At 40.8% G+C, this 72,089-nt stretch overlaps 1 pseudogene; it reads right to left on the reverse strand.

The window, feature by feature from the left end:
• Positions 1 to 44,459: 44,459 nt before the first annotated feature.
• LOC148114379 (uncharacterized) lies at positions 44,460 to 45,592 on the reverse strand (annotated as a pseudogene).
• Positions 45,593 to 72,089: the final 26,497 nt, after the last annotated feature.

The raw sequence follows: 72,089 nt of genomic DNA on the forward strand, positions 1-72,089 counted from the left end.
TAAGATCCTTCCAGAACCAGACAAACAGACAGGTACTAGTCAATCAACATGACATTGTGGTAGTTGACAAGGGCCAGAAGACAGAAACGGTGATAGGTAGAGCAGTGCCAAGAAACAGTAACATCAGGAAGAAAGAGCATAAGAAGTTGGAGATGTACCATAGTCTAAAGGAAGAACTGGAAAGGATGTAGAAAGTAAAGACCAAACTGGTTCTAGTAGTGGTAGGAACACTTGGGGCCATTTTGAAGCTGGGAGACTGTCTCCAACGGATCTCAGGAACAACTTCAGGGTTCTGTCTAGAAGAATGCAACACTAGGAACAGCTAAGGTACTGTGCAGAGTCCTCACACTTCCAGGCCTCTGGTAGAGAATCTGAGACTGAAGGAGATACAGATACCCATAAGGGTGAGAAGCAGGGGTGAAATCCAGCAGGTTCTAACAGGTTCTGGAGAACCGGTAGTGGAAATTTTGAGTAGTTCAGAGAACCGGCAAATACCACCTCTGGCTGGTCCCAGAGTGGGGAGGGAATGAAGATTTTGCAATATCCTTCCCCTGAAGTGGGGTGGAAATGGAGACTTTGCAATATTCTTCCCCTGCCATGTCCACCAAGCCATGCCCACCAAGCCACTCCACACCCATCAAGCCACACCCACAGAACCGGTAGTAAAAAAAAAATGGATTTCACTACTGGTGAGAAGGGTGTGTGTGTGTGTGTGTGTGTGAGAGAGAGAGAGACAGAGAAAGAGAGTGAGAGAGAGAGTATAGACTATTATCTGTATTTTTTATTAGGATTATTTTTTTAAGATGAAGGGCAACCATATACATTTGCTGAATAAATAAATAACTTGTTGGTATTTAGGGACTCCTGGAACTCCAGCAACATACTCCATTGTGTCCTCCAGGGTTCTGTTTTCTTTTTCTTATAAAATTCCAGTTGGCTTCTGAGACTCACCTTAGGTAGAGGTTGAGCAACTATCACACTGTTCATTTTTGCTTGACTGCTTTCTTATCTTTAGGTTAAAGGAGGACAATAGCCCATAGGTCAACTATGACCTTTGGTTACATGAAATGCAGCTGTCATATTCCACAACACCTCACTTATATTTCCTGTGACATAGCTAGAATTCTGATTTCTTGTGAAATATAGTACATCTAGTAAATGGCGCGCAATCGGAAACTATCCAATCATAGCTTATTATGTTGTGTGAACCCAGCTTGTGTAGTCCGTTTATGGGTCAATGTGTTGTATGAACCCAGAAAATTAGATTCATTGGAAGAAGCATGGTCATGAGAACTGTGCTTAAGTTTGTCAGAAACACTGTCAATCTTGACAGATTGCCGTCTTGTAGTGGTGTGTCACATGAATTACCCAATTTAATTTGCCAAAGTGGAGACGTCTTATTTTGCCAAGGTTTTCAAAGCTTACAGACATTATTCATAACAGAACATGCTTGCAAAATTATTGAGAAATATTATTCATTCATTTATTAGATTCTTCTACTGATGCAAACATTGTGACACAATCTTAGGGAGTTACCTTCCAGCGTTCATTAATTTTTTTAAACAAGATCATCCCTCTACCACTTAACTAGCCCACCTTGACCGATCTCAGAAAATCTAAGCAAGGTCAGGATAGATGAGCAACTTGATGGGCCTGGAAATCCCAGACTAAAAGCTAGAATGGAAAGTAATAAATAAATAAATAAACCCGAAAAAGCAATTGCCAAGAAAATGTATGCACTGTAATAATATAAAGTCACTGAAACTGGCTACACCTTTAAAAGGACCATATTCACATGTGGAGAACAAGGTGTGGTACACAGAATAATAAACCCAAACAGAAGAAGTCATCCATGTAGCATCATTTAGGGAATCACAAATGTGACAATGGCAACCTTCAATCATGTCACATCCCAATGTCTTTCAGGGGGCAGTCCCACTTTCTTGACAGCTGCAACTGAAGTGCCCCCCCCCTACAGTTATCATTTGTTTGTATTTCCCTTGGATTTCTATATCAGCCACTTATTTTATTTTCCTTGGTCAAGAAATAAAATGGTCTCTTTTGATGGAATGGAACAACTCACGGCAGCCAGCTTGGCATGGCCAGTTCAGTGCTACCCGCTTGATACTGCCAACTCACAGATGCCAACTCCATATGGCCAACTCGCCGTGGGGGAAACTCACCATGGGCAGCTAGAAGGAGAGCTAGGTGGATGGGCAGAGTGATTGGGATGGGCTGCGGGGAGACTCTTTCTATTTTCTACTGGGCTTGGAGTCTGGTGTGGCAGCAGTGGTAGAGGTGTGTGAAAATGTGAAGAACCAATGCCCACCTCCCCACCGCTCATCCTGACTGCTGCTGCCACCATCCCCAGCCTCTTCTGCTAGTGTGATGACCGCAGTGGTGGAGGATGTGAAAATGGCCATCCCCCGGCCACCACTGCCTCTCTGCCGCCTCCCCTGATGCACTCTGCCCACCTGCTCATTTGGCCACCCAACTTTCTCTCTGGCCATGTGCATTGATTTGTCCCTGCAGTAAGTTGGCCATGTGGAATTGTCCTATGGTCCAACCTGGTGGCTATTAGTTGGCAGAGGCCATTTGGTGGTGGACAACCGGCAAAAGTGAGCTGGTCACACCGAGTTGACTGCAGTAAGTTGTCCTAGCTAGAGTCTTCTTTTGAGGGTTTGGAGAAATGCCAGGTAGCTGTGATGAGTGAGCCTATAAAACGACAGAACCCAATTCGACACAACCACTTCCAAATTTTATTTCAGGACACAGGGCTTGATGGCAACTTTCTAGTTAACTAAATTTGTAAAAAGTGAGAGAGTGGAATATGTTTTGGGATTTCAAGAGGAGAAATTAAAACATCTACTGAAGTAAGTAACACAAGCAGGAAAAGAGAGAGGGAGTGAGAGAAAGAGAATGCCCCATTCAGTTTATTATGGCTTTAGGAGCCTGATACTTAGTGCCACCTGAACAACATCAAAGTTATTTTAGATATAGAAAGAGACAGTTTAATGTCATTGTCTTGTACTGAGCATCTACTATCTCTGGGACGCAAAAATCCAGACAAACACAAAAGGCTCCTATGTGTATGGTCAACTTGACCTACAACTATCCAAAGCAAAAAATGAAGAGAACCTAAAGAAACCCAACAAGGTAAAACATCCAAGTCTTTGATCAAGGACACTGAAGTTGCGGGGAATGGAAACAAGAAAAATGAAGATACAGTTGTATACCTTCAGAATCAGGGGTGGTATTCACTTACCTTCACTACTGGTTCCCAAATGTGAACATATGTGCCACCTCCGTGCATGTGCAGGACCTTCTGTGCATGCACAGGACCTTCTGCACATGCGCAGGATCTTCTGGGCATTCACTGAGTGTCAAAAATGGGATGTGATGATGTCCAGGTGGGTGGGCAGAACTTTCCACAGCCGGTTTGCCTGAACCGGATAGAACTGGCTGAATACCTCCACTGCTTCAGAATCCTTTCTCCACTTCCCTTCATATTTCACATTTATTTACCTGAATTGCAAGCAGTTCAACAAATACAAAGAAAAAGTGCAATACAAAGAATAAACCACGACTATACTTCTATTTCATTCACATAAAACCCCAACTCCCTCATAGCTCTTTACCGTTCAGTCTGGCAACTCACAGCCTTGTTAATTAGGTCAATGACTGCCATTTGGGAAAATGCAAAATTCATTTCCCACTCCTAGGTTACATCTCATGATGTTTGCACCCGAAGAACTCCATTCTATCAATGGCGTTGTTTTTATTAGTCAGGCAGATACAAGTGGCTGTGGTATAGCCTTTAACAGTAAACTTTATTGTTTCAGCCACTCTTTAACTTTATCTTCTTCTTTTCTTTCCAGTTGGGTAGCTTGGTGGGATTTTGACTTAACTCTACAATTAACTGGCTTTCTCAGTTTCAGTAATACAGTTACCCAGGAGAAGATATTTTGATTCTCAGTTGCCCCAGTAGTTTTGGCTTTCAAATTTCCTTCCCTCCTTCCCTCCCTCCCTCCCTTCCTTCCTTCCCTCCCTCCCTCCCTCCTTCCCTCCCTCCCTCCTTCCTCCCTCCCTCCCTCCCTGCCATAAACTTGAGTGCATTATTTTAAGAATCATTAATAATTTTTCCCTTTTCACATATTAAAATTTAAAAGGCAAACACAGAAGACTTTTGGCGAGCTCCTAAAAGCTCTTGGACTCTAAGCATCGCACCTCAGCATTCCAAGCAAGAATTGGTAGAGCAGAAATATGCTCCCACTTTCCCATATGCTTGGGTGAGTCATGACATTATTTATCTTTGGCATATATTTGACTTCTTAATCTACATCTGTGCCAGTATTGGATGTGAGCTTTGTGGTTTCCATTGTGTGGATGGTGGCTGAGCAGCTTTATTATACTTATTGTCTGGCTTTATGGTGATATATTGGGTGATTCATACAGTAAATTCACTGTTAGACAGAGCAAGTCTAGAAAGGAAGCCTGTTTGTTATTCTTCTATCTCCTGCTCATCTTACCTGTGTGGTTTACAGCTTGGAAATCAAAATGTTTTTAGAAATGCTCCTTGATAGGACATTAAATTTTATCTATCCCCTGCCCAGAGGTGGTATTCAGCTGGTTTGGACCGGTTCAGGTAAATCGGTAGCTGTGACCTGCCCACCAACCCAGGGTAATGCCGTTCTATTTAGGCATGTTTTCTAGGCTGGGTGCACGCATGGAAGGCATGCATGCAAGTAAAGGCCAGGCACATGCACAGAAGATGCACATGCACATGAAACACATGCACGCATGCGGTGAACACTGGTAAGAATATGTGAAACCCACTGCTGCTCCTTCCTCAAAAGGAATTTTAGAGAATCTCTCTCTCTCTCTCTCTCTCTCTCTTTTTCTCCCTCCCTCCCTCTCTCACCCCCCCTCACAGAAGGATAATGTCTACCCATGTTTTTATTTTGCAAACAAAACCCAATATTATTCATTTATATCAAGTCCTAATCTCTAACGAGAACATTTCTTGCTGTTACTGCCATCCTTTGTGGTTGTAAAGAATATATTCCTATGCTATCGTTATTGTTAATCTACCACAGAAGCCATGAATCCAGTTTTGACTCCTTAATATTACTTCTTCAATTTCTAATCCAAGTAGTTAAAAATAATCATAATCTCATTACATAGTTTAGGCCTCACTTTGTCTCTGTTCCTATTTCACATTTGTAAATGATTCTCTTGATTACCACTGTTATTACTGTTGCTAATAGCAGGACTGATACAGAAAGGCTAATCTTACTATGTAGGCTTAAGTACCTCTTTCACTTGCATGTCAATGACTATTACTAGATAATTATGGTTGTTACTGATCATATTATTATAAATTTAGGTTCAATAAGGCCAAATCTTACTTTTTTTTTTAGAGAGGGTGGAAGGGGAAGTTTATTTTTCTAGAATAGGCCTCTGCACATACCAAATGAAAACTGATTGCTCAATGGATCTCATATACTTCCACATAGCAATAGCACTTAGACTTATATGCCACTTTACAGTGCTTTATAGCCCTCTCTAAATGGTTTACAGAGTCAGCATAATTGCTCCCAACAATTTGGGTCCTCATTTTACCCATCTCGGAAGGATGGAAGGTTGAGTCAACTTTGAGTCGGTGAGATTCGAACTGACAAATTGCAGGCAGCCAGGAGTCAGCAGAAGTAGCCTGTAGTGATGCACTCTAACCACAGCGCTACTACAGCTCTGTCCACATGTTAGATATAATCAGCCATCATCTTGGTTAAGTCTACTGGTTCTAAACTGAAGCTTAATATATAATCCTGATTCTTTGTGCATGCCAACTGCAGGGAATCACTAGAAAGCAGCAAAGAGTTTTCTGGTTTTCCATGCTGCCATTTAGTGGTTACATGGAAATTTACAATCCAGATTTGTCAGCCCCAATCAGTATAGTTAGTCCTCAATTTATGACTACGGCTTAACGATAGTTTAAAATTTGAATAGATCTACCTTGGTGAACACTTATGAACTGGATTCAAAGTTCACCTCCCCTGAAGTCCCATGACCAAGCTTCAGACACTTATTTATTATTTATTTATTTATTAGTCCAATTTATATGCCGCCCTTCTCCGTAGACTCAGGGCGGCTTACAATGCATTATAGCAATAGCCTGCATACTTTTTTGTATATACCTGCTTATTAGAGCTTCCCCCCCCAAAGTGGTGTTGTTCTATACAAAGTTGGCTTATTGCCCCCACAATCCGGGTTCTCAATTTACCTACCTTGAAAGGATGGAAGGCTGAGTCAACCTTGAGCCTGGTGAGATTCGAACTTGCACTAATTGCAGGCAGCTGGCAGCTAAGTGCTAGCACTTAACAGCACTTTAGTCCGCTGCACCACCGAGGCTCTTAGTGACCAGGCCACACATAGGACCATTTGCAGGAATGTCCCCTGGACATTTTGCAACATTTTTTTTGCTGAAAACTGGCATTTACTTTCAGTTTTTGTCAAAACCAGATTCACAACAAACCATTGTTTAATGGTTTCCTAATAACTTTGGTGTTCCCTTAATGACTACCACAAAAAGTTCATAAAAACCAATATTTTACGATCATCATGAGTTACATCCATGATGGGAGGGCTCCATTACAGCTGTAACATGACAACTACTTGTATGCATATTAGCTGTTGTCTTTCATAAAATACACTTTCATAGGAATTCAGAATAATGGAATAACAGAGTTGAAAGGGACTTTGGCTGCCTTCTAGTCCAACCCCTTCCTCAAGCAGGAGATGCTATTCCATTCCAGACAAACGGCTGTCCATTCTCTTCTTAAAAAGTTCCAGTGTTGGAGCATCCACAACTTCTTAAGGCAAGCTGTTCCACTGGGTAATTGTTTTAACTGTCAGGAATTTTCTCCTTAGTTCTAGGTTGGTTCTCTCCCTGATTAATTCCCATCCACTGCTTTGGAGAATAGATTTACCCCTTCTTCGTTTTGAAAGCCCTTCAGATATTGGAAGATTGCTATCATGTCCCCCTAGCCTTTATTTTCAATAAACTAGATGTACCCAATTCCTGCAATCGTTCTTCATGCATTTTATCCTCCATCCACTATTTATCTTCTTTTGCTCTTCCCTCTTTCTAGAGCAGGGGTCAGCAACCTGTGGCTCTGGAGCCGCATGTGGCTCTTTCATTCCTCTGCTGTGACTCCCTGTCACTCAAAATATGTGTCACAACCGCCAATGTGCGACAACCGCCAGCACATGATTTATTGAGTTTTTCAACCTCCGGTAGGCCAACCATGGATAAATCTAAGAAAAGTTTCATAAGAAAATAGAACGTTTAATTCAACTACATATGCTAGTTTTGTGGCCGCTCAAGAAATAGTCAAGCACGGGAAGGGTTTTGTGGCTCCTGGTGTTTTCTTTTCTGTGGGAAACAGGTCCAAATGGCTCTTTGAGTGTTTAAGGTTGCAGACCCCTGTTCTAGAGTCTAAGCATATTTTTCAATATGAACAGGAGTTTATGAAAATTAATTAATTTTGAGATCCAAGCCAGTCTATGCTTCCAATGGAAGCAGGCCATTCTGAGTTCACAAAGTGACACTATTATCCTGAATTTCTGGCATACTTCTATTCTCTTCTTCAAAGAAAGCAATATTAGGAACCTTTTGGCTAAACCTTGTGCTTGTCATTTTACTGTCTGCTTGCATCTCTGTCCTGTGTCTGTGATTTCTCCTTCAACATTGCCCTTCTTGCAACAGACTATAGGATCTTCCCCCACCCGTACACATCTACACACTTTTTTCCCATCATGCTAACTGTCCTTTGCTTGCCCTAAAGATATTTGTTAGAGGAGAAGGAGATGGAAATGTATTCCTCAAAGCTGCCCTTGCTTCCTTTTCTCAATGAAGAGCAAATAAGGTTAACGCTTCACTCTTTTGTTTTAATGAATGCCTTTTATTCTCCTTGAGCTTGGCAAAGAAATACCAGTTTATGTTAGGATCACAGGGCCAAATTACAATAGACATAAAATCTGAGGATTTTAAATAACTGTCAGACACTCAGTCTTAATTGAAGGGAAGTAAGGGGATAGGGAGAAATTAGACCAGGGGAAAACATTCAACAAATTAGTAGACCAGAACTCTGCCTTATTTCAGTGTTTGAAAACTTAGGCCTCCCAGATGTTGCTGGACTTAGCATATTTTCTCATTGGTAATGCTGGCTTGAATGGGTTGGAATTAGTGGCCCAGCCTCCAGTTGTTCCTCCATGTTTATTTGACCCAACTTTAATAACATTTTTTGGGTTATCACCTCTTTCCAAAAAAGTTTCAGGTAACAGCAATTTTGAGCTAATAGCTATCAAAGTTACTGAGCAAAACTGTCTCAGCAGATGTATGCAAGCAGTCCAAAGAGCCATCAATTAGGGTTGCTTTGATTTAGATGTCTTCACCATACAGAGAGCTGAGCTTGATGGCCTCAGAAAACTACTCTAATTCAATAATCACATTATTTTTACTCTAACTATAATCACATTATGTAAGCCAATTCCAGATGCCTAGACAGAATCTATACTTATACAATGTGTGAGTCCCAACATATTGGTAAAATAAATAGAAGGCACTTCCTGGGTCAAAGCATACATCTGCTTTTGGTTGTTAAGGTCAAGTGTGGAACTAAGGAAAGGTAGCCCCAAAACTTTTGCAATAAGCATAAAATAAAAATTTTGTTTGTGCTTCAAGAAATCTCTAATCTCCACAATCAGATTTACCATTTTTTTTTCAAGTTTGAATGGAAGATTATGGAGTTCATGCCTATTTTAATTGAATTAGAATCAGCCAGATTTCTATTTACTTTGCATCAGTTTCACTTCTTGCTTTTTCAATGGCAATTTGAATTGCTCAGGGGAGGAGGTATTCGTTATATCAAACTAAAATATTCAGAATTTTTGCAAAATTGTTCAGTTAATTTTAAAATTATTACATTTTCATTTCACACCCAAAGCTAAAATGCTTAAGTCTAAGATGAATGAATGAATGAATGAATGAATGAATGAATGAATGAGTTGTGCTTCAATCTACTCTTCAACAGAAAAGATTCCCAAAGTGGCCCATAACTGATCAATTAAAGCAAGTCAAATCCTCACCTCCAGATATGCAAAGTAAAAGTTATGACACACCAGTAAAAGAGAAGAAGAGAAAACTAAGGTGGATTTCATCAGTTAAGTAACAATTGTTGCAAAGTTCAAGTAAAAATACTGCAGGATGGAAAGTAACAGATGGAACTCTGTCCAGTTGATGGTACTATCTGGCTTCCTATCTCTAGGAAGGCCAGTGAATCAATAAATATTAAACATTAAGTTTTGTAAGTGTTCCTTACAAATGTTCTAAAGAAAACTCCCGACATCCCCAGTCACAAGAATCCTGGCCATATTTACTGACCACAAAGGAAACTTCAATACTCAATTCAATTCAATTCAAATCTTTATTGTCAGTGCACAACATATGTACAATGAGATTGGTTGAGCTCCCTCAGTGCACCCCCCCCCAACACAATACAACTCACAGTGAAGACAGAAAATCCCTAACTCAATAAATCATATTAACAAAACACCCAGTCCTATTGCACCAGTGTGAACATGTTACACATTGTGCCGGCCCTGCAGTCCATTATACTATGTAGTTATGATGTTATTTCTCATTCAGGAGTCTGACAGCCCATGGATAAAAACTGTTCTTCAGCCTGGTACAAATGTAATGTGAAGAGTATGCCATAGGGAGGAATATTCTAGATCAAAGACTTCAATTCCCAGAAATTCCCATGTTGGCATCTTAAAGCTCTTGAGTTTGAGAAACAGTGATCTAGATCAGGGGTCCCTACCCCTGGGCTGCAGCCAATTACCAGGCCATGGCCTATTTGGAAATTGGGCCACGCAAGTGGCAAGCTGGAATGCACACACACACAAGTGGAGCTGCATGTGGCATACTGCTCATGAAGCCCGGTTTCCCTCTCCCCCCATCAGCTGGGCCATCAAACCACAAAGTTTGGGGACTGCTGATCTAGATAGGCCATTTTTAAAATGTGTTTCTTTATTTGCAACCATCGGAGATGGGATATTTTCTGATGCTTTTGGAGAGACAGCATTGCTTTGCAATGTCTCGCTTTCTAACACTCATCACTCCCCAGGCCCGCATGCTAGTTTGCCATTCCAAAAATCACCATGGTGACTGAGCTGGGAGCAGCGTTGTTCCATTGACAGTCAACATTTAGAGAGCATCAAGGGAACAGTGGTGGATGAGGGGGAACTGTAGGCAGAGAGCAGCACTGCCTACGATAACAGTGGAATCTTTGCCAGCTTTTGAAGCACCATTAAAGCTTTAGTCTAAATGTAGAAATAAAGATTAGAATTTAGATTCATGGACACCTCAGGGTGGCAGCTACCTACCTCTCAGTTTTCTGGTGCAAAATGGAAAATGGCTTCACTATTTATTATGCAGTCAAAATACACAAGCATTTCTTAATATTACAAGAAGATGAAATGAAAGAACTATTGCATTTTATAGTTGAAGATAGCAACCTAGCATTTTAGGATGTGAGACATTGCCATATCTATTTTTCCTTTTTTAAAAGAAGCTGAAGTATTGTCACCCTTAAAAACTATGTCAGAAAGAAAAAGAAAGAATAATCAGAGTAATATTTCTATGTCCATTTAGGTTCAGTTTACATTTTCAAACAAAGTAACATTATTTTTCCTACTGATTAATACATTAATATTCTTTTTCCTACTAGTATTTTTCATACTAATCCTTGTCTTCAGCATCAAGGCGTGACTGGGCTAATATTTATTCAGAAAGGTGTAAAAATGACATGCTTTGGTAATCAGGCACAAACTGAGTAACTTGAACCTATGGGCAAACTTTCTGAAAGTCAAATCTTGATTTATTGTTACAAGAAATAAATATAGTATGAGCTCTTGAAAATCAGATGTTTTTGACTTCTGCTGAAGATCCTGTTTCAGTCCATTTGAGAGCTGGTTAGAGCCGTCTGGGCAAGGATGAGCAACCCATGCTTGAATATAATCAGCCGAAGAGGTTGTAGGTGGAAAAAATGCCTTTAAAAGCCTCTGACAATCCCAGCTGAGTTGCCTGATCGTCAGAGGCTTTTAAAAGCATTTTTTTTCTTGCAACCTCTTAAGGTTGTAGAAACAATGCTTTTAAAAGTAAAAAAAAAAAAAAGTTGGCCATATCCACCCTGTCACATTACCCCCCCCCCCAAGCCATGCCCACAGAACCGGTAGTAAGAAATTTTACATTTCACCACTGCCTTTAAGTGTAGATTGTGTCATACAATGGAGACAACATTGGTCACTATTTTTACCTATGTGCAGGCCATTTCTAAGAAATAGATAATAGTAGACTCAAAAATGTATCTAGATAAATGGAAAGGATGGAATAGATATCTGAGTGTCAAAGATATTTTTAGTTTCTGAAACTATGCAGATTTTGGCCTACTTAGCATTTAGGTAGGAAATCTTCAGGAAATACCAGAAATATAGGCAAGGCTAGAAGCTTGTAAAAAAAATAATCACAGATTAATAACAGAAAAACAAAGTTGGAAGTAACATTAGAGGGCTTCTAGTCCAACTCCCTGCTCAAGCAGGAGACCTTTTACCATTTCAGACAAATGGTGGTCCAATCTCTTTTTAAAAACCTCCAGTGATGGAGCACCCATAACTTCTGGAGGCAAGTTATTCCACTGATTAATTGTTCTGTCAGGAAATTTCCAAGTTGCTTCTCTCCTTAATTGGTTTCCATCCATTGTTTCTTGTCCTGCCTTAAGGTACTTTGGAGAATAGGTTGACCCCCTTCATCTTTGTGGCAGCCCCTTAGATATTGGAATACTGCTATCATGTCTCCCCTAGTCCTTCTTTTCATTGAACTAGACATATCCAATTTCTGCAACAGTTCTTCCTGTGTTTTAGCCTCTTTTTAATATTGTGGCGACCAAAACCGGATGCAATATTCCAAGTGTGATTTTACAATACTAATGTATTGTCAAATAACAGTGACAATAAGATAATTTGCAATCACTTTTCAATTTCAATTGTCATGAAATCTGCATGGATATGTTCATGAAATCTGGAATAAAGATGAACTTGGTGGATGCGTGGATAGATGGATGGACAGATGATACTGTAGCTATACTGTAGCAATAATCTAGTGTTGCTTCCTGGGTATTCTTCCTGGCTCATTCATATAGAGATAAGTCTTTCTGAATGACAATATATGGTTCACAATGGGTTGCTAAGGTACCACAATTATTAACCAATTGTCAATCATAAGACAGCATATATCTCGAGGGTTCATGCAACTGACACTGTTGTGATGCAAACATCATTCATTGTGATATAATGTGCAAAAATGAAGGCATGGACCATGTTATGCAATGGCACAATGGTGCTTTATTCATTTCGATTAAAGTCACCGATCCTATGGAGTCTCCTGGCATGTTTTAAATCTATAGCAAGCATAGTCCAGATACTACAGCTTTGCCTACTTCTATAACTAATTGTTTTTAGAATATAATTGTTTTGCTGAAATCCAGAGGTCAATTTACTTTAAGGAAACCAGAAACCTCTGAAAGTTTAGAGAATGCCACAAAGAAGAGTGGGTCAGCTTATTTCTCAAAGCACCAGAAAAGATAAGAAACAATGGATGGAAACTACTCAAGGAGAGAAGCAACCTGGAATTAAGGAGAAACTTCCTAACAGTGAGGATAATTAACCAATGGAAGTTGCCTTTGGAAGTTGTGGATGCTACATCACTGGAGGTTTTTAAGAAAAGACTGGATAGCCATCTGTCTGAAATAGCATAGGGTCTCCTGCTTGAGCAGGGGGTTGGACCAGAAGACCTCCCAGATCCCTTCCAACTCTATTCTGATTGATTGATTAAAGTTAGTAGAGCTATTTTCTGGAGGTAACTCTCAGCAAGTATTAGTAGGTTGTGAAAGGTCTCCTTCCTTCTTTTCCATCCCAATCATGATTACGTGAGGTACTAATACCATTCTATAAATCTTTAGTAAGTCCACACTTAGAATACTGCATCCAGTTTTGGTTACTACACTATAAAAAAGATGTTGAGACGCTAGAAAAAGTTCAGAGAAGAGCAACCAAGATAATTAGGGGACTGGAGGCTAAAACATGAAGAACAGTTACAGGAACTGGGCATGGCTAGTCTAGTGAAGAGAAAGACCAGGGGGACATGATAGCACCTGAAGGCCAGAAAGGAATAATGGATGGAAACTAATCAAGGAGAGATTCAACCTAGAAATAAGGAGAAATTTTCTGACAGTGAGAACAATGAACCAATGGAACAGTTTGCCTTCAGAAGTTGTGGAAGCTTCATCACTGGAAGCTTTCAAGAAGAGACTAGACTGCCATCTGTCAGAAATTATGAAGGGTCTCCTGCTTGGGTGGATGTAGGACTAGATGACCTACAAGCAGTGGTGAGATTCAGGTGGTTCATTGCAGCATCCCCACAGTCACAAGAGGCCAGGCGAGGTGAAGTGCCCCTTGATGTGAGTGATGTCAAGTTGGCCACCCCCACCCAGTCATATGACCACCTAGCCACACCAATTCAACCAGTCATTAGGGCAGAGAACCAGTTGCTAAATTATTTGAATCCCACCATTGCCTACAAGGTCCCTTCCAACTCGGTTATTCTGTTCCATCTTTTTACCTACGGTTGAGGGCTGAGGTTGGCGGGAAGAGAAATATGAGGTATTATCTTAAGGTTAACCTTTCCCGGAAGATAAATGAATTGGTTAAGTCTACAGATAAATGTACAACATTCCAGTATACAGTAGATATGACAGGATTAATGATGAATAGAAATTTGCTTTTACCTTCTGACATAATTAAAATGTTCAGCACATTAAAGTGTTATGTCAGACGCACTACATATTTTCATTTCAAACTTCAGATTCATTCTCTGTGGCAATTTTTCTTGCTACTCTAGGAACGGGATGTATCTTCTAGAAAGCACTTAAAGAGAAATCTAATAAAAACATGGCATTTGTTTTGAGATCATTGTGTATATATGTTTTTACCCTTTGGGGCAGCTTTATCTTCCCCTTGAAGATAAAAGAAAGCATCGGGCCTTGGAGGATCAAAAGGGAATATGAAAATAAATTTCATGATACTACACAACCAGCTGTGTTTTCTGAAAAAAAAATGTTATCAGTTTCAGATATTCTAGTGTTGCTCTTAATAGTACAATCATCCTGAACCTTCTGCAGACTAAACAATTGGCTGGACCTTGAAGAAAACCTATTCTAGGGAGATAAAATTAGCACCTGACAGACACTGGGAATTACCAACTGTAATGTCATAGTCTTGGGATGTTGATTTCCATATTGAACAAAATGGAGAATGGCATATAATATTTCCCATTTTGTAGTAAAATATTTAGTTCACATAAGATGTAAATTAATACATTGGGTGTTTAAGTTAACATACAATTCTTTCATAAACCATACTTGGCATGAATGTTGTGTATGATGTGAGTTCACTCTTTATCTGCATTCCAACAACTGAAGCTGTCACAGTAATGAAGAAACAACTGCTACAAGACAGCACATTAGTTGAGAGAACCAGTGGTGGGTTGCCTCTGGTTTACACCTGTTCTATAGAACCGGTAGTAAAACAGGCAGAAGGCTCTGCCCACCAACCCCAAAGTCATCAGAACACTTCTGTGCATGCGCAGAAGAACACGCGGCCCCGTTGTGAACCAGTAGTAAAGGTAAGTAGAACCCACCCCTGGAGAGAACCAACGTCAGCCCAGACCACATAGGTGTCATGCTGGACCTTTGCCTAACCACTACCTATTTTAAATAAAATGATGGTTTCTACAGATAAAAACACCACTGTTCCATGGGTTTACCTGTGTCCTCCATTGGGGCCAATCTGTCATGCCCCCATCGGAGTCTGAATATGAGACGGAAGATGAACAGCTGACAGAGAATGGGAGAGTGGCTCTGTTGGCTGTGGAGGAAATTGGGAAAGGGTAAAGTCAGGCTGGGCAGAGCAGGGGAGAGGTAGAACAAGGGAGAGAGGGTTCAGATGAAGACCAAGGCCCCTTCCTTGTCCTAGGGTACGCAGGGAAGAACGCAGAAGAGAGCAGAAGAGAGCAACGTGGGTTGCATGGCTTATGAGGAAGGAAAGGGCCCCGATTCCCTTCACAAGACACACATGGGGATGGAGTTTAAAGGAGAGGCAGTTGGGAGGGGCGTTTGTCAGGAACAAATGCTGAATTCATCTAGTGTTGAGAGTGGGCCCTGCATTCCTGGAATTCCTCCTGACTGTTTGAATTATTTATTTTTATTTTTTATTTTATTTTAAATTTGTATACCTCCCTTCTCCCTGAGGACTCAGGGCGGTGAACAGCCAAGTAAAAACATCAAGTACAAATATTAAAATACAGTTAATATATATATATATATAAATTTGGCCCCATTAATTAAAAACAATAAACAAAACACTTAAAAACACTTAAAAAATTAGGCCAGCCCGGCTTGCTGGAAAAGGAAGGTTTTAAGAGCACGGTGGAAGGCACTGAGGTCTTGGATTATAGTCGTGCTTCTGTGTGCTTATCTTGTCTTGCTGGAATTATTGTCATGAATTCTTAGCTTTTAGGAGTCATTATCTTGCCCTGCTGGAGTGATTGATTTGCAGTCATTCTGTTTACAGCATTTGGACTGGAATATCTGCAGACAGAAGCTGCTGCAGGTTTGTGGGAGAGCTTTTCTCCAGGCTGGAGAGTAAACGGGGCATTGTGGACAAAGTTGGTGCCAATAAAGGGACTCATATCGGTTCTTTGGCTGTGCTGCCTTTGTGCCATGCCCTGGGTCATCACACAATCTCTACATGGAATAGGTAGAAGCCAAAGTCCTAATCTCCTTCCCAGAAACCATGAAAGCTTCAGTTGTTGGAATGCAGGTGAAGAGTGAAATCACATCATAAGAAACCATGGTCCTAAACTCCTTCACAGGAATTCCACCTATTCATAAAGATATAGATATGTGGATGATACTTTGGTCAAAATTAAAACACAGGAAGTGGAAGCCTTCACCAAACACATCAACTATGTGTACAAATGCATTAAGTTCACATAGGAAGATGTTACCAAAAATAGTCTGACCTTCCTGGACTGTGCAATACAGATGAAGGAAGGCTGAAGGCTCAGCATTGAAGTTTACAGACAACTCACACACAAAGATCAGAATTTACATTTTGATTCTCACCATCCATTAGAACACAAAATGGGAGTGATCAGAACCACTAGGCTGAAGGTCTGCATACCAGCAAAGATAGGAAAGAAAAAGATGTCAGGGTTCCAAGTAACACCCCCAATGAAAGAAAACTCCGAGGCTTGAATTTCCTCACAGTTCCATTTTATTAGAGATGTTATATTGGCACATCTGGGAAAACCCGAATCTGAAAGTTTCCAGGTTTTCCCCACCCAAAGGAAAGTTCAAGTCCCTGCCCAACACCCACATGTCCATCACATGGTCCAATCAAAGCACCATCCCAATTGCAGATGCCTCCCTGTTCCAGCCTTCCAGGTGCAGGGCAAGATGTCCTTGACTCCTTGAGAAAGGAATGTTATTATGACTATATATCAGCCTGGCTCCACACTCCCCTTCCCAGTTTCCCATAGTAGTAAATGTGGCAGGCCTGAAGATCCAATGAAAAAGATGGCTTCTAGGCCTGACAAAAGAACCAAAAGACGTCAAGGAAGCCCTCAGAACCTGTGGCTATCCCAACTGGGCTTTCATCAAATAAAAATAAAAGTAGACCCAGCAGGAGCTCCTCCATAAAATAGACAAAGAAGAGAACAATAAATGAAGCAATGTTGTCAATGTTGCTAGGGTGGGTGAGCCATAGGTCATGCTGGATGTGTTCTCCCACCCAATTTACAAAATAATTATCCAGGAGATTGTTTTTGCAATCACCATAGAAAACACATGAACCACAAAAATTTACTAAATGCATGAATAAATGTAAACTAATTTTTTATGTAGTTTGCATGGAAGGTAACAGTCAGCATGGATCTATTGCATCAACTAAGCAAAGTAAAAGATGGATTATTATTATTATTATTGCATACTGCCAACTTCCTGTACAGGAAAAGTAGTTGTTTGCCTGCTTGAATTTTTGGCCTAGATGCAGAAAAGTGTCACTGTTTAATTTTGAATTAAACCTAAGTCAAGCATTAAAAAACCAACTTACAAATAGTCCTCCTGCCCCAGGTTCTACAAACTAGCATAGTCTGCCTTGTAATGGTCAGTGAAGCTTAACAGCTTTGAAATGTGCCAGAATACCCAAACACACATCCAAACTCAACAGACCAACCCAAACATTTCAACTGCAATAGATTTAAAATTTCTGCAACCCTGCAATTGCTTCAACCTGAGGCTCTGGCACACACCTTGACTGGAGATCTAGTGGCCGCCTGGGATAGGTCAGTCGCTGGAGCTCTGGATCGGGTCATGCCTTTGCGGCCTCTGACCCGGTGCCAATCTCACCTGGCTCCCTGGTTCACTGAGGAGCTGAGGGAGATGAAGCGCCGGAAAAGACACCTAGAGAACAGTTGGAGGGCCAGCCTTTCCGAATCCGACCGGACACTGGTAAGATCTCATATTAGGAATTACCTAGTGGCGATAAAAGGGCACCTACTATCTGGAACGAGCTCCCCCCGGAGATATGGAGGATTCCGGATCTACGCACCTTCCGCCGTGCTCTCAAGACCTTTTTATTTCACCAGGCTGGTCTGGCCTAACCTCTCCCATTCTCTTTTTAATGTAAATTTTAATGTAAATTTTAATTTGTTCTTAATCTGGGGTTTTAAATTTGTCTTGGGATAAATTGATTTAATTCGATTTTACTTCTGCTCTTAAATTTTTGTATTCTATGTGTTTTATCTTGTGCCTGTTCACCACCCTGAGTCCTTCAGGAGTAGGGCGGTATATAAATCAAATAAAGTGAAAAAAAAAATGAAATGAACCCTTAAATAGCCATCACAATCCTGCTCCTGCATCGACAACAGCAAAGCAAACTTCAGAATGGGTTTTTGAACCAGATAACTGTCTTGTTTTAGTTCCTCTCTTCCTCCCCATCCTTCACCAAGTCCGTTGATGGAGCTAAGCTTCGTGCTGTGCTTGAAACACCTGATACAGACATGTGTGGTATCAGGGAATTGTGCAGCAGGTATCCAAATGGAGTCAGAGATGCTGACATAAACTTGTGCATACGCACACACACTGTCTCCATCCACCCGTTCACCTATCTTTACTTTATGCTACATATTTGGTCCATGGAGTCACAGAAAGTAACAGATGACTTACTGACTGAACAATACACACACAGAGACACACACAGATGCACTGGTCAAAAGGGCCCAGCAGAGATTATACTACCTGAAACTTCTCAGGAAACAACAACTGAATGAAAAACTGCTGGTGGCCTTATACCGCTGCACCATAAAGAGTACTTTAACTTACTGCATCTGTGTATGGTTTGCCAATTGCACAGTGGAAGATAGGACAGCACTCCAGAGGGACAACGTCATTGCCCAGAGGATCATTGGTTGCCCTCTCCCCACTTTGGAAGAGCTTTATAGCTACCGCTGCCTTAAAAAAGTTCAAAATGTTCCTAAAGATCCATCTCATCCTGGACACACTTTTTTTAACTATTGCCATCTGGCAAACGGTACAGGGCAATAAAAACAAGGACAAATAGGCTGAAAAACAGCTTCTATCCTATGTTGAATTCTACTGTATAGTGCAATATTAATGCAGTATCAGGGGTTTTCAGTTCAATTGTGTAGAATGTGAAGGACGTGTGTTTGTGTTTTAATTTTTTATAGTTTTCTCATGTATGATGTACACTGAAGATGGCATTTAATTTTGTTATATGAGGTGCAATGACAATAAAGTAAACTTAAACACACAAAGACACACACAGACACACACAGACAGATACACACACACACATACACACATATATAAATAAACATGTGGGAAAACAGGGAAACTCCTCCTCCATACCCACAGCAACCAATCACAGGGCACTTTGCCTCAGGTAAGAGCCAGAACTCTTCAACCAATCAGATATAACGGTGTGTCTGGCTCATGGCACAACCCCGCAATCCCAGCTACTAAATTTAAATTTCTTAACATGTAGCTATAAATCTTTTCAATATTCTACACATCCCTTGCAGAGGTGGGTTTCAACAGGTTCTGACCAGTCCTGGAGAACCGGTAGCGGAAATTTTGAGTAGTTCGGAGAACCAGTAAATACCACCACTGACTGGCCCCGCCCCCATCTATTCTCTGCCTCCCGAGTCCCAGCTGATCAGGAGGGAATGGGGATTTTGAAGTAACCTTCCCCTGGAGTGGGTGGGAATGGAGATTTTACAGTATCTTTCCCCTGCCACGCCCACCAAGCCACACCCACCAAGCCATACCATGCCCACCAAGCCACACCTACAGAACCGGTAGTAAAATTATTGAAACCCACCACTGATTCCTTGGTGTATATATCATGTATATGATGTATATATTTTGAAAACCAATTCTTATTTTCCACCCTTAAGAAAATTAATCAATTTCTTTCAAGCAAATAAAAAGAACTGTTGCACTTGGATAAGAACTGATATTCACACCTCTTTATTTGAGAGCCATTCTGAGGAATATACTCTTAAAGTGGGATCTTTTGGAAATTTATTTTGAATTGTGTGAATTTGTAACAGGAAATATAGGCTTGAATTCTATAAACAATGAGCAGAAGGAAGCTCAACAAAGTGATTTCTCTTCCCATCCTTTCAACTTCCCTCGCTGTCCCTTTTCTCTCTGGACTTTCCCTTGAGAGTAGGTGGACAATCTGATACATGATAGACTATATTGAGAAGAGAAAATTGAACAGAAGCATCTCTCTCTCTCTCTTTTAATGAATGGAACAACTCATGCTGGGAATATTAAAAAACAGTAAAACAAGAATGAAACCAATACTCATAGCAGTGTAAATACTGTATCAGCAAGAAGAAACTAAATCAATAAAAACTTGAAATTTAACATCAACACAAACATTTTTAGGAGAAAATAACTGAAACTTGAGGTTGAACTGTGGTATCCTTAGTACTCTCTGAGTTTGGTGTTAGCTTGTTAAAGTTTCACCACCCTACTAGATAATATCATCAGTGTGAAGGACGGTGGGGTTTGCTCACTGTTTATGTACAGAAGCTTGTCTTGTTACTGTTGATGAGGATGTGGTTTGGTACTTTCTCAATTAAAACATTGGTTTTGACTTGATTATTTGCCTGGTGCTAATCCCCGCTTATCTGGGTATTGGCTGCTGGAAAGGATGTGTTCTGGCGTTTTAGGTTCTTTCATGGCTTATTTATGAATAGCAATAGCATTTAGGCTTATATACTGCTTCACAGTGCTTTCCAGTCCTCTCTAAGTGGTTTTACAGAGTCAGCATATTGCCTGCAACAATCTGGGTCCTCATTTTACTACCTTGGAAGGATGGAAGGCTGAGTCAACCTTGAACTGCTCAGAATCAAACTCCTGGAATGAGTAGTGAGTTAGCCCTTCAGTATTGCCTACCAACTACTGTGCCATCACAGCTCTTAAAGAAATTTATATGGCCATCCAACTCATTCATGCTTAACCAAGCAGCCTATAGAACTAAAACCTCAATATAATACCCAGCAATCCCCCCACCCCTCTGATGGCAATATTGAAACAACCTGCTGGAGAGAGATTGGCTGAGCCAAGGAAGGAGTCACACTAGGAATTACTTTGAAATCCCTATGCAGACAGAAACGCCCCTCCCAAATGCCATTGAACCTTATCTAGTCTTACTCAGGTACAAAGTGTCAGCCTGAGAAGATTCTTGTGTTTCGCAATAAAGCAGCTAGGATCTGGTTGTTCACATCTGACAAAACCATCTGATGGGCTCCCTATCAATATTTATTGTCTCTTTGGAATGGTGTGTAAATGTGGTTTATCTCTATGTGTCTATTGATGGCTGATTTGGCAGAATCCCAAGTTTTCTGGATTTCCCTTGGATTTTTGGTTTTGGCTTGGTCTAGAACAGAGGTCCCCAACTGCCAGTCCATGGCCCACTATTAGGCTATGGCCCATTGGGAAGTGGGTCAAAGAAGCAGTGGGGAAGCCAGTGAAGCTGCATTTGTGCAAGCAGCATGCACAAACACATATGAAACCATCCCAGCTCCCTCTCCGCCATCACTGCTGTCAGTCTGCAAAGCCAGAAAAGTTGGGGACCACTAGTCTAGGATATACATAGATTCCCATTTGAAACTGTGGTTGAGTCTGTCCATGTGTTATAAGATTAAGGAGTTTTCATTGTGTCTTTTGAACATTGAATAAGTGTTAAGAAACACTTTTGCCTAAAATGCCTAATTGGCTATTGCCTAATATCTGCTACAGTGGTGGGTTTCAAAAATTTTTATTACCAATTCTGTGGGTGTGGCTTGGTGGGTGTGGCATGGCTTGGTGGGCATGGCTTGGTGGGCATAGCGGGGGGAATGTAAAATCTCCATTCCCTCCCCAATCCAGGGGAAGGTTTCTGCAAAATTCCCATTTCCTCCCGACCAGCTTGGACTCGGGAGGCAGAGAATAGATGGGGGCAGGGCCAGTCAGAGGTGGTTTTTACTGGTTCTCCGAACTACTCAAAATTTCTGTTACCGGTTCTCCAGAGCTGGTCATAACATGCTGAAACCCACCTCTGATCTGCCAACTCTGAATGTGATGGAGCAGGAGGAGACGACTAGAAAATGTACTTAGGAAAAACAATGGATAGAGTACAGAATACATGTGTGGGTATAGTCTGTCTGTCTGTCTGTCTGTCTGTCTGTCTGTCTGTCTGTCTGTCTCCACCAATTCACCTATCTTTATTTTATGCTACATATTTGGTCCATGAGGTCACAAAGAGTAGACATGACAGTGACTGAACAACAACATATTTGGTAAATGTCTAACTGGCCACTTTAATTAAATTCTGTGTGACAATGCTATTTAAGATCTTTCCAAACCTGATTTTAAGATAGAAGAGAAAGGTTAGAAATAATATCACATTTTTATGGAATTCATTTATTACCTTTATGTTTCATTTAATTCATGGGAGCCCACAATCCATCTGGTGAAGGTTCCCCCCCCCCGACTTTGAATTATAACATAGCTTTATTGGGATTGCAATTATTTCAATTATTCTACCTAACCCAGGAGAATAAAATTTGGATTTCATAGGAAACTGGTTTCATGTATGTTTGGACTAGAGTATGTAAGACTCTCTGACAAATACATTGATTATAAATGAGGCGCCTTGGAATATATCATATTTGTTTTAAATCAGGAATTTGAAAAATTATATTGACAGTATGTGTTCCATAATGTTAATCTCATATTTGTTATAAGTGCATTTGATGTAAATGCATATTAAACCTTTTATGAGTGTTCTTTTAGAGCACTAACTAATCTGTCAATGTAGTATCATATGCAGGGCTGCCAACTCAGATCTTATACAGACTTTATGAACTGGGACAGCATTTTCTACATTAATATGGGTATATTGGGATCACAATTCTCAGAATCCCCCTTGCCCAACTCTGCCCTGTCTCTTTTAATTTGGGGGCTTCAATGTTCCAAATCCAAAACATATGGGAACATTTTTAAATAAGTAATAGTGAATCCCTAGACAAGAACATTAACAAATTTGAATTAAAAACCCCCCACCAAAACACATAATATTCCCCCTAGTTGAACACTGACAAATCTATTACAACAATAAAAATATTCTGTGTTTCAAGTTTTAGTTCTTTTTAATTCACATTTTTAAATGTTCTCCTCTAGTTTTATTTTGTCTTTGTTGATTTTGTATTTTAATATTTTGAATAAAATGAAAAATAAAAATAAAAAAATAACAGTGAATCCCTAGGTCAAGGTTTGATCTGGCTTGAGAGTTTCACTGATATCTTCCTTCCCTAAATCTCTTAGGTCTTTCTAAGTATGTCCTTTTTCAAGTTCTGAATCTGAACTGTTCTTAGAAGAAAATAAAGTTAGCATGGAACAATAACCAGGGGCTCACATTAGCCATCTCTTTCCATTCTCTGTGGTTTCTTTTCCAACTCTAATTGAGAGTTAACATTTAGCTTGTAAAAGCCAGCTGAAGGAAATGGCTCTTTCTAATCATGTTTGCTAGCTCTGTTTTTCCAGCTATCATGTTGTTATTTCAAATGCTTTTTCTATTGACATTACAATCAGCAAAGTAGCATACAAAAGGATAAATGGTTCAGGGGTATTGAAATTGTCATTTCATATCACCATGAAGGGTTCCTCTTAAGTCACAGCAGCTGCAGTTTAAAACAAACAGAAAACCAAATATTTGGATGCAGGGAAGAGAACAAAAATGAATGGAAAATAATATGGAAGCAATTTTAGTGCCCCGATGTAAAACCACTGTGGGCTCTCATCTTGAATGCTTACTGATGTCAACAAAACTCAAAAAGTCTTTTCAGGCAGAGGTTCAGTGGCATCTCTTCAGGATTAAGTAAAAAGAAAAGTCTTAAGAGAAAAAGCCAAGAACACTGGGGTTTAGGAGAAACAAATCAAGAAACATTTTTTTACTTAAGTTCACTGTGAATACGCAGCATCCTGAACTATCCATTTCTTTTTCACACAAGTATAAGTCCTTCACAGTGATGGGTTTCAATTTTTTTAAAAACCAGTTCTGTGGGTATGGCTTGGTGGGTGTGGCTTGGTGGGCGTGGCAGGGGAAGGATACTGTAAAATCTCCATTCCCACCCACTCCAGGGGAAGGTTACTTCAAAATCCCCATTCCCTCCTGATCAACTGGGACTCGGGAGGCAGAGAATAGATGGGGGCGGGGCCAGTCAGTGGTGGTATTTACTGGTTCTCTGAACTACTCAAAATTTCTGCTACTGGTTCTCCAGAACTGGTCAGTACCTGCTGAAACCCACTTCTGGTCCTTCCCCGGAAAATTAAATTTGGTGAATGAATGGCAGTAATCAGGATCGTTCCATCAGAATAGAAGCAACTTCTGTGTTGAGAAGATCTTCATTTTTATAATGATGTGTGCATTGGGTTCTATATTAGTTGTAGCAAGTTGTAGTTGTAGCCTCTCATAAAAACTAATATATAATCCATTGTACAAGGAAGATATATGAAATCTTGCATCATCAATATGTGGTTGAGGCAGTGTTGGGATTCAAATAATTTAACAATTGGTTCTCTGCCCTAATGACCAGATGGGTGGGCATGGCCATGGTGGGCATGACCAGGGGGTGTGACAGGCAGCACTCGGCCTCCTGCACCCCCCAGGAGTGAAAATAGGCCATGCCCCCCCCCCCAATGCCCTGATTTGGGCCTAGGAGGCTTCCTTGAAGCCTCCTCGGGCAAAAATGAGACATGGGGGGAACTCCTGGAAGGGGCAGGGCACGAAGGGATGGGGCAGCCAGCAATTTAATTACCAGTTCACCCAAACTGGCCTGAACCGGCTGAATCCCACCACTAGGTTGAGGACATGATTCTATTCTAATGAATGTACTTATATTTGTAATCATGTTTGTTATCCCTTATATGTTATATCTTCTGGTCCCCGGAACCTTCTGGCTGATCAGTCATTCTCTTTGTTGGCCTATTCAAAACAGTTGTAGATCACCATTTCTGTTGCTTCATGATGGATCTAATTTCTGAGCAAGGTTCTGAAGGGTGCTATCCTTGCGGGGCACCCATTTGAAACTGTTTTGTAAAGCAAATGTAGGCATAGAGTTCAGAAGTATTTCATGAGAAAAGTCTTGCACTCTTCTGTACACAATAGAATTCCTTATGCTACTAGGCTCGAAATTCTCGGTTTGGATAACTTAGAACTGCATCACTTGTGGTCAGACCTAGATATTGCATACAAAATTATACGTAGTAATGTTTTACCTGCAAATGACTTTTTCCTGTTTTAATCGCAATAATACGCGCATGAACAACCGCTTTAAACTTAATGTAAATCATTTTAAACTTGACTGCAAAAAATATGATTTCTGTAATAGAGTTGCCAAAGTCTGGAATGCCCTATCTGATCCAGTTGTCTCAGCTACAAATTTTCACAGTTTCAGTCACAAATTGACTTCCGTGGACCTTACTTCTTACTTAAGTAACTTCATACTGTAACTTTGTTGCTTGTATCTTTACGATTTATATTGATATTGTTTCCTGATTGCTTATTTGTACCCTATGACTATCATTAAGTGTTGTACCTTATGATTCTTGACAAATGTATCTTTTCTTTTATGTACACTGAGAGCATATGCACCAAGACAAATTCCTTGTGTGTCTGATCACACTTGGCCAATAAAGAATTCTATTCTATTCTATTCTATTCTATTCTATTCTATTCTATTCTATTCTATTCTATTCTATTCTATTCTATTCTATTCTATTCTATTCTATTCTATTCTATTCTATTGTCAGTAGAGGGAGGACATGCATAAGTGCACTAACATGCCTATCGTCCCTGTCATTGTATTTTTTTCTTTTATTATTGTTCTCGTTTTGTTTGACAAATTTCAATAAACAAACAAACAAACAAACAAACAAATGTACATGTAGCCTACCAGAATGATCAGATGAGGCATCAGAGTTATGTAATGTCAAGCAACTTTGCTATTTGCTTTGGTTACTGAAGGTGCTTCAAAGAGTGCTTTGCACAAATGTTTGTCATAGCAAAGTACCCTTCAAAGTTTTGTTACAGCCTGATCATATTTTATTACTGTTTTATTGCTATAGTAATTGAATATTTTAGTTTTTTGTATAATCAAGGCCACTCTCAGAAACTGCTGTTACAGGGCAGCTTTTTAATTAAAAGGAAGTATGCTACAGAAGGAGGGAGAGAGAGGATGAACAAGGCAACTGCAGAATTTGAAATCAGAAAACATTTTTTTTTTTTTTTGCTGGAGTTGATGAATAAGGCTGATAAAAGAATGCATGCAGACCATTAACTAAATCAGAATTGTAAAAAATTATGACAGGAAACTGAAGGAAGTAGAGCTGTTGTTTGTTTGTATATGTAATGACAATGTACTCAGATATGGTTCCTGATAGTATCTACAACATTTGACTTTACTAAAGTAAAATGGTCTTTATTTATTGTATAATAATTGACTATTGCCACAATCAATTCTGAGCAGTTTACTTAAAGATTTTTTCATATATGCAAACACACATACACACACACACAGAGAGAGAGAGAGAGAGAGAGAGAGAGAGAGAGAGAGAGAGAGAGAGAGAGAGAGAGAGAGAGAGAGAGAGAGAGAGATTGGAATATCTGAGGGCTAAGAGAGTTGATACATAAGTTTGGTCTTATTGAAATGCATGAGAACTACACAACCATCCTGGACCATTTGATAATGGAGGAACGTCTGAGTGAATTTTAATCATAATGCTTAGTTGAGACTTTTCCATATGAATGTTCTCTAGAGAAGGTGGGATTATTGCATGGCAATAATAAAGAAATACCAACATTTAGAATGTGCCTAGTAAAAAGTTTCCATATACTGACTGATTTACAGTAGCTTCCCTGAGCTTTTATCTTTGGACTTTAGCTTGTGTCCCCTCTACAGTACCACCATTTTCATGCCACCAAACCCTCAGAAAGACTTGCAAGTCATCTGAGTTTCTTCTCATGTCTTTAACATATTGAAAGAAAGAAAAAAGAACAAAGACTGTGACACAATAAGAGCCAAGACCATTCCAAGTCTACCACAAAATGGGAGAGGGAAGCAATCATTCCCACCACTCAAAATAAGGGCATTTACAAATTTGCCAATACCCACTTACTTTCCCTGCTTCATAAAGAGGTGGAGCTGTGAAGCCAACAGATCACCATTCCACTTGAAGGACCTTCTAAAACGGACAAAAGTGAGAATTTAGCATGAATCATCATTTCACTGCCATGGATTACTATACTTAAAAGTGCCAAGGAATTGTATAATTTCAAATCAATGAGTGAGGGGAATGGGTAGATTGGTTTCATTGTGATTTCCATTCTCTGCACCATGTTGTAAATGAACAATGTTGACATTATCGATCACAGCAATTTGTTCAAAGAAGGATTCATACTAATATATAGTCTTCATGTGGATGTGCTGATCCATCTTTGCTCCCTTCTGATGATTCCTTTGATTATTAAAGATACTATCTCTCCAGATTTATCATGCGGAATCTATTATGTTAGTTAGACAGATCAGTTTTCTTAATCTTCCAATTCATGACTCAGATCTAAAGATGTACAAAACACATTCTTGAACAGGTCAGAATAGCAATAGCAATAGCACTTAGACTTATATACCGCTTCACAGTGCTTTACAGTCCACTCTAAGCAGTTTTACAAAGTCAGCATATTGCCTCCAACAATTTGGCTACTCATTTTACCCACTGGGAAGGATGGATGAGTCAACCTTGAGCCTGGTGAGATTCGATCTGCCAAATTGCAGGCAGTCAGCAGAAGTAGCCTGCAATACTGCACTCTAACCACTGCGCCATCATGGCTCTTCAGGTAGTCCTTGACTTAACAACAGTTTGTTTAGTGACTGTTCAAAGTTACAACAGCACTGAAAGAGTAACTTATGGCTGTTTTCACCCTTAGAATCCCCATGGTCACATGATCATATTTATGACAGTTGCAGTGTCCTTGTGGTCATGTAATAACCTTTTGCTACTTTCTGTCAAGCAAATTCAATGGGGAAGACAAATTTACTTAATAATTTTAAAAATGGGACAAAACTCACCTAACAAATGTCTTAGCAACAGAAATCTTGGGCTCAATTGTGGCTATAAGTCAAGGACGACCTATAGAAAATGTCAAGGTCGCTTCCAACAATTACAGTTTATGATTCATATAAGCATATCCATTTGGACAATATAATATGTGTTGTAAAAAGAACATACATTCAAAATATTACTTAAAATGATTTATACAGATTTTTTCCCACATAAAATTATTTTTAAGGCAGAAAGTGAACAAAAATGGATTTTTGAATGAATACATATACACATTGGCCATTGAGAAAACAAAGGTCATATTGTCAATATCTTTTTATTATTGCTTTCCTCTTTTTGAGCTTTTAGAATTTCTGCTTTATCCTTCAATTTACTATTATAAAAACATGATAAAACTAGGCATGAAATTTTAGCACATCATAAAATGCTTATGGTGCCCAATTGCTTTATCTATTGTCTTCCTATTTTATGTATTCTTTTGTCATTTATTCATACCCCTTGATAAATATTCCTGGGAACTTTACTTATCAGTATTGGGTATCTGAACCATTAAACTTGATTTTTGTTGTTGCATTTGGTTCAGTTATTTTTCATCCTTAAAAGTCCATGTATCCATATTTTTTTTCTTGGAATGAAGTAGCTCTTTTGTAGAGGGGCTATTCTATTTATTCAGCAGCACTCTGCCAATTATCTTGGCAATAGTCTTAAGTTCCATAAGTTATGCATTTAATGCACTACTTTGTTCATCGAGTTTCTATTGCAGTTGACTGATGGATGTTCTGACTGTGCTGTTAAAAATCTGCAGTGCAGAACTATAAGATATTAATTGGACTTTCAAAAAAGATATCTTGAAACAGGATTACCCATACTGATGCATTTCTTTAAAGCAGTGTTTCTCAACCTTAGACATTTTAAGCTATATAGGTTTCAGCTATCTAAACTCATTCTGGGAATTGAAATCCACACATAAAGTACTGTGTTTTCCCAAAAATAAGACCCTGTCTTATATTTTTTTTTGAACCCTGAAATAAGTGCTTGGCCTTATTGCCATGTGCTCAAAAGCCCAATTAGGCTTATTATCAGGGGATGTCTTATTTTGGGAGAAACACAGTAGTCAAAGTTGAGAAACACTGGTCTAATTTATTGGGATGTCTATTGCCTGACATGATTAAAGTTGAGTTAAACTTGAGCACTGGTGGCACAGTGGTTAGAATGCAAAATTGAAGGCAAACTCTGTCCACAGCCTGAGGTTTGATTCTGACTGGCTCAAGGTTGACTCAGCCTTACAGTAGATCCTTCTGACATCAATGAAATGAGGACCCAGATTGTTGAGGGCAATATGCTGTCATTGTAAACTGCCCAGACAGTGCTGTTAATAGCACATGCTATTAAGCATGTGATAACATAATTTAAAATAATCTAGGAGCAGATGAGCTAAGATTGTGATTGAATACCTTCTCCCCTTAAAAGGGAAAGTTTCACTGTGAAGATTCTGTTTCTATATTGCTCTTTTTAATGTGGACTGTATTTTATATCCCTTGAGAAGTCCATAATGCAGGGAAAGATAAAAGAGAAGACAAGGGGATATGGCTTGCAGCAAGGTGGATGGAATCAATTCCAATGGATTCACTGTTGATCAGGTTAGAGACTGATCATCCTGGAGAAGGCCTATTTATATGACCACTAGGAGCCTACACTGACTTGATTGCATGTTATTAATCAGCTATATTTTTCCACTCACTTTCAAGGCAGGTAAAATTGTAAACAATTATACTAGGTATTTCCATTGAAAATGTGGACTGTGTAAAAATCAAATGCAGAATCCCTAGTATTGAAAGATTCTATGCAATGAGTTAGTCTAGTTTTGATCTGAGATGAATTTCTGGGAAATCCAAGGAGCCTGAACTTCTTCAGTCTCTTGATATATAATCTTATGGGATCATAACACTATGGATTTGTTTGATGATTGGATGCCTTTTGATGAGCACCCATTGAGGATGATATTAATGTATTCTGACTGGCCTGCCTGATCAGTTTCATCAGTTTCCTTGATCAATACAGGACATTCTTTAATTAAAGAAAACTGGATTCTCTCAATCCTGCAAGATCTTGCCCACCACAGAATATATCTATTGGAGTATATATATATCTCCCTTCTGGGTCATTCTAAATAAGTCTCAGTGCTGATCTCCGTCAGCCAAGAAAACCTTCCCTAGAAGTATTCTAATATATAGGTCCATTGTTCCTACAGATTGGTAAACTCACTTTGAACCTTCAAGGCTTGGCGTATGGGGGACAAATAAGCTGGTACTCTGCATAATGACTTGTCTCCTGGGGAAGAGAAGGACACTTTTCTCTTTTTCCTAGTTGGATGAAAAAGAATCAGTCCATGAAAGTTTATTTCACTCCAGTTGGTCTTTGCCCGAACTACTATACAAAGAGGAAGATTGCAAAGGAGGCAAGGAATAGTTCCTCAAAAAGCAAAAACACCCAATTCAATCTCTGATGCTTTTATACTATAGGTAGTATATTTCCTATAGGTAGTCCTCAACTTAGGGTCACAACTGAGCCCAAGATTTCTGTTGCTAAGACATTTGTTAAGTGAGTTTTGTCCCATTTTATTACCTTTCTTGCCATAGTTGTTAAGTGAATCACTGCAATTTTTTTAGAATAGAATAGAATAGAATAGAATAGAATAGAATAGAATAGAATAGAATAGAATAGAATAGAATAGAATAGAATAGAATAGAATAGAATAGAATAGAATAATTTATTGGCAAAGTGTGATTGGACACACAAAGAATTTGTCTTTGATGCATACGCTCTCAGTGTACATGAAGAAAAAATAAAATATATTCATCAAGAATCATAAGATACAACACTTATTGATAGTCATAGGCTACCAATAAGCAATCAAATCATATTAGGAAACAAACAGAAAAACATAAATCATAAAAATACAAGCAACGTGGTTATAGTCATGAGTGGGAAGAGATAGGTAATTGGAAGGGTGAGAAAAATAATAGTAATATGATCTTAGTAAATAGTTTGACAGTGTTGTGGGAATTATTTGTTTAGCAGAGTGATGGCATTCGGGAAAAAACTGTCCTTGTGTCTAGTTGTTCTGGTGTGTAGTGCCCTATAGCATCTTTTTGAGGGTAGAAGTTGAAACAATTTATGTCCAGGTTGTGAGGCAGTTGTTAAGTTAGTAACACAATTATTAAGTGTCTTTCCTATTGACTTTGCTTGACAGAAGAATAGACAGGTGGCAAAGCTGTTTGTCTGGAAGTACCATATAATCACTGTGATAGGGGAGATCAGAATTCAGAACTTGTTACTGTGGTGAAACTTACCCACTGGGTTTATATTGTACACTTAACCTGTGCAAAACATTGTTTAACCTTCCCTTCTTTCTTTCTTTCCTTCCCTTTCCTGTTCCTTTTCCTTAACATAGCATCCAACCAATTTGGTCAGTTTGTGATTCAACATATTGCCTGCGCCTAGAAAATGGGTTAATTCAATAATAATGTTAAGCATTTCATACACATTAATCCTTTGGCTTCCCTTGGGAAAGACACAGTCTTGCAGTTTTAAAGCATCCTTGAAGGGAAACCTTGGCTGATGTCATTCTGAGCTCTTTGGAAAGTGAGGGAAAAAAACCCCTGGCAACACTGAATAATTCATTGTGCTGAACCCAACACACATATTATGCCTTTGATGGCTGTCCCATCTGTGCCTGAATCTCAGGTCAAACTCCACAGACATTTTTTTTCTTATCACCCTAAATGCAGTGGCTGCAATTCTATAATCTATTTAATTGAGTTACTGAAAAACCTAGCAGGCCCCCATGTTCACGCTGAGCATTTAATATCTAGCATTCACAAAACATGTCAAGATTGCTTCATTCTAACTTTATTGGATTTGGTGACTCCCTAACATTTGTCTTTACTTTAGGTTAAGAGTCATGTAAGTGAAACCAAGAAATGGGTTAACCCAGTAACAAATGGAGTGCTTTGGATGAACCTGGTTATATAAATAATTGTAAAAAGTAAGCGGTGGCTCAGTGGCTAAGATGATGAGCTTGTCGATTGAAAGGTTGGCAGTTCAGCGGTTCATATCCCTAGTGCCGTGTAACAGGGTGAGCTCCTGTTACTTGTCCCAGCTTTTGCCAACCTAGCAGTTTTAATTTAAATTTAATTTAATATTTAAATTTATATACCGCCCTTCTCCCAAAGGACTCAGGGTGATGAACAACCATAGATAAAAAACATAGAATACAAAATTTAAAAACAATTAAAATATATATTAAGCAATTTGGCCTGACAGTTAAAATCCCCCATTTAAAATTCAAATTAAAATTACACCATTGGAGAGTTAGGCCGGCTTGATGAAATAAAAAAGTTTTGAGGGCCCGATGGAAAGTACGTAGATCCGGAATCGTCCGTATCTCCGGGGGGAGCTCATTCCAGAGGGCAGGTGCTCCCATAGAGAAAGCTCTCCCCCTGGGGGCTGCCAGTCGACATTGTTTGGCCGATGGCACCCAGAGGAGCCCCTCTCTGTGGGAGCATACTGGCTGGTGGGAGGCTCTCGGTGGCAGAAGGCGGTCTCGTAAGTATCCAGGTCCTAAGCCATGGAGTGCTCTAAAGGTGGTCACCAACACCTTGAATTGCACCCGGAGAACCACCAGGAGCCAGTGCAGCTCATGCAGGAGAGGTGTTACATGGAAGCGCCATGACGCTCCCATAATCACCTGTGTGGCCACATTCTGGACCAGTTGAAACCTCCGGGTGCTCTTCAAGGGGAGCCCCATGTAGAGAGCATTACAGTAGTCCAGGCAGGAAGTGACGAGAGCATGAGTGACTGTGCGCAAGGAGTCCCGATTCAGAAAGGGACGCAACTGATGAATCAGGTGAACCTGATAGAAAGCCCTCCTGGCCACGGCCATCATATGTTCTTCTAAAGACAGCCGTGTACCCAGGAGGGCACCCAAGTTGTGAGCCCTCTCCGTGGAGGCCAGTGACTCACCCCCAATAGTCAGAGATGGCACCAACTGACTATATCGGGACGCCGGGAGCCACAGCCACTCGGTTTTAGATGGGTTGACCTTGAGCCTGTTTCTCCCCATCCAGATTCATATGGCCTCCAGACACCAGGACATCATGTCAAAGGCATCATTGGGGTGGTCCGGGGTGGAGATGTACATCTGAGTGTCATCAGTGTACTGATGGCACTTCATCCCGAAACCATGGATGATCTCACCCAGTGGCTTCACATAAATGTTGAACAGAAGGGGCGAGAGGACCGACCCCTGCAGCACCCCAAATACAAGGCGCCTCGGGGTCGACCTCTGGCCCCCTGTCAACACAAACTGCGACAATCAGAGAGGAAGGGGAGAACCACCATAGCACAGTGCCCCCCACCCCTAACCCCTCCAACCGGCGCAGCATGATACCATGGTCGATGGTATCAAAAGCCGCTGAGACACGGTCCAAAGCTCCAGCGGCCACCCTATCCCAGGCGGCCATCAGGTCTTCAGCCGGGTCGTGAGTCAGAGCCTCAGGCAATGGCCCAAGCTCCGTCCGGAACCTATTAGGATCCATCAGGCACCTGGGGCAGAACCACCTGGTCGGTTCTGCCTCCCTGCAGTGGGGTGTAGCGGTTTGAAGGTCAAGTTGAAGGAGCGAATGATCTGATCATGACAAGGGTTTAATCACTATATCCCCTATATCTAGACCATTCAGCCACTGGCCAGAGATGAAAACCAAGTCCAGAGTGTGTCCCCCCATGTGAATAGGGCCATGAACTAACTGGGTCAGGTCCATGGCCGTCATGGAAGCCATGAACTCCCGAGCCGCCTCAGACGTTTCACCGATGGATGGCAGTTTGAAAGCACATAAAAAAAATGCAAGTAGAAAAATAGGGACCACCTTTGGTGGGAAGGTAACAGTGTTCTATGCACCTTTGGTGTTTAGTCATGCCAGCCATATGACCACGGAGACGTCTTTGGACAGCGCTGGCTCTTCGGCTTTGTAATGTAGATGAGCACCACCCCCTAGAGTTGAGAGGGGAACCCAACTCTATGTGCGAGGGGAACCTTTACCTTTACCTTTACTTAAGGAAGATAAGCTTAGTATTATATGCAGGAACCATAATCTATGAAAAAAAGCATAAAGCATTTTTTCAAACCCAGGGCAACAAGATAATGTTTAACAGCAGCTCAGGCAGACACTTCCCTAACTCATTAAACAAGGAGGAGGAAGAGGAGGAGGAGGAGGAGATTCAGTACAATCAGACTTCTAAGATTATGTTATAATAACCAATCTCAATAACAGTCATTTTAATCTCCCCTTAGGGTTGGTTTTCTCATCTTGTCCATCTAGTGAGATTGACAGGAACTTCAGGCTAGGTTCATTGCCACAATTAACCTAAAAATACCCAGCATTAATCACACGGTCACCTTCCTCTATGTGGTCACATTATTCAAGTCTGGGACAAGAAGTTTAATATCAGAATAAGTGTCTGCAATAGAGTGTGTAGCTATCAGCTCTGCAAGATAGTCCAGACAAGAAACACACCCAGGAATACTGGTTCTATCTTTCATTTAAGGTTAAATTAACAGAAACTTGCAAGTTTGAAAGTACATCTATACCCCTTCATTTTAATGTCCCAAGAAACTAAGGGGGGTTCTGGAACATTTGCCATGCCTCCATTCCTTCTGCAGGCTCAGCTGTCTCTTATCTGCCCATTGACTAATTTATGGCTCTTCCTCCTGTCTCCTAAAATATTCCCATGTACCATTATAACAGCCCAGCAGAATGCAACTGCTATACCATTTCTCTTGATGTTTTTTTTTTCTTACCCTCTACATGGAACTGGATTTGGCTGAAACGAAGGCTTCTTACAACCTAACCATGATGGCTCCACCTGATCAGCCTCCACAGTTTTCTCATTATTTTGTTCTTTTTTTTCTAAAGTTGGCAATAACAGCAGGATAGCCTTTATAACAAAAGAAAATATGGCTGTTTTCAATTAAAACCAGGATTGCTTCAAGTTTCTTCAATTGTCTATTGCAATATTTACTGCATCCCTGGACTGGCTGTTTCCTTGGGAGCATCAAAAATTTAATCAGCTATGTTGCAGGAATGCAGCCAGCATTTCTTAATAAAGTCAACTTGCACCCTGAGCTGCCAATCATCAAGATGAAGCTACTAAGGGATTAAATAATCAAGCCATGAGCAGCATTCAGAACTGGCTGATTACAGATATTCCTTAAGTTATGACTATAATGCAACCTGGTCCATTAAGGCTGTAAGTAGTGACTGTAATAGTTCACTTACATGACCAATCTGATTTTACATCCTCTTTTGCAGCAGTCATTAAGTGAATGCCATGGTCATAAGGTGACCAACGTGGTTGTTTATTGAACCAGGGGTGAAATGCTCCTGGTTCGGACTGGCTCGGGTGAGTAGGTAGCGATGGTGGCGGACAGTTCAGAGAACTGGTAGCAAAAATCCCTGCCCCTGCCCCCCATGCCCAGCTGAGTCGCGCGATCATCAGAGCCTTTTTTTTCTTTTAAATGGCTCTGACCAGCCAAGCTCTGACGATCCCAGCTGAGTTGCCTGCTAATCAGGCAACTCAGCTTGGATCGCCGGAGCCATGTAAAAGAAAAAAACTGTTTTTCTTTTAAATGGCTCTGACGGTAGCAAAAATCCCTCCCCCTCCCCCCCTCAGCTTGCTTACCTTAGTTGCTGGTCGCAACACCTTGCTGTAATCCCTGCAATCCATTGCATCAGCAAGCAATTGAATCTCCCTACCTGCAATCAAGCAGGCAGGGAGTTGTGGACTTCAACTTCCAGTATTCCTCAGCCAACAAAGCAAAGCTGGCTGAGGAATTCTGGGAGTTGAAGTCTACAAGTCTACAAGTCTTAAAGTTGCCAAGATTGGAGACCCCTGTTCTGTTGGGTAAGTTTTTTCCCCCCTTTGGGAGCTTTAAAAAAATAGTTAATTGGGTTTTTTTTTAAGTTGTTCTTTTTTTTAGACCTAGCCATTTAAAGTTTAGGAAGTTTTAAATTTAGCTGCTTTTATATAAAAATAAAAATAAATAAAAATAAAATAATATTTGTGCAGCTTTCTGAGATTTAGTGTGTTTCTGTAGTGTTTCACTCTACACAAACACACAAAATCTCACAAAGCTGTATGTGGAATTTTGTGTGTGTAAAGTGTGAAAGTTGGTTTTTTGGGCTTTTTGTGGCTGTGTGAGGTTCCTGCTTGTTGCAGGGGCCATTTTGGGTCTAGCACAGCTGCTTTTACATTGTGGGTGAGCCAGTTGTGTTGTGTTGTGTTTTGTAGGTTAAAAAAGGGCAAAGAAGTGACATTGACTTGGCGAAGCCCACCTGACCAACAAGCCACACCCTCCCAGTCACCTTACCACCAAGCCCCACCCACTAATTAAGCCACACCCACAGAACGGGTAGCAAAAAATTTTAGATTTCACCCTTGAATTGAACCAATAGTTTTGCTGAAAATTGGAGGTAAAAGCCAGTTTAGAATCATTAAAAAATGATGTGACTCCAGGATGCTACAAGTGGCCATATATGTGGTCTGGTTATAAGTGCCAAGTGTGTGGTTATGTGGCCAGGGGCGGGGGTCTCAGTTGTTGGAACTTTAAATTTGAGTTCAGGGAGGTTTGTTGTAACCTTAATTGATCACAAAGCAACAGGTCATAAGTCGAGGACTGCCTGCATAATTATTAATAAAGTATTAACAGAGTAACAGAGCTGGAAAGGACCTTGGAGGTCTTCTAGCCCAAACTCATAATCAGGCAGGAAACCCTATGCTATTTCAAAAAAGGGTTGTCCAATCTCTTCTTGAAAACCTCCAGTGTTGGGGGCATTCATAACTACTGGAGGCAAGTTGTTCCACTGATTAATTGTTCTAACTGTCAGGAAATTTCTCCTTAGTTCTAGGTTGCTTCTCTCCTTAATTAGTTTCCACCCATTGCTTCTTGTCCTGCCCTCAGGTGCTTTGGGGAATAGGTTGACCCCCTCTTCTTTGTGGCAGCCCCTGAGAGATTGGAACACTGCTTATCATGTCGTTGCTACCATGCCAATTAAATATGAGTTGTTCACTTCCTGACTTTAATTCCTTTCTCATGCTCCATGGATCCATTATCCATCCATGACAATCAAATCTGCAGTTTTCATCTTTTGAAAGCCTATTGCAATTAGGAAAACAGTATTTCAAAAGATGAGCAAGTCTTGACAGCATCCAAGTGCAGAGTAAAAGTGAGGAAAATATTGATAATCTTTCAGGCCTATCCAATGAAAACATGTGAAGAAAATCAAACGTTATTGCCATTTAATCAGAACCCTGTAGCCCAGCTCATCTACCAAAAGGTCAAACTAAGGGGAATGCATGTTTAATTGCTGTGATAAGGTTCCTTCTTTTTCCTCTTTAAGGGATGTATTGTATGAATTATATTTACTTTTCATCAACTATTCAAATTGAACAATCTTTTGATCTTCAAGCATAATGTAAGACCACAGAAAGTTGAGCCAAATCATTGCTCCATCTAGCTATGCTGTATTAATCTACTTGACAAAAATAAATCCATCTATAGTGCTTTCTAGTTAGAGTATTATTTCCATTGATAGGCATCCCAGTCCTGACCCCATTGAATTGGTGCAACCTGGAGAGTCAATCTTCTGCCTGATCATTCCTTCCCACCAATCAGTAACTCATTACTTCATGTTTTGACAAGATATGATCTGATTGCATTCAAACTTGCACATACATGCACAAAATCCATCAAGGCCTCAGATTATTTAATAGGACCTCCTTAAGAGAATCAATGGCACAAAAGTTTCCTATGCTGTGTGTTGAATATATATATAAAGATTGGGAAAAAATTGAGCTTTTGTGAATTCTCTCTCTCTCTCTCTCTCTCTCTCTCTCTCTGTGTGTGTGTCTCTCTCTCTGTGTGTTTGTTTGTTTCTGGTGTTTTTTGGTGTTGCTTGGCTGTTTATCATAGCATAGTTTTCTAAAAAAGACTGTGGAAGGAAATATCCATCTGGTTCAGTTCCAAGCCAGGAGAAAGACACTGGAAACAGGGAGGCTGATTGGAAAGATGGTTTAATGGTGAAACAAAACCACCAAGCACATGGTTCTGGGCAGCTGACCACGTGGAATTGAGATTGGGATTTTTTATACCTTCTCTTGGCCTTTGAACTGTTCCTGTGCAAGAACATTTATTCTATTGGCTGTTGTCAGATTCCTATGGGGTCATGTTTGTCTGAGCTCCCAGGCTTGGGTGAAGTTTGCTGGGTGATGCAAAGTCCTTAGGAAATTGTACAATGCAGTGAGCTCTGTGTCTTCTGCTAAATGATCCTATTACGTCTTGAAGGGCCATGTCTTAATCCCATCACCCCGAAACTGGAGGTCTTTTGACTTGTAGATAGGCTGGCTCAGTCTTTCTTAATGGGCACCAAATATCTGCTGGGGGCAAGGAACTGCTTTCTGTCTTTAAAAGATGTTTCTTCTTTTATCATCCAGGGAAATAAAATATTCTGGCTTTTTTAATATTTCTCAAAATATTTCATTCTTTTAGGAGGGGTTGCTAACTTGTACAAGACTTTTCCATCTAAGTAGAGGAAGATATAATGTGCATGATCCATAACTCAGGTAGGATTAGCATAATCTGCTAATAAGTATCCAGATGTGCATTGGATGCCAGCAAAAGGGTATGGAAAACTTTTTGCTGCCATGTTTTAATCATCTGATTATTTTTTATAAGTGAAGGCAAATATATGTGTCCCAGGATAATGTTGCAAGATCCAATCTGGATTGGTTACTGGGACCAGAGGTTTATTCTTTCAGACTCATACTGGTACTCATCCACAAGGAACTTCTCTCTACCAGAATATGTATTTTGAACTACTCTATGTGTTGTATTTATGTGGTGCCTTCCTATTGGTTGATTGGTGTGTTGATGGCTGATGGTTAACTGTTGTTTTCTTGTGCTGCCAAGTCCTCGGCTCCTAAATATGTGGCAACTAATGGTAAATCAGCACTCCTGTTGATTGACAAGGGGCCCTTTGATTGACAAGGCTTCAATCATTTCCCTGGCTATCTTTGTATCTGCACAGCCAACAATCTTAATAGCTGTGAATTTGGATGTATGTCTTTGTTCACCGCAATGTGAAGCTACCAATGAGTTTGGGTCTCCTTGCTAACTACTCACTTGTGTTCTTGCGATCTGGCAATTAGCTTCCTCCCCATCTGTCCTATACAGACACAGGGGCAATCTGTACAGGGGGTCCAGTAGATTTCATTAGAAGTATTTCCCACCTCCAAGCGATCTTTGTAATGCATGATTGTCCTTGACATTTTTCAGCCCACATATTGTAGTCCAGACAGGTCAGTTCAACCTCGGTCACATACGGAAAGAAGTTAATTGCAGAAAATTGCTCTGGTCTGAACAGCAAAGCTTAACTGAGAATTTGAGATGAAATGAGATCTTGAACTGGCTCTATTGCTGATTAAATCTCTTATGTATGTTTTTTTAAAAATGATTGTTTGACACATTTATTCTTTTTATTCTTTTCTGCTCTATGCCACTCACTTCTTGTGAGATGGACAACCATATAAATTTTATATATATAAATAAATAACTCCTTGATTTCGAGCTCAAGCAAAGCTGCAGAACATGCAAGACACAAAAACTAAAATGAAACACTGTGTGGCCTTGATGTCACACTGACTTGCAATTCTGACCCACGTCATAACTGTGGGTTGATGAAAAGCCACACAAAACGAGATGCAAAAGCCAGACAATTATGAAACATCTGTTACGAGCAGCCATAAAGAGACTGATTGAAAGGAATGCTTAGGAGAAAAATATCACCAAATATGACAATCACCAATTGACATTTTTGTTTTGTTTCTGTGTGTATTTTGTTTTGGACACAAGGAACAAAAAAGTCTCTCCTTCTATAGTAGCTGGCTGCGTTTTCATGTTAAGTCTAAGAAAGCAACTGTAAAAAGATCTGGAACTACCTCTAATAGCTGATTTTTTTCCAGATGAAGTATATGCATATATCAAGTGAAAACATGCAATGGTTGTTCTAGATTAGTATTTCTTAACCTTAACAACTTTAAGACATGTGGACTTCAGCTCCTAAATTCTCCTTGCTGCCTGGGAAATTCTTGGAGTTGAAGTGCACTCATCTTAAAATTGAGAAAATTGAGAAACACTGATCTAGATAAACTGAGCTAAATGCAGAAACCTATTTTCAGAAATGTGACTTTCAGATTAAAGATGTACAAACACAGATTCCCCCCCTCCCCGAAGCTCTGATTCAAAATTCTTCTCAAAGGAAGCTCCTAAAACCAAACTGTTTCTCCTTTTTTGAGAGCAGAATGGTCATGCATCTTTGCTTCAATTTATGCATGTAAACCTTTTTTTCCTGTTTGTTATTGCTTAAATAAGGCAGATTGCTCTCTAGTGAATAATAATAATAATAATAATAATAATAATAATAATAATAATAATAATAATAATAATAATAATATTTTTCTTTTCGACTATTGTTATGTCAGGTGTCTTGGTCCACAACACACCTGACATAACAATAGTTGAAAAGAAAAAAGTATGGTTCATTGACATTGCAATACCTAGTGATGCATGGATTGAAGATAAGCAGCAAGAAAAAATCACAAAGTACCGGGACTTACAAATTGAAGTTGAGCGACTGTGGAAAAAGAAATCGTGTGTTGTCCCGATTGTAATTGGAGCCCTTGGAGCAATACCCAAAGGGCTACCCTGCTATTTAGAAATTCTAAATTTGCCGGACTTGAACATTTTGACTCTACAAAAACCACCTTACTCGGAACAGCTTACATCCTCCGACGATACCTTAACAGTTCCTAGGTCCTTGGTTAGGACTCGAGCTGCTGAGCTATTAACCAGCCTCAAAGGCTGTGAATCTCACTAAAGATTAAATAATAATAATAATAATAATAATAATAATAATAATAATAATAATAAAATTATTATTAAATTTAATTTATTATTAAAGCAAGAAATTGCAGCTTTCTGCAATAACACCAGCAAAACTGAAAAAACTGTGCTACTTGGAACATCATACATCTTAAGAAGGTTCTTGGTTTATACCTAGGACTTTGGCAGCAACCCGTATCAACCATTAGCACCAGTCAATGGTATTTGTGATTTTTGAATGCTCAGTTGACTGAGCTTCATATTTAATGAATAAAGTATATAGTAATAATAATAACAACCTTTATTGTCATTGTACATATATACAACAAAATTGATTTAATCTTTACTGGTGCAATACATACCAAAATACAAAACAACATGAATAATATAGAAAATGGTCCTTATACAATAATTAGGGAGAAACCAGTCATATATTTCCATGTATGCATGGAGTGATTGAAGTTGTATTTAGGAGTCTGACAGCCCATGGATAAAAGCTGTTTTTAAACCTGTTTGTCTGGCTGGCTATACTTCTGTGTCTTCTGCCTGATGGTAAAAGTGAGAAAAGACACTGACCAGGATGTGAATCGTCCCTAAGTATCTTCTTTACTCTGCTGAAACAACGAGACCTGGTGATGAATCTGCTGTGCTGCATTTGCTGTGCGAAAGGCAAGATGTTGATGAAGAAAGTATCAACACACACTTTTGTTTCAGCTTGTCTGGGAAGTTCAATCATAATTTTGGAGAAGTTAGTTTCTTCAAAACCTTCACACTGTAGTTTCTGACTCTTAAAATATAGAATAGAATACAGAATAACAGAGTTGAGGGGGATCTTGGGAGTCTTCCAAGACCTTCTTGAACTTTGGGATTTTGATTCACAGTGTCTTCCTAGAATGGAAGAAGGTTCAGTTCTTGCTAATTCCATACAAAAATGAAGGAGATTTTTACATCAATCTTTATATTCAGGAAAAATGGAAGGGAGGGGGGACTCAAAATGGTTCACTACTCCCTTTTTGACATGCATCAAATAGCACCATCTTGAATTTTTAGACATACCAATGGGAAGCCTGCTTAGCCATGAAACTAACAACTCAGTTATTTATGGTAGACCAGCCTAATCCAGGATAAATATTACAAATTTGCAAACATTTATGACATCCATAGGATCTCTAAATGATACTATACCAATCACATGAACCAGACATTTCAAACAGAGTCACATATTGATTTGGCTAGCTTAAAAGATGCTATGAAAGTATGCTTGATTAAGTATGACATTAATGCCTTCTTTGAAAAACTACCAACAACTACAGTAACAGCTGTTACCACCATAAATCGGCCAGTGGCCTCTATCCTTTGGTTACTATTTTAGGGTTCATAACTAACTCTATGGGTATTTCTTGCTTTATCGTGCTGCTACCATAATAAATATAAGCTCCAAGCTTGGACATCACATGATATTATACTGAGTATTCTATTCCAACTTAATGGTGGCATCTGCTGGAGAAAGAAATATGCTGAGCCAATCTGATTTAGGCACATGGTAATGGAGAATTTCACTACTGAGATGGTATTTTGGACAACGTTGGTGATGATTTTGTAGTTTCCTCCCTGTTGTCTTCCAGCACAAAATCATTTGATTGCTCTCAGGAAACTTGTTGTGTTCTCTGAATTTCCAGTAAAACGAGGCAAGGAAACCATTACAGATGTCTATTACTATTAAAAAACAAAAACAAAAACCCTGGATGTGACTTCTAGTGCTGTTCCTTAATGATGCAGTTCACAGTTTTGGAGAGAAGCCATGCGTCCACATTCAATCCTCATGAAACATTAACAGAGAAAAATGTGCTACAAGCGATAGAACTATGCCAGTGTCTTTAGAGACTCATGAAAAGGGCTTGTGTTCTGATTAGGAAGGAAGTCTAAAGGAAAGTTAGACAATTATAGAACTGGGTAATTCAGGGTAGATGAAAAGGTCTTATTAGGTCATTAGCCTGATACAGAATTTTCTTCTGTTCATTTGTCCTTAATTGGTCGAATTTGGAACATTCCACATAAAAAGAACTCAATATGCTCTCAGAGAATATGATTGTCCAAGCCAATAAAATAATGACCAATTAAAGTTCATGATGGTTTTATTCTACAACTTTCCTACGTAGATTGATCCTGGGACTTTCTGCGGGGGGTTTCCTCTAAGGGATTTAATGTGTCATTTATACAAAAATCTTGCATTATCAACATGCTTCCTGTGATACCAATGTTGAAAGAGAGAGAAAGAGAGAGAGAGAGAGAGAGAGAGAGAGAGGGAGGGAGGGAGGGAGGGAGGGAGAAAGGGAGGGGGGAGGATTTTTACTTGCTCACTTGAACATTGTAGCTGAAACTCTTCTTCCACTTCAGAATTAGCTAATCTGTTGACTTTATTATTTCCTCTCTTGAATACTGAATAAACCTTCCTGTTCAGCTTTCTAGCTAATGACTCCCATTGTTTTCAGCAGCAACTGTTTTCCAGAACAATCCTGTAGATGAACATTTTATTTTACTTACCCCACTTATTCATACATTTTCACGTGTGTAGTCCATGGCATATTTAAAGCACAGGGATGTATGCTGTTTGACAAGAGGAAAAATTGATGGCCATGAAATGCTATATGCAAAATTAGTCCTAATACACAGTACCATCACGTTAGAATGAATCATTTTATCGTTCCCAGAGGTTATGTGTAATTGAACTGTAAACTATTCTGTGATTATTCCAATTGGCATTCAGCAACCCCTAAACTGAGTGGTTCCACTGCTACCAAGAACATGAAGGAAAACACCCTATAATTCACATCTAAGTACCACTGAGAAATCATATGATTATGTACTGAAGCAATTTCCAATTTCAGAAACTAATTTCTGAAAAAAAAAATATCTTGCTTTTTAATCAGGCCTTTCTTTTCTCACTTCCCTACTTCCTTGTTGCCTTTCTGTCTCACAAGGTGATGGAGAAAGGCAGATGGCACAGATTCTGAGCTCTGCTTAATTTTAACCAAAATAAACTTTGGAATTGTATGGCCCTCATGATATGGCCTTAATCATGGAACATAACCTATATACACCCTGCCTCCTATTCAACCATTTGAGTCCTTCTGAAACTGTAAATTTTAATTCAGCAGCAGGAGGGAAAATGAATACATGTGGAAAGACATCATATTATGCATATTCAGTTAATTGAGTCTGATTTTAATTTAGATTTGCTGACCCCACACACTTTTATGCACCATTATGTACAATGCTCAAAGGTCAAAGGTAGCTCCTCTGCTTTGTTATGCTTAATTATAGAGTGAAGGACCTTCTTAAAATCTCCTACTCTGGAAGAAGCTAGAAAGCTATCAAACTTTGTTGGCCTCTCAATCAAAAACATCCATAAAAATCTACTTTAGGGGACACTGGGAGCCAAATCTGAGATGGCAGTGGAAATTACTCAGAACCACAGGAAGAAGAAAGTTTTATTTGGTTTATTTTGCTTGTATTCAGAAATGCTGATTTTAGGCATGCATGTCTAGTCTGTTGTTGTTGTTGTTGTTATATACACAAAAATGACAGTATACACAGCAAACGAGATGACCATGCTGGATTTCGTATCCCAAATCACTAGTCGAACACTTCCCAAGTGTTTAGGACTGCGTGATGTATCGGCGGATTATGCGAGCAGATCCCAGCAAGGTGGCCTTCTGCAGCTGACCAATGGTGATCTTGTCAGCACCAATTGTTTTTAAGTGCTTGCCTAGGTCTTTAGGCACAGCACCCAGTGTGCCGAGTACCACTGGGACCACCTGCACTGGTTTATGCCAGAGTCTCTGCAGTTCTACTCTCAAGTCCTGATACCTGGTGACTTTTTCAAGTTGTTTCTCGTCGATTCTGCTGTCACCAGGTATGGCAATGTCGACGATCCACACTTTTTTCTTCTCCACAATTGTGATATCTGGGGTATTGTGTTCTAAAACTTTGTCAGTCTGTATTCAAAAGTCCCACAGCAGTTTTGCATGCTCATTTTCGACCACTTTTTCAGGCTTATGATCCCACCAGTTCTTTGCTACAGGCAGATGGTAGTTGTGACACAAGTTCCAGTGGACCATCTGAGCGACTGTGTTGTGATGTTGTTTGTAGTCAGTCTGAGCTATTGTCTTGCATCAGCTCAGTATGTGGTCAATGGTTTCATCTGCTTCTTTGCAGAGTCTGCATTTGGGGTCATCAGCAGATCTTTCTATTCTGGCTTTGATTACATTTGTTCTGATGGCTTGTTCTTGGGCTGCAAGAATCAGGCCTTCTGTCTCTTTCTTCAATGTTCCGTTAGTCAGCCATAACCAGGTCTTTTCCTTATCTACTTTTCCTTGGATCTTTTCAAGGAACTGTCCATGCAGTGCTTTATTACACCAGCTGTCAGCCCGAGTTTGCATCACTGTTTTCCTATATTGATTCTTGGTTTGCTGCACTTTGAGCAGCTTCCTCTTGTTGACCTCCATCAAAGCTGGTTCAACACTGTCTTTCACATAATCTCCCAGAGCATGCTTCTCTTCTTCAACTGTCTGCTTCACTTGCAGAAGTCCTCTGCCACCTGCTTTTCTGGGCAAATATAGCCTGTCAACATCACTACGCAGGTGCAATGCATAGTGTATGGTCATCAGTTTTCTTGTTTTCCTATCCAGGCTGTCCAGCTCTGTCTGTGTCCAGTTCATGATCCCAGCAGTATATCTGATGATGGGTATGGCCCAAGTATTTATAGCCTTGATGGTGTTACTGCCATTCAGTTTGCTTTTTAGAAGTTTCCTGACCCTTTGTGTGTATTCTTTGCTGATCACATTTTTCACTTGCCCATGTTTGATGTTGTCCAGCTGCAGTACGCCCAGGTATTTGTAGGCTTCGGGTTGCTGGCACTTGATGGTTTGTCCATTGGGCATTTCAATTCCATCACTGTCTACAATCTTCCCTTTCTTCAGTGCCACTGTGGTGCATTTGTTCAGGCTGAACTCCATGCTGATGTTAGTGCTGAAAATTTGAACTGTATTGGTCAGTGACTGGATCTCAATTTCTGATTTTCCATATAGCTTCAGGTCATCCATGTACAGCAGGTGAGAGATTTTCTGTGATTTTTTAGCAGTTTGATAACCCAGGTTAGTTTTCTGTTAAATTGTTGACAGGGGGTTCATGGCGATGATGAACAACAGAGGTGACAAAGAATCACCCTGGAAAATCCCTCTTTTGATATTGACCAGTCCCTAGCTTTCACTTCCAATAAACAGTTCTGTTTTCTAGGACTTCATCACATTTGCAATGAAAGTACCAATGCACTTGCATATTCCGATGACGTCCAGGCACTTGATGATCCAGCTGTGCGGTAGTGAATCAAATGCTTTCTTATAATCAATCCAAGTTGTATGCAGATTTGTTTTTCAGCTTTTGACAATGGTCAGATTAAAGGGGGTCTAGTCTACCCACTTCCTTACTTCCCCTGGGGGTTGAAATCTGAGATGATGGTAGGAGTTCCTAGAGAGACCTTTGTTGTTGTTGTTGTTGTTGTTGTTGTTGTCATTATTAGTATTATTATTATATGATGAGAGAGTTTGCCTCAGGCAGGAGACTCAGAACTTTGTGGAAGGGTAACAAATTATTATTTAAATATTGTTGTATTTTACAACTAGAGAGATGGAGGTTCTTCATAGGGCATATATAACCCCTTCAGGCAAGTGAACCAATGATATAATGGTGAGATATCTTTTCTATTTTTAGGATGATGTCATGATGTGTGAGATATTGTAGCTTCTCCAACTAAATCATCTTACAGTTGTGTGCCAGCAATACAATGCAATGGAGCTGAATTGGTCATTGACTCTTTTATTTACTGATTTATTTATTTGGTCCTTCCAGATGCCACAGCTTTTCTCCCCACTTCATACCTGTTGATTGATCGATTTTTATTTCTGAGAAAATAAATCTGTGTATAATAAATTAGTGTCACAATGGTCAGATTAAAGGGGGCCTAGTCTACCCACTTCCTTACTTCCCTTGGGGGTTGAAATCTGAGATGAAGGTAGGAGTTCCTAGAGAGACCTTGGTTTCACAAGACCTTTCTAGGCTATGAGTCAACTAATTCCATGGTAAATTCATGAAATATGAGAGGACTTAGTTGGTGATGGGAACTATTTTAACCCCAAACAAGGCCAGATTTGCTTAGGGCTACCAACATCTCCTCTGGGTTACTATAATGTCTGTGAGATAATCCTTGAGACACAGAGGAAGGAAAAGCCACAGTTAGGGCAATGGTTATATCAGAGACAGCTCAGAAGAAATGCGGGCATGGAAAGCAGCTCAGAAAGAAACCCCCCCTCCCTAAGTTAACTGGAAAGTAAAGGCAAATAGAGAGAAATGTACTTTCCCATTTACAAGATTCTGTGACAATAACTGTGCAATAGAGATAGTGTTAATACTCATGGTTTCTTCTCTGAACTACTTCAAACAGCTGATATTTACCTCAATGGGTCATTTGTATGAGTTGTTTGATGGACTTACTGTACTACCCTCCAACACAGTTTAGCTGGCAGCACACACTGGGCAATGTTATGGGATTTGCAGCCACAGATACCCTGCAAGCCAGTGCTGGGTTTCAAATTTTTTTACTACTGGTTCTGTGGGCATGGCTTGATGGGCATGGCAGGGGAAAGATACTGTAAAATCTCCATTCCCACCCCACTCTGGAGGAAGGATACTGTAAAATCTCCATTCCCTCCCAAATCCAGGGGAAGGATACTGCAAAATCCCCATTTCCTCCCGATCAGCTGGGACTTGGGAGGCAGAGAATAGATGGGGGCGGGGCCAGTCAGAATTTTTACTACTGGTTCTCCGAACTACTCAAAACGTCTGCTACCGGTTCTTCAGGACTGGTCAGAACCTGCTGAAACCCACCTCTGTTGCAAGCCTTTGGTCGGGCTGCTCACTTTTTACTTGAGCTTGCATAAACCTAAAGGTGAATGAATTCTAGATCTTCCATACCTCTTTAGACGTGATAACTAGGTATAAGCTCCAAAGCTGGGCATAGTGTTGCTTTTAAATGTTTTCCACTCAAATTTATGGGCAGAGAAGCTGCATGAACAATTCATTTGAATTCATGATAGGAAGGAGAAAATTTCTCAGCAGCAACAGAAATACGTTTTATTGATTAGTCATCTGACCACATCAAAAAGCTAAATAAACAGTACAAAGAAAACAGCAGGATATATTCATGATAAATTGCCACCCCTGTAGTCAACTTTAATCCGTTCAAGGTAGTCTACCCTCTTCAAAAATAGTCTTTGTTATAAAAATTGCTAAGGATATCCGTGGGCTGACAGACTCCTGAATGAGAAATAACATCATAACTATGTAGTGTGATGGGCTGCAGGGCCGGCACAATGTGTAACATGTTCACACTGGTGCAATAGGACTGGGTGTTTTGATAATATGATTTATTGGGTTAGGGATTTTCTGTCTTCACTGCAAGTTGTATTGTGTTGCGGGGGTGCACTGAGGGAGCTCAACCAATCTCATTGCACATATGTTGTGCACTGACAATAAAGATTTGATTTGAATTGAATTGAATATGCAGACTTGTTCCCTGCAAGAAATAACACTGTTTATGGTACCAGTTGACATTGCTTGCCCGACGGTACCCTGAGGAGACCCTCTCTGTGGGAGCGTATTGGCCGGTAGGAGATTATCGGTGGCAGAAGGTGGTCTCATAGATATCCAGGCCCTAAGCCTGGAGCGCTTTAAAGGTGAGAACCAAAACCTTGAAGCGCATCCGGAAGACCACCGGAAGCCAGTGCAGCTCGCGCAGGAGAGGTGTTACATGGGAGTGCCATGTCGCTCCCATAATCACCTGTGTGGCTGCATTCTGGACCAGTTGGAGCCTCCGGGTGCTCCTCAAGGGGAGCCCCATGTAGAGAGCATTACAGTAGTCCAGGCAGGAAGTAACGAGGGCATGAGTGATCATGCATAAGGAGTCCCAATCCAGAAAGGGGCGCAACTGGCATATCAGGTGAACCTGATAAAAAGCTCCCCTGGTCACGGCCGTCATACTCTTCTAAAGACAGCCGTGCATCCAGGAGGATGCCCAAGTTACGGGCCGTCTCCATGGGGGCCAATGACGCGCCCCCAATAGCCAGCGATGGCACCAGCTGGCTATATCGGGACACCGGCAACCACAGCCACTTGGTCTTGGAGGGGTTGAGTCGGAGCCTGTTCCTCCCCATCCAGACCCGCACGGCCTCCAGGCACCGGGACATCACTTCAAGGGCATCATTGGGGTGGTCTGGGGTGGAGATATACAGCTGAGTATCATCAGCGTACAGATGGCACTGCACCCCAAAACCATGGATGATCTCACCCAGCGGCTTCACATAAATGTTGAAACAGGAGAGGCGAGAATGAAGCACCCCACAAACAAGGTGCCTTGAGGTCGACCTCTGCCCTCCTGCCAACACAGACTGCGGCCGATCAGAGAGATAGGAGGAGAACCACCATAACACGGTGCCTCCACTCCCAACCCCTCCAGCTGGCGCAGCATGATACCATGGTCAATGGTATCAAAAGCCGCTGAGAGATCTAATAGGACCAGGACAGAGGAGCACCCCCTGTCCCGAGCCCTCCAGAGATCATCGACCAATGAGACCAATGCAGTTTTTGTGCTGTACCCAGGCCTGAAGCCGGACTGGAACAGATCTAGATAGACAGTTTCATTCAGGTACTGCGGGAGCTGTCACGCAACCACACTCTCAACAACCTTTGCCACAAAATGAAGGTCCAGAGAGGGCTTCTTGAGGAGGGGCCTCACCACCGCCTCTTTCAAGGTGGGGGACAGGAAACCCTCACTCAAAGAAGCGTTAATAATCCTCTGGAGCCAACCTCATGTAACCTCCTGGGTAGCTAGCACCAGCCAGGAGGGATACAGGTCCAATAAACATGTGGTTGCGTTCAACCTCCTCAGCAACTGTCCACGTTGTCGGGAGTCACAGGGTCAAACTCATCCCAGATAACATTCACTTCAGACATCCCGCCTGAACCCACCCAGTCAGAGTCCAAGCCTTCCCGAATTTGAGCAATTTTATTGTGCAGATAATGCGCAAAATCCTCAGCTCACTCTTGCAAGGGGTCTTCCCGTGCTCCCAGGTGGAGAAGGGAGCAGGTCACCCTAAGCAGGGCAGCTGGGCGGTTATCTGCTGACGCGATAAGAGCGGAAAAGTAGTTACACTTTGCCGCTTTTATTGCCACTAAGTAGGTCTTGATATAAGACCTCACTAGTGTTCGGTCGAATTCGGAACGACTAGCCCTCCAACTACTCTCTAGGCATCTTTTCTGGCACTTCATCTCCCTCAGCTCCTTGGAGAACCAAGGAGCTGGGCAGGTTCGGCGCCAGGTCAGAGGCTGCAAAGGCACGACCCGATCTAAAGCACCAGTGGCCGCCCTATCCCAGGCGGCTACCAGGTCTTCCGTCGAGTCGTGAGCCAGAGTCTCAGGAAATGGCCCAATCTCCATTTGGAACCTATCAGGATCCATCAGGAGCATGGGGTGGAACCATCTGGTCAGTTCTACCTCCCTGCGGTGAGGTGTAGCGGTCAGAAAGTCAAGCCTAAGGAGAGAATGGTCTGACCATGACAAGGGTTCGATGGCTAAATTCCCTGTATCTAGACCATTCAGCCATTGACCAGAGACAAAAACCAAGTCCAGAGTGTGTCCTCCTGTGTGAGTAGGGCCATGAATTAACTGGGTCAGGTCCATGGCTGTCATGGAAGCCATGAACTCCCGGGCCACCTCAGATGTTTCACCGATGGACGGTAGGTTGAAATCCCCCATGACCAAAAGCCTGGGGGTATCAACTGCCACCCTGGCTATAACATTGAGGAGCTCGGCAGGGCCGCTGCCACACAGCAGGGAGCCAGGTATGCAATCCGCAAGCCCACCTGCATCCCATGGCCCTGCTTCACAAGGAGAGACTAACATCCAGCTATCTGAGGTACAGTGGCCTCCCTAGGATCGAGACCTTTCTTTACAATAACAGCCATCCCCCACCCCTACCCTAGGCCCTCAGCTGATGGAATGCACGGAAACCCGGTGGGCACATCTCCATGAGGGGGACCCCCCCTCCTGGCCCAACCAGGTCTCTGTAATACCCGCCAGGTCCGCTCCCCCCTCCTGAATCAGCTCTCAAATGAAGGGGTCCATGGCTTGACCATGGACCTGGCATTGCACAACATCAGCCTAAGACCCGGGCTCTGAGACTCTGAACAACCCAGAGAATGAGAAGAGCATTGGGGGCCGGAGCACGCCACCGCTTGGAGACAGCGGATGCGTGCCCCCACAACACGATATGACCCCCTGCTCCCACCATATTTGCCCCTCCCACCCACAGTCCTGAGGGAATCGCCCTCCTCCCTACTAACGCTAACACCCTCCACTCCCCGCTCCGCACCTCCCAGAACATGACCCTGTGCCAGGCCTGGCCTCCCACCTAACAAAACACCCTCCCTCTCCTTCGCCAAACAACCCGCCCCCCAAAAAAACCCTTAAAAGATTGGCTAATGACAATTTTAAAAAAACCCTCAGCCCCCTCTTCGCCGCATGCCACCTCTCGGGGTCCCAGAATCCATCATCGAGGTAGGCCCTCGATAGAGTGGAGGGCCAATCCTGGAGAGGGGGGAGTCTTGCAGAATAAGAAGCTGAGCTGCCGAATACATCTTGTCACAAGAGGATAAAATGACCATGTCCCAAGGGTCCAGATGGAAAATAAAAGTCCAGGGGAGAGCAAATAAGATGGGAGCATCCAAAATCCAAGGTCCAAAGTCCACTGTCCCCTCACAACAGTCTCTTGCCAAGTCGACACAGTTCAAGGGGGATACAATTCAACCACCATCTCACAGTGATTGGTCGATAGTCAGTCCCCTCTGCTGGCGAAATGCAGATAATGAGCTAATACCATAACGAGCTCAGCCTGAGGGGCTCAAAACCAGAACCACCCTCTCACAGTGGTTGATCTGATGGTCTGTCCCCTCTGCTGGTGAGATGGAAGAAATACACCGGCTCCTATAGCATCCCAACATATTTGACACTCCTCCAAACGGCTAGGGGGAAGGGCTCAGATGGAAATGAGCCACATTTCAGCATTAGTAAGTCCATAAAGCGGCTAGCCAGTCTGAGATAGGCATAATACAGGGGGAAAAAGTGAAAAATAGGGGGGAGATAATCTCCAACCCCCAGCCCCCAAAATCCAAACAGAGACCTCCCCAATGTCCGTGAGGAACTGACCCATTGACTGGGCAGCCCTCACACAAGACCCAGCCAATCTCAGACGGTAGATAATCCTCTGCCACACTGACCCCATCGACCACATCAGTAGGGCCGGCAGCTGACGCTCTCCTCCCCGCCATCGTCAGATGGCCACCATTGCAGCTGCAGCCGAACCGCCGCTGCCGCTGCCGCTGCCACTGCCACTGCCAAACAAAAAAGATTCTGGCAGTGTCCCAGAGCCCACCAGGGAGTCCAGTAGTCCCCAAGGCACCCAGAGAAACCCCCCCCCCAGGCCTGGGGCCATTGCCGTGCCGCAGACAACCCCAACGGACCTGTCGCTGCCGCTGCTCCAACCTCCGAACAGACTCCAGCTCGAGAAACGCCACCGCCCAGCTGATGTGTCTATGGAGATTCTCAGCCATCTAGGTCACGGTTATCCCAAAGGTGCTTTTTCAAAAGGCAACTGGACTTAGAAGATGTTTCACTTCTCACTCAAGAAGCTCAGAAGCCTGCCACAGTCCTTCAGGATAAGGCTGATAAGCACCCACCTTTATCTCCCTTGACATAGTGCAAAAGACCTAATTGGCAATTAGCTTTGCAAGGCCACACGGAGCACAGAGTCAAAACGGAGCTTCAGAATTAAACCGACCAGAACGAACAGTTGCTTCCTGCAAAAGCTCACGTGCCTTTGCTCCTCCTTTATGTCTTATGGGAGGGGCCCAAGCCATACTCACATATAGCCTCTCCAAGCCATACTCACAAGTCGTCCTTTTTGTCTTAACTGTTCTTGCCTTCTGGCAGCTCTGTGCATGCACGCACTGGGAGCAGGTTCCCTCTGTTTCTTTGTCTTGCTGATGTCCGACACTGGAGGCTCAGGGGGCAGCACATTACTCCCAGATGGCCCTGGCCCCATCTGTGCCTCGGACACAGAACCCTCATCCGAGCTTTCCCCAGACTCCAGGACTGGCCCATGTTCCTCCCCAGTCTCCTCACTGTCCAACTCTGCTACCAGTTCTGCAGGCTGCTGGCGGACCACAACAAATAAAGGTAAATCTACCATGATCCCTTATTGGGCTGCAAAACTCCAGATACTTATTTATTTTGGAGCCTGCCCATCTCTTGACAACTCTGAGCATCTTACAATTAAAAAGAGGAGAACAATACTCCCTAAAAGAATAAAAAAATACATAAAAACCCTGAAGGCAAACATATAAACAAATTCCCACCCAACGGGAGCTCCACCTTGATCCTATACCAAGAATCAATAGAATTACTGAGATTTTAAAAGCTTCTAATATGATCAGGGTGGACTCCATCTGCAACTCTGAGGAGATATCATTCCAGAGACCAGATGCCATAGAAGAAAGCATGAAAGATTACCATTGGATACATGAATGAGTTAAAGTTTTCATGTTAATGTTAGAATGCTATTCTAACATTATGTTCATTATGAATGAACAAATTAGGACGTTGTTCCCATCCTAGTGGTCACCATCATTTGAGTTTTGAAGCTCAGAACTAGTAGACTGCATATATTGATCATCCACTGCTAATAAGGAGAGAAAAAAGAAGAAGGAACTGCTTCAAGATAGCAGTGGTATGGAGTAAGTATATTGCTTTTAGGGCATTGATGAATTGCTTTTGCTTTCTTGGAGTCAAAGCTGAAGACCTACATTTTCTGTAATTTTTGAATATCTTTCAGGTTATTAGAAGTGGACTTCTAATTGTTGCCACCCTATGTGGAAGTAAAATTTAGTTGCTAGCCCAATTGGCTCATAGAATGGCCCAGTTTAGTTCATTTGAGCAAACCGACTTGATCCAAGTAGCATCATGTATTTTCCAGTCATTTTGTCTGCCACTGCCAGCTTCAGTTCAAGGCTTCTGGCTGGCAACTCCTTTTATAAACAAAAGATTGACGGGATGGTCCTTCCTCTGGCCCAAAGAGAACATGTTTATGTCCGTATGGAACACATTCAGGAAATGAGTGGAAAGGAGAAGCAAAGAATCAACCATCAGGAGCTGTTAATGAGAGTTCAAGCATGTAAAAGACAAAAGCCTAATTCAGTCAAAGAACAAACAAGCTTGACATTTTACTGCTGAAAGGATTAGTGGGGAAGGGAGAGAAAGGGAAAAAACACAATATTTTGCTCTCCTTTTTGCAATATATATATATATATATATATATATACACTCTATCTTATAAAGTAGTGATTCCTTTTTTTTGGTAAAAATGCTAATGTCTAAGAAGCTGAATATGCAGTTCTGAATAATTTTAATCCAGCATATTTCTGTATAGCCTTTATTAGTCAGGTTGGACTAAAAAAGCAGAACTTCTAATCAAGATATCATTTAGGAATTCTAATCCATGTAGCTGGAGAACATCATTTATAGAAAATTGATTTAGGACATATGTTTGGGAAAGGGTGGGTTGAGGTAAGGGATACTAACTTGTAAAGAACATCCTTATTAGGAAAAAAGAACATTTGTTCACCAGATAATGCACATTTTAATTGACTCTGTTATCTGCTATATCTTCCTATTCTTGGGAGTGATTTCAATTGTTGCAAATGTTTAAGGCAAATATTCAGCTGGAGATTCATTTGGAGAGGAAGCTCCATCAAATCATCAAATCCATTTGCTTTTAAATTAAAACCCTAAGTTTTTTCAGACTGAACAGGGTATTTACAAAACAGAACAGAGTAGAACAGAACAGAATAGCACAGTCGGAAGGGACCTTAGAGGTCTTCTAGTCCAGCTGCCGGCTCAAGCAGGAAACCCTACATCAGCAGTCACCAAGCAGTGGTCCGTGGAACACTGGTGGTATGCGAGAAAATTTTGGTGGTCCACAAAAAAAATATTTGCATTTTTTATATTGCACTAAATACTATTTATCTTTTTTAAAAATTCAGATTGGTGGTCCACAGGATTTAAAATTATGAATTTAGTGGACCCTGAAGTCAGAAAGGTTGGTGACCCCTGCCCTATACCATTCTAGACAAGTGATCTCTATCCAGTGTTTTCTTAAAAGCCTCCAATGATGGTTCTGAAGGCACATTGGTTTTCTAAATCATTCTGGAAAAAGAAATCAAAATCAGTTCAAAGATTTGACATGCTTTTGCACATGATCAAATGTATATTTTCCACACTGAGTTCAGAACAGGATGAATTCACCAAATCAGCTAAATGAAATGCATGCTGATTGGTTTGAACCTTCAAAAGAAGGCTGATTTGCAGGCTGTTGAAAACCACCCTGAATAGTTTATAGGCATTAGAAAAGAAGGAAATACATTTATATAAGTAACAAATAAATTTATTCTTTGTGAACAGATGTCATACATTCCTGTACTATGAAAATGATACTGTTGAATGAATATTATTATTTATGGTTTAAACACACAGTAGTCAAGGGTTGTATTTAGGTAAGGAAGAAGTGAATTTTCTGATTTAGATGCAGTCCTAGATATATTTCTCAGAATGTTGAATACAGTGTATTTACTCAGTTGGATTCAATGCATCTTATTTGTGAGTAAACTCAGATAGAGTTGATCTTTGTGTCAATGAGAACAATTGAAAGGAATAAAAAATAGATTAAATTTCCGATCAACCATGGTTTATGCTGGATTAGGTAATACCAAACCATCGTCTCATTTACACTGAGGCATAGACACTATGGTCAGAAAAATAAAGATAGAAGCAGAATTGTGATCTTGTCTGTTTTCCATCATTCTGAATTGTCCAAATGAGGAGGTAGGTTGGGGAAAGATTTCATGTTTAAAGTCTAAATCCAAAACTGAAATGCCTATAGTTGTATTCCATTTATCCCCAAACTGAGCCCTGAAAAATTCTTCTTGCTGTTGAACTTGACCTTTAATGTCCTGAATAAAAATAATCAAATGCTTTTATCAGAATCCCATAGAAGAATCACAATGATAACAAAAAGCAGCTGCAATTTTGCTTAAAATCTAATTGAATTGTGGAGATATTATTTGTCAAAGCAAATTATTTTATCATTTGATTGGAGCAGTATGTTTATCACTGGATTCATTCGCAACACAATAGCTAGTGAATTATGTCCTTTCCCTTGTGGATTAAGGCTAATAGTTACTTACCATACTTTCTTTCTTTCTTTCTTTCTTTCTTTCTTTCTTTCTTTCTTTCTTTCTTTCTTTCTTTCTTTATTTATTTATTTATTTATTTAATTTGTATACCGCCCTTCTCCCAGAGGGGACTCAGGGCGGTGAACAGCCAAAATTAAAAAACATACAAATACAAAAGTTAAGATAATTAAAAAAGAATTAAATCATTAGCTTCCCAATTTAAAACCCCCAAATCCATAAAATTTAAAATCCCAATTAAGAACCATTTAGGCTAGGCCGGCTTGGTGGAATAAAAACATCTTCAGGGCTTTACGGAAGGTCCGGAGGTCCGGGATCAATCGTATTCCAGGAGGCCGCTCGTTCCACAGGGCGGGTGCCCCCACAGAGAAAGCTCTCCCCCTGGGGGCCACCAGCCGACATTGCCTGACCGACGGCACCCTGAGGAGGCCCTCTCTGTGAGAGCGTATTGGCCGGTGGGAGCTTATCGGTAGTAGCAGGCAGTCTTGCAAATATCCTGGCCCTAAGCCATGGAGCGCTTTAAAGATGAGAACCAACACCTTAAAGCGCACCCGGAAGACCACCGGGAGCCAATGCAGCTCGCGCAGGAGAGGTGTTACATGGGAGCGTCACGTCGCTCCCATAATTTATTTATTTATTTATTTATTTATTTATTTATTTATTTATTTATTTATTTATTTCATGTATTTATATGCTGCCCTTCTCCAGAAGGACTCAGGGTGGCGAACACAAGTTAAAAACATGTACGGCAAAATCCCATTTTAAATCAAATTAAATAATAAATAATAAATAATAAAACCCAGAATCAGAGTCAGCCTATTTGCTTGAACAGCCAAGTCTTCAGGTCCTGATGGAAGGAGCGGAGATCAGGAGCCATCTGGAGCTCGGTAGGCAACTCATTCCAGAGGGTGGGAGCACCCACAGAGAACGCCCTACCCCTGGGCACCGCCAGACGACATTGGCTTGCCATCGGAACCCTGAGGAGAACAGCCCTATGTGAGCAAACAAGACGGTGGGAGGCAGGCAGGAGAAGGTCCTGCAAATATCCCGGACCTAAGTCATGTAGGGCCTTATAGATGAGAACCAGCACCTTGAAGCCCAATTCATATGCCCAATATATATATTGCCCAATTAATATATAATATATATTAATGATATATTAATATATGCCCAATTCATTCTCCTAATTCTTCTCTGTTTTCCATAAATGAATCTGAGAAAAAAGAAAGGAGAAATGCTCTGATCATTATTTTGGATTATGCAGATGCAAACACATCAACCAATATAGGACCACATTTAAATCACATCTAGTATAAGACTTTAAGCAATGTAGTAATTTACCAGAAACGGAAGGACAACGTTAAGCACTGACAACAGCATATGGAAAAAATGAGTCAGTCCACTGCATCTTCTATATCCAGTTATGAAGAATTAAAATAGAATTGTTGTTCTTTTTTCTCCCATGGGAAAAAAGACTGCTCATCAAGAAGATAGCTAACAACTAGCCAGAAATGTCAAGGTTTCGGAGATCTTTATCATAAGCTGGTGAACCTCATTAGCAACATAAAATTCTGTTCCGGTTTCTACAGCAGCCAATATAATTGGTATACTGACCCTCATTTCTATTGTAAAGAAACATTCCAGCATGTTTTTAGACTTGCTGTCCATCTCAACGTTGAATTTAGTTTAATTCAGTAGTTGGAAGTCTGGTGATCTCCAGGATGGATTGGATTCATATCCAAATCTGCTTTGTACATGTCCAACAGTTGAGAAAGTTGGAGACAAAACTACTTGGAGGGCTCCAGATTGCTTAATCAGAATCTGATTTACAGCATATTCTTTCATTGGAATCTTTGGATGTTTTTGGTTCCAGGTTTTGATAAAAAATTTTTTGGGTGGGGTGCCTTCAAGTCACTGCAGATTCTTGGCAACTGCCTGGATATGTTCCTTCAGTTTCTTGGCTAGATTTTGGAAGTGGTTTGCCATTTTCTTCTTCCTAGGACTGAGAGAATGACTAACCCAAGGTCACAAAATCTATGGTCTCCTGATTTCTAGTCTTCTGATTTAACCACTACACCAAACAGACTCTCAGAATTAATTTACTGATACTATATCTCTTTGCAATTTTGGTAGGAGCAGGTTTCATACCTCCTAAGGAAAATGAATCCTAATTCCTGTTAAGGCATATATGTAAAACATATCAGGTTAATAATTTTATGAAAAAGGATGCTGCCCTTGATATAACATGTCACGAATTAGCCAGTAGAACATCAGATCAACATGAATAAATGCAACGACCTCAGTAGGGTCTAATAGCCACCCAGTGGAGTCTAATAAGAAGTATCAAAGAGTTCATGAACAATTAATTAAGTTCCAAAGAGAGTGTAGGAAAAGCCTTGAATGAGATGATCAGGATTGTTACACACAGACTATGTTCATACATAATACTTAACCACGTTATTTAATCCCAGATTTTTTGGAGCCGGGAGCAACAAGCCAGAATCAGACTTGTAAATGAGTGAAGCAATCACTGCTTGCTCATCCAACCTTCTTTCTTTGCTACATTTCATATTTCTAGCACCCCCATCTTTAATGGACAGAGCAAAAAAGCAACACCAGGAACAATCTGTGCTGAAATAAAAGCCATAATTCATAAATGAATAGTGAGCTGTGTGTATAAAATTGTGGGTCATTGCCAGCATTTTTTTAAAAAAATGATATTTCCCCCCCCTTTCTGATGTGCCTGCTGATCATACTAAGCACAAATCAACTCATATTGTGGCTTAGCATTGCCATGCAAATCAGTATATAGATTATACATTGTGAGTTATCTCCATATGTTCAGAGGATCTATGTATTAACTCTTTGTAAACCAAGCTGATCTGTGCCTTCTCCACTTTACCATCATCATGAAGCTGTGTGAAAAAGTAACCCAATATCCAGAGTACTCAAACCTTGATTGTCTACCAATATTTACACTTTACTATTGCTATCCAGTTGAATTAACTCCATGCTAGACTGTCTGTAAAATCCACCAGAGGTTTGGCATTGGATAAATTCTAAGCATCACAATGAATTTTGCCTATCCTTTCATATGGCATAGGGCCTAGTTATCTTCGAGACCGCCTGCTGCTACCAACGACCTCCCATCGACCCGTGCGCTCCCACAGAGAGGGCCTCCTCGGGGTGCCATCAGCCAGACAATGTAGGCTGGTGACCCCCAGGGGGAGAGCCTTCTCTGTGGGGGCACCTACCCTCTGGAATCAGCTCCCCCCAGAGATAAGGAGAATCCAAGACCTCAGTGCCTTCCGTCGCGCCCTTAAAACGCATTTATTTAAACAAGCCGGGCTGGCTTAAGATGAAATTTTTAACTGTTTTTAAATGTTTTAAACGTTTTTAATTGGTAAATGAGTTTTAATTGGGCCAAATTTATATATCTTTTAATTGTTTTTAATATTTGTTCTGCATGTTTTTTAATCTGGCTGTACACCGCCCTGAGTCCTCAGGGAGAAGGGCGGTATAGAAATCCAATATAAAATAAAATAAAATAAAATAAAATAAAATAAATCTAGTAAAATGTCCTTCTGCTCTGAATTTAGACTGTAAGTCCATCAAAATGAGTATGAAAAGGCAGGAGTAGGGCAAGGTGGAGGCAGATGCTTTTATCTCATGGGTAAATAATTTATTAAGTGGACTGATATATTTGTGTCGACAGCAACAGAGGTAGATAAGTGGCAGCTCAAAATGATCCAGCATGTGCTCAGTGACCTAGTTGGTCAATGTTATATAAGTTAAACGTCCATCAGTCACTTTGAGAAGAAATCTTTTGGTGTATATTTTCTTTCCCTTCTGGTTATTCCCCAGGCCTCTATGTAACATGCAAAATTTAATGTCAATTATTTATTTGTTTTAGATAAATTTGTTTGGAGTCAATTCCGATGTTCAAACTGAATTGTTACATTGGGTCAATTTCATTCAGCTTTCGGAATCAAAAAAAAAAAAAACCCTACTTTTTCACTGAATTATTTGTAATCATATATGCCAAGACTAAATAGACTTTCCAAACCTAATGTTTGCACAAGTCTTACTTGCAGTCTGTTCAGAGAATTATGTTCCAAGAGCGGCTTGTAATAATGAAAAGAGATGACCCTCAACTCTTCATGACTCAAATGTTCAGGAACATCGTAATCTTTTAATATAATTTGGCTCTTGTACCTGTATAACATTTAAATGTCATTTACATCACAATTTTTAATGCAATAAAATTCAAATGCCTAAAATCATCTATGCCTTGGTAAGTCTATGCTTGGAATACTGCATTTAGTTTTGGTCACCACGATGTAAAAAGGATGTGGAGACTCTAGAAAGAGTGCAGAGAAGAACAACAAAGATGATTAGGGGACTGGAGGCTAAAACATATGAAGAACAGTTGCAGGAACTGGGTAGGTCTAGTTGAATGAAAAGAAGGACTAGGGGAGACATGATAGCAATAGTTCCAATATCTCAGGGGCTGCCACAAAGAAGAGGGAGTAAAGCTATTCTCCAAAGCAACTGAGGATAGGACAAAAAGCAATGGCTGGAAACTAATCAAGGAGAGAAGCTATTTAGAACTAAGGAGAAATTTCTTGACAGTTAGAGGAATTAATCAGTGGAACAACTTGCCTCCAGTTGTAAATGCTCCAACACTGGAAGTTTTTAAGAAGATGTGGGATAACCATTTGTCTGAAGTGGTGTAGGGTTTCCTGCCTAAGCAGGGAGTTTCATTTCATTTCATTTCATTTTATTTAATTTGTATACCGCCCTACTCCCGAAGGACTCAGGGCGGTGAACAGCCATAAAATAAAACATATAGATACAAAATTTAAAATAGAGATAAAACTAATTAAATAAATTTGGCTGAACCATTTTAAAACCCCAATAAATTAAAACCAAATTTAAAATTCCATTTAAAAAGAGGAAAAGTTTAGGTCAGGCCAGCTTGATGGAATAAGAACGTCTTAAGCGCGCGACGGAAGGTACGCAGATCCGGAATCCTCCGTATCTCCGGGGGGAGCTCGTTCCAGATCGTAGGTGCCCCCACAGAGAAGGCTCTCCCCCTGGGGGCCGCCAGTCGACATTGTTTGGCCGACGGCACCCGGAGGAGCCCCTCTCTATGGGAGCGTACTGGTTGGTGGGAGGCTATTGGTGGCAGCAGGCGGTCCCGTAAATAGCCAGGTCCTAAGCCATGGAGCGCTCTGAAGGTGATAACCAAAACCTTGAAGCGCACTCGGAAGACCACCGGGAGCCAGTGCAGCTCGCGCAGGAGAGGCGTTACATGGGAGCGCCACGTCGCTCCCATCACCACCCGCGCGGCCGCACTCTGCGCCAGTTGGAGCCTCCGAGTGCTCCTCAAGGGGAGCCCCATGTAGAGAGCGTTACAATAGTCCAGACGGGAGGTGACGAGGGCATGAGTGACCGTGCGTAACGAGTCCCGATCCAGAAAGGGACGCAACTGGCGAATCAGGCGGGCTTGATGAAAAATCCTCCCGGTCACGGCCGTCAAGTGCTCTTCTAAAGACAGCCGTGAATCCAGGAGGACACCCAAGTTGCGAACCCTCTCTGTGGGGGCCAATGACTCGCCCCCAATAGTCAGCGATGGCACCAGCTGACTATATCGGGACGTCGGAAACCACAGCCACTCGGTCTTGGATGGGTTGAGCCTGAGCCTGTTTCTCCCCATCCAGATCCGTACGGCCTCCAGGCACCGGGACATCACTTCAAGGGCATCGTTGGGGTTGTCTGGGGTGGAGATGTACAGCTGGGTGTTGTCAGCGTACTGATGGTACTCCACCCCGAAACCACGGATGATCTCGCCCAGCGGCTTCACATAAATGTTGAACAGAAGGGGCGAGAGGACCGATCCTTGTGGCACCCCACATATAAGGGGCCTCGGGGTCGACCTCTGCCCCCCTGTCAACACAGACTGCGACTGGTCGGAGAGAAAGGAGGAGAACCACCGTAATACGGTGCCTCCCACCCCCAACTCTTCCAACCGGTGCAGCATGATACCATGGTCGATGGTATCAAAAGCCGCTGAGAGATCTAATAGGACCAGGACAGAGGAACAACCTCTGTCCTGAGTCCTCCAGAGATCATCCACCAACGCGACCAATACCGTTTCTGTGCTGTACCCAGGCCTGAAACCCGACTGGAACGGATCTAGATACGTAGTTTCATCCAGGTACTGGGGAAGCTGTCGTGCAACCACACTCTCAACAACCTTCGCCACAAAGCGAAGGTTGGAGACTGGACGATAGTTAGCCAATGTTGCCGGGTCCAGGGAAGGCTTCTTGAGGAGAGGTCTCACCACCGCCTCTTTCAAGGCGGCGGGAAAGACACCCTCACCCAATGAAGCATTTATAGTTGGACCAGAAGACCTCAAAGGTCCCTTCCAACTCTGTTATTATATTATATTATAACTGGTGTTGATGCATAGTACCATGTTGAAAATACTTGTGCTAAATTACCATTGCGCCTGAACTGTGATATGGCTGCTACATGCCTCATATGTAAAGAAATAAGTGTTCACTGAATGGAAACCCCAGCCAAAAAAAAAAAAGTCCTTTATCTGGGTCAGGCATGCCATTCACACAGAGTCAAAACATGGGAGAAAGCATGAGCATCTATTGCCATCAAGGCATAAAAATTCTCTTTGAGACTCAAATGCAACCTGCTGAACATTATTTATCCACCTACATTTTGAACAGAAATGTTAAAATTTAAAAGGGAAATATAAATGACAAGCCAAGACCTGCATATATTTTTCTCCTTCTGGTTTTAAAAAAAGATGATTGTTAAAGCCTTCAAGAAGTTTGTACGATAGGAAAAAAGAAATGAAGAACAATGAAATCCATGACAATATTTGAGTGAATTGAAGATTTAAACTGTTGAAGTAAAAGGGAGGTGTACAAAGTTGGTTTAATTGATCAGGGCTGTAACAAGGTATGTAGTTCGTTTTGATAGCACTTTATGGATTTTCTGTTGACACATTAAAAAGATTATGTTTTATGGATTTATAGATAAAGCATGGATATGGGATGAAGAGACAAATGTTTATAACTTTCAAAGAGTGAAGAGTTACTAAATTTGTTTATACTTATTGTGATAGTTGGAAATTACTACCCTATATATTTCTTTTCTCTTTTTTTATTATATTCACCCTTTCCTTTTGGACTCCTCTCTATTCCCTTTTTTCTTTAAACTTAGTTTGCATTAGATTTTACAATTATAATATTCTATTTGTATAGATCGAGTATAATATAAAAAAGAATAGAAATTTCTGAACATAATAAGGTGGCCAGCTGCCCTATGTAAATATATATGATGCTGTGATCATTTTCAGAACATGATAATAAATTTGGAACAGGAATTTTATTGTTACTTTACTATCAATGGATAGGATCTTCAACTCTTGGGCTAATCCTAGGCATCTTGATAGGAACACTCTTATCTGTTAGCCTTGCAAGCTAATCCTGACAAAAAGCACAGCCAAGAGACCTCATAAAGGGTAAGTCCATCCATGACTCCTAGTCTTGAGGTTCATTTGTTACTTATTAGAAGATTGGAAGGTATTAGAAGAAATGTGCCTTTGTCTATCAATGATCAGGAAACAGCAGAAGATGATGCTGCTAACTTCATGTCCTATTTATTTATTTATTTATTTTATTTATTTCAATTTGTATACCGCCCTTCTCCTAGTGGACTCAGGGCGGTGAACAGCCAGAACTAAAACACATGCCGATACAAAATTTAAAATTGTTAAAAGAATTACATAACTGGCCCAATTTAAAACAATTCAATTAAAACCCCATGACAATTTAAAACTAAAAAACTAAAAAGACTAAAAAGTGGGGGGAGGGGGTTCACGCCAGCCCTGCTTGATGGAAAAGAAAAGTTTTCAGAGCACAGCGAAAGACCTGGAGATCCGATATCCTTCGTATCTCCGGGGGCAAATCGTTCCAGAGGGCAGGAGCTGCCACAGAGAAGGCCCTCCCCCTGGGGGTCGCCAGCCGACATTGCCTGGCTGACGGCACCCTGAGGAATCCCTCTCTGTGGGCGTGTACTGGTCGGTGGGAGGCTATTGGCGGCAGAAGGCGGTCCTGCAAATACCCAGATCCTATGCCATGGAGCGCTTTAAAGGTGGTCACCAACACCTTGAAGTGCACCCGGAAGACAACTGGAAGCCAATGCAGCTCACGCAGGAGAGGTGTCACATGGGAGCGCCCCCTCGCTCCCATAATCCCCCGCGCGGCCGCATTCTGCATCAGTTGGAGCCTCCGGGTGCTCCTCAAGGGGAGCCCCATGTAGAGAGCATTGCAGTAGTCCAGGCGGGAAATGACAAGTGCCTGAGTGACTGTGTGTAAGGAGTCCCGATCCAGAAAGGGACGCAACTGGAGAATCAGGCAGACCTGATAAAAAGCCCCCCTGGCCACGGCCATCATATGCTCTTCTAAAGACAGCTGTGCATCCAGGAGGACGCCCAAGTTGCGAGCCCTATCTGTGGGGGCCAATAACTCACCCCCTATAGCCAGCGATGGCACCAGCTGGCTATATCGGGACGCCAGAAGCCACAGCCACTCGGTCTTGGAAGGGTTGAGTCGAAGCCTGTTACTCCCCATCCAGATCTGCACGGCCTCCAGGCACCGAGACATCACTTCAAGGGCATCGTTGGGATGGCCTGGGGTGGAGATGTACAACTGAGTGTCATTTAAAGGCTTCCCATAGTAGAATGACCACTATGAAAACATAATAGTATCCATATAATGAATACCCAGTATCAGATACTCCATGTAAGAGTGAGCTGATTTGTATCTCAGTGTCTGTCAATCATGTATCATCAATTGCAAGGTCATCTTTGGCAAATCACAAACAACTCATAAGAGTGATGGGTCTTTCCAATGTACCAGGCATCTTACTATATGTAACAGATGGTGGTGCTACAAGACATATGTTGCCAGTTTACTTCCCGGTCCAATTCGAGGTGCTGGTTTTGAACTTTAAAGCCCTTCATGGCATGGGGTGAAATAATTTTCAAGGTACATCTGCCATCCCATCAGGTGGATGCTGCATGTCCTATTTATTAAGGATTTGCATCCTTAGAATGGCTTACATTCTAAGACATTTAGTTTACATTCTAAACTAAGGACTTACATCCTTAGAATAGAAGGAAATGGGTCTTTTTTTTGGTCACAGTATGCACTCTATGGAACATAATTCCCTTGAAGATGAAATTGGTTTCTTCCTTCTCATCCTTCTAGAAATCTCTCAAGCTTGGCTCTACCAACAGGTTTGGGGGGGGGAGAGGTCTCAAGATGCTCAACTTTTCATAATATAGCAATAGCACTTAGACTACAGGACTCTTCAGCCCAGGGGTGAAATCTAACATTTGTTACTACCGGTTCTGTGGGTGTGGCTTGGTGGGTGGGTGGGGTAATGTGACTGAGTGGGCGTGGCCAACTTTTTTTTCCTTTACTTTTAAAAGCATTTTTTCTACAACCTCTTCAACCGAAGAGTTGCAGAAAAAAATGCTTTTAGAAGCCTCTGACAATCAGGCAACTCAGCTGGGATCGCCAGAGGCTTTTAAAGGCATTTTTTTTTCTTCGGCCAGTCAAGATCGAACTCCTGGCAGTGGGCAGAGTCAGTCTGCAATACTACATTCTAACCACTACACAGTATTCATAGTATCTAAGTCCTCTCACTTAAATGGTTTTGAAAGAAAAACAGTAACATTTGGTTTTAATATTGTTATCTCATGATTTTACTTTAAGCTGCCCAGAGTCATATCATGTGAGATGGGTGGGGCCACTATAAATAATAATAAATGAAGAAAATCTCTGTTTTCAACAAACCCCAATTCAATTGTTATTTCTAACCTGCAGAAACTACTATGTGCCATATTCTCAACTAGAATTTGAGCTCATAGTAGCTGTATTCCACAGAACATCAAAGTGTCACCAAAATGGCATTTTTTGCTCAATGGCATCACAATGTAGATCTTATCCTTTTCAACTGGCATCCCAATATCTGATCCAGGTAAGTAAGTCACTGATTTTTTTTTTTGTTTTCCTTTGCCCCTATCCTATAAAATCCCCTAACCAAGACTGAACTAGAATTTTGGTCAGAAACACGCCTGTCATTTTACATCTTGATTTTAGGAACACATCCCTATGTCAACACTTCCCAAAAATGTAGCCATCTGAAGAATATGCTGGAGACTGTTTGAAACAAGTGTTGCTGTGTTTAAACTTTCCCAGGAGATGTCAGCAATTTTTAAGCCAAGGCACTAATGACATGAGAATAAATGGCTTTTCTTGTTGTTTTGGTAAAGGGTGCATATAAAAGATTCAAAAGATCCTATCCTCTTTAAAGCCTGTATGTTTTCAGTGAATTTGAAAAGAACAAGTGTTCTCAATGTGTATTTATGTTCTCTCCCTATATCGTTCTAAAGGATTCCTGCCAGCACATCCCATTACAAAGACAGATGCTTTCCCTAAATGCAAATAAAGGACGTTTGGATGTGGCTTAATTAAATCTCCTTTCTTCTCTCTCTCACCCTCTCTCTCTTTATAAATTAGCTACAGGGCAGTGGGGGTGATACTGACTTTCCCAATCTCTTCCTTTGAGTCATTTAGCACATGGCCATGTTTATCTTGGCCTGAAGGGCCAAAACACTGGGGCATTTTTTGAGGCCCTGCAAACAATACAAGTTGCCTAGTTAAGTAGGCATGTTGAATGCTTTGTGACAGCAGCAATTCAAATCAGGGAAGATCTATCCACACTCTCAGGTGCTACCCTTCCTGGTCCAGCCGAAATCCAGGTGAGATGTCCTTCCCCCAACAGTTCTGTCTTCTTTAGCAGTTGGCAAGTTTCACCAGGAACTCATTTTGGGAGAGATTTATTTGCACAGTAAAATCAAACTGGACCCAGACAATCAGGAGCCAGGAAGAAATACTTTCAGGGGTAATAAGGGATACTTTGTGACTTGCAAATGGAAAAGGAGCTTTCTTTTTCTTTCGCATGACAATTAAGATTTCCCTGCAAGGTTGCCAGTTTTTCAACTCGTCATTGTAGCTGTGTCTTAACTTAGAGTCACAGATCTTTTGTTCTATCTATAGATCATCAATGCCTCTATGTTGTACTGTCAAACGGCCAGAGCGTTCCAGTTAAGTCTCCTAAATTTAAACTTGGACCTTAAATGTACTGTATAATAATTAAAGGAATAATATGTTGTTTTCTCAAGGCTTATTTTCAGTATTTATCATCACAAAGCATTCAAATGTAGCTGAAAAAGAGGGCATTTTTATTAGCCATGAAAACTTTGGGTATGGGATCTGTTAAAAGACCTGAAGCATAGATTCAAAGGGTCTATGAGTATGTTGAGTTGACAATCATAGAAAATAGCAACTATCCTTCATGGCTCTGCATCTGTCCAGCTGTTGTTGGATTCCAGCTGTGATTCTCTTCCTCTGTTCCATAGAACAATACTTTTTCTTCCGAAGGAACTAAAATCTGTGCAACCTTATCCTTGAACACATTGTCCAAGGTATCAAAGGGAACATCACTATAGCAACCTTTCTGATAGGACTGTTTCAGGGCCATCCAACAATTACCATAGGAAATTATTTGGCTGTTTGGCTAATGATAGCTTTTGCAACTTCACCCCCTATGTATGAGCATACAAAAGTCCTTCAAAGCTGACTGTCAACAGACTATTTCAGAAGCTGTGGGATACTAGTATATTCACAGGTTTTGTTTATCTTTCTTAATCACCTTCTTAAATATGATGACCAAAATCCTTGGCTTAGATAATATGTTTTCAGCAAACACCTGTTATATTTGTGAAAGCGTGGGGGAATGGTTTTTTCCTAAGCCATTCTCATGAAATAGTTATCTTGAATATGCTAATCTATACCTAGACGAGACCGAGACCTGGATGGGAACTAAACATAAAACATCTGTCACCATTGTCTTGGACAAGATAGACACAATAGTTCATTACCTGTTTGTGTGAAACTAATCTCAGCCAACCGTTTACTCAATTGTTGATTCTGAGCCTGCAAACAAGAGACACAGCAAAGAAATGTGAGCATACAGGGAAATTATTCTTTATTACCAGCTGGAGCAAAGGGGAAATTGATTGCCAGCTTCAGTTTATTTGGAGCACTGCTACAGAGATGATGAAACTTTTTTTTTTCAGGCTTTTTTTCCAGAGGTAGAACCTATGCTAACAATTAAAAGAAAAGGGATTGCAACCAAGTATTGGGGAGAAATTCCATATCATACAGGATATTATAGCTGTGTTTCCTTTTAAATCTTTTCCAAGCAAAGTTTCTATCAATAATGTCAGTTAATACAATCTAGGTTTCTTCTGGTGGGTGGATGTGGATAATAACATTTAATTATTTAATTAATTAAAAACTATTAAATTTAATTATTAATGAATTAATAATTACATTTAGCATGTGATCTGTAAAATAGTCTTGGAATGAAGTGCTGAAATCAGAATACAAAAATAAAGCAATAGGAATTCACCTACCGTGTTTTCCCTGAAAATAAGACCCTGTTTTATATTTTTTTGAATCCTGAAATATGGCCTTATTGCGATGCGCTCAAAAGCCCGATTGAGCTTATTATCAGGGGATGTCTTATTTTGGGTGAAACAGGGTAGTACCGTATCAAACTTTTGATCAATTTGACTTTCTACAAAGGGATCAACACATGGGTGAAATGCTCCTGGTTCAGACCGGATCGCCCAATCTGGTAGTGATGGAGGCAGGTGGTTCGGAGAACCGGTAGCAAAAATCCCTGACACCCCCCCACCCCATGCCCAGCTGAGCCATGCGATCATTAGAGGCTTTTTTTTTAATTTTTAAAAGCATTTTTTCTACAACCTCTTCAGCTGAAAAAATGCTTTTAAAAGTAAAAAAAAGCCTCTGATGATCGCGTGGCTCAGCTGGGATCTTCAGAGGCTTTTAAAAGCATTTTTTCTACAACCTCTTGGCCAGAGGGGTTGTAAGGGAAAAAATACCTTTAAAAGCCTCTGGTGATCCCAGCTGAATTGCCTGATCCGCAGAGGCTTTGAAAAGCATTTTTTTAACAACCTCTTTGGCCGAAGAGGTTGTAGAAAAATGTTTTTAAAAGAAAAAAAGCCTCTGCCAATCAGGCAACTCAGCTGGGATCATCAGAGGCTTTTAAAAGCATTCTTTTACAACCTCTTTGACTGAAGAGGTTGTAGAAAAAATGGTTTTAAAAGTAAAACAAAAGACAAAAAAGTTGGCCACTGATTCGGTCCTCAATGAACTCAAGCTTGACACCTCTGCCTTAGAAGGACTGTTTTCTTGAGGTCTTCTCCTAATGATGTGTTTTAAGCCATCTTACTTCTCTCCATGTAGATGTAGACTACACTTTGAGTCAGCCACTTATGAATCCATCTGGTGATGATGCTGTCTAACCCACATTTTTCTATCTTATCAAGTAGTAGGTTGTGGTCTACTTTATCAACCTACTACTTGATAAGATAGAAAAATGTGGAACAGAATAGATATTATGGAACATTGCCCTTGAAGGGCATATCAGGGGAACCCCAGATATCTTCTACATGCAATTCCATCATGTAGACTATATGAATAGTCCTTTGAATCTGCAAATAGAGTAAATAGTTTCATTCTTTCTCATTGAGAATGTAATTATGACCTGCTTTTTAACATTTTGCCATATGCTAAATAAATAAATACTTCATCTCACACTTAGGACTGCACAGAACAAGATTTGAATAAGCTGAACCCAACAAAGCAGAAATAGTCAAAAGAGCCAAAACAGTTGTTTATTTGATGATAATTCGATGATGATTTATAGTGCCTTTCTTGGGTTTTTACAGGATTTGCTTGCAATTTAACACTGGTTAATCTGATTTTATTTGACTACTATGCATTATTATTGGTTGTGAAATTTGGCTGAGAACAGATTGAAGAAGGCAAGCTCGAACCTCCCTCTGTTTGAAATATAAATTTAGTTCACACAGATATGATATAGGGAACATATTAACTCCTCCTCCTCTTCCTCCACACATCCTCATAGTGGTGGGTTTAGTCTTGATAAGAATTATGTTCCTGATTAATCTTTATTAGAACATTCCCCAGAGCTCTACAGATTTCTTATCTTAGTTTGAGGGAAACTGTAGGAGATCCTATCACAAGTTTCTTGTATTGACACAATACTAAGGTAACGTTTCTGTTAAGTCAAATTCAATTTGATGCAGTTTTCTTGTCATGCAGTATGGCAAATATTTTATTATTGGCTTCTTTTGGGATGTTTTTTCTTCCTTACCTTTCAGTCTAGCCCATAACCCTGCTGTTTCTTGACATGACTCCTGAAAGGACTAACCAAGATCTAATCCTGCTTAGACAGAGAAGATCAGCAGGGTGCTGCCATCTGGTGAGGCAGAGAAGTAACAAAGACAGGTGGTAAGGGATGAGTGAAAATGACATTGGTTTGTATTAAGATAATGGATAGACCATTTATCAACCCAAATGAACTTCTAAAAATTGACAAGAATATGATGGATCATGTATCAAATTGATGCATATCTCTGATAGTGGACATTGATATGATTCTTTATGGGTAAAGCTCTCCATGGACAAAATGTCCAAATTATTCATTCCTGGCTGGTGAGTTAATACCATAAACTCTCAGGAAGATAAATATCATGTCCATATTTAGACTTTCAATCTCCCTCTTTAAATTATGAAAGGACATGCAGAAATACACAGTTCAAAGCTTCTTATTTGTCACCAAGAAATCAAGTGAAGCATTACTGTTTTTAAGCGAATTACTCCAGCTGTTAAATTAGTAAGTGAATCTGGCTTCCCCACTGACTTTGCTTGTCAGAAGGTCACAAAAATGATGACATGACCCTTGCACACTGCAACCGTCATAAATATGAGCCAGTTGCCAAGTATCCAAATTTTGGTCATGTGATCACAGGGATGCTACAATGATCGTAAGTGTGAAAAATGATCATAACTCACTTTTTTCAGTGTCGTCGTAACTTTGAAGGGTCATTAAACAAATGGTTGCAAGTCGACTATTACCTGTAGTTCAGTGGTGGGTTGCCCCCAGTTTGGGCTGGTTTGCAAGAACCAGTAGTAAAACTGGCGGGAGGCCCCGCCCACTGCCCCTGATGTCATCATAGGTGATCTGCACATGCGCAGAAACAAGGGGCGGGTGAGAGCTTCGCTCGCACATGCACATGATCCCGTTGCGGACCGGTAGTAATGGTAAGTAGAACCCACCCCTGCTGTAGATAAGAAATCTAAGATTGTATCATTTTTATAAGAGAGTCTGATGAAGGGACTAACAACTATCTGCAAACCTGAAGCTGACTTGTTGTGCCAGTGATTATTGTGGAGCTATTTTTTCTCCATAAAAATGGATTGTTTCATTCTGTCAACCTTTTCATGAAATAAATATCTTGCAAACCCTCAGATGTTTTTATTTGGAAACAAGGCTCTTTCCAGGCAGAATTAGAGATTAACAATGCAGCCTTTTCAAGACTAATTAGAAGTTGATTGGCACTTACTCCCAAGTAATATTCTGATGAATCAGAGAAATAAATCAGAGAAACAATTGGTTTCTTTTTAAAATGTTGGACCATTTTCTGTTGGCGAAATCAGCACTTCTCACCATTTCTAGTATATAGCTATGGAAAAGGCATAAATGAGATAAAAACAGCAAGTGCAAAATTTCCCTTGTAAACTATTTAAA

Source organism: Pantherophis guttatus, chromosome 4 (assembly GCF_059756535.1).
Source record: "Pantherophis guttatus breed Tessera chromosome 4, ASM5975653v1, whole genome shotgun sequence".
In the NCBI taxonomy this organism is placed as follows: Eukaryota; Metazoa; Chordata; class Lepidosauria; order Squamata; family Colubridae; genus Pantherophis; species Pantherophis guttatus.